The sequence below is a fragment of the Lissotriton helveticus genome, chromosome 9 (genome assembly GCF_964261635.1).
Source record: "Lissotriton helveticus chromosome 9, aLisHel1.1, whole genome shotgun sequence".
NCBI lineage: Eukaryota > Metazoa > Chordata > Amphibia > Caudata > Salamandridae > Lissotriton > Lissotriton helveticus.
Window position 1 is genome coordinate 812,281,870 of NC_136070.1, and position 72,089 is coordinate 812,353,958.

A 72,089-nucleotide genomic window follows, 5' to 3' on the forward strand; every position below is an offset into this window, starting at 1 on the left:
ATCAAACACAAGTTAGGAAAAAATTGAATTATGATGAACGTTTGGAATAAATAGGTGCTGTAAAAGTTAGGGAAGTATAATTATTAATATTAACAGGAAAACTTACTGGGGCCAGCAGAAGAGCCCTCGGCGGTCCTATCCAGGCCTTCCTGCTCCGCCGGCGCCACCACCTCTGTCCTCTTGCCCACTAAACCAACTACAAAAAGGTTCTACTAGGACTGGCAGCACTCAGCTCTAGTCTCTAGCATTACGCAGTTCTGTAAAGTACACTCATACATAATCACTCAGGCCAAATGAGCACAAAATTGAAAACAAATAAGCATAGTAGCACCGCCACTGAGCAGGCGAGCACCTGCAATCACAGAAGCTTTTGAAACATAATTTACCTGCAATGTAATCGGCAGCATTCTTGCTCTTTGGAAAAAACATATATTTGCAATATAACACAGAGCAGAAGAAAACAAAGTAGTTATTAAATAGCTACTAGTACTCACCAAGCCCAGGGATCTCCACGCCAAGCAGGCCGAGCAGGTCTTGTTTCCGGTCCAGTATGTCGGACCACCGGTGCTTCACCTGGTTGTAGGTACGTCGGACCCCTGACTCCCGATACATGGCCTGACACACCTTACCCCATAGCTGGCGATGCTCCCGGAGGCCGTACCCAGTACCTGGCCTGCCGCCTGCTGCGATGGTCTTGGGGAGGTGGCGCTGCACAAAGAAGACCAGTGCGGCCCCCTCCACTGCGCTGAAGATCTCCCTGGGACCTACAGACACCCCCTTAAACGCCCGCAAGGGAGCCGGCTGTGGGGTGCGGGACTCTTCCCTTGGACTTGCGGCTACCTTTGACATGGTCCTGGGTTAAAGAAAGAAAAATAGGAAAGAATAGGGAAAAAAAGTAAAGAAAAGAAAAGAGAGAGTTAAAAAAAAGTAGTTATTAAAGTAACGAAAAGTAGAAAAACAAAATATAGATGTACAAAAATAGAGAGATAGATAATGAGTAAAAAAGATTAAAAAAAAGTTCAAACAAAGGATTACAAAGATTGAAGAGGATAGATAAGGCATGCCCAGAACCATAGCAATGAATGAAAAACAAGATGGCTGCGCCCATTGCAACCACGTGAGTAAGTTTGCGCGATATTTTCCTCGCGAGCACGCAAAAATGGACACGAAGATGCAACTGCGACCCGGAAAAGGAAATGCGCAATGCGAGAATGCAACTAGCGACCGGAAACCGAAATACGCAACGCGAACAGTGAAAACAAGATGGCCGCGCCAATATACGACCGCAGGGGTAACTTCGCGGTAGCCGCGGTGGAAAAAAATCCTGCGAACTCGCAAAAATAAAAAAATCCGCAATCTCACGAAAGTTTGCGTATTTTGCGAACCGCGAGTACGCTTTCGCGTGAATTTGTGTACCGCGAATTCACTAAATTCGCCCAAACTTAGTTTGCTGTGGTGTTTATTTGACTTTACATGTACGTAGACATTGACTGTTTAGTGACACCCTGTGCATGACACAGGTATGTTGGTATTTCCCACATCTGTGCTTCGACAATGACATACGTACTCTTCCTCTTACAATGTGTTGCAAGATTTGTGCATGAGTGCGTGGCTTTGTGCACGTCCTTTGCAGTCACACTGTTTGCCTACCTACACACTCACAGTCTGGTATGTATGTGAGCATTTTTTGATAGTATTTTGAGGGATGCTCTCCTAGTTCTCATCTCATTGTGCACATGGGAATAGCTGTGAGTAGCTGATTCCGTTACTGCTTTGTTTTGTGCCTGATTACATCATGTATATTGTCCTTGTCCTGCATGGACAGATGAGTTCACCAAGTCTGCCTTATTGCTTTTTGTGGCTCAGATCTTTTTAGGTACAGAGGTGTGTGCATGTGTTCAGCTGCTGGAATTTGCATCCCTCCTCCCACCCTGCCCATCTTACTGCTCATAGACAAAGACTTACTGACAGTGAGGGGAGTGTAGTGGCAAGGAGGTTGACACTGCTGCAAGATGTAGGACTTGAATGCAACTCCCAACAATGGCTTGTGCACATGACGCCATGCAACAGTGTCAGCCATCTTGCTGGGCCACATCCATTCACTGTCAGGTAGCCATTGGCCCAGATGAACAGGTTGCTTTGGGTGTGGGTAGGGATGTGTGCGATGCCTCCAACTCCCATCATGCCCTCTCCTCCATACACCTTCCCAGCGAGACCACGCAGCACACATGGGACTATACATTCCATGAGAGTGAATGGAATGGAATACCAGCAAGATGGGTGATATTGGGGACTGGTATGAGGAGCACAAGTCCATGATGTCAGTGTGGGTCACAATAAACACAAGTGGCAGCCATCTTGTCAGTACTTTTCCAATCACTGTGAGGTGATCACAGTTCCTGGTGGTCTTGTTGGGCTATCTGGGAGGGGGAGTGTTAGCTGTGACCTCAACTCCCATCATGCCCTGTCCTCCACACACCTTCCCAGCCAGCACACAGAGCACACCTGGGATTATGCATTCCCTGAGAAGTGAGTGGAAATGTACTGGCAAGATGGCTAACACTGGGCCCTGGTGTTAGTAGCACATGCCTATGATGGAATTGTGCTTCAGGATCAATACCTTGTAGTAGTACTAGTCATCTTGTGAGCACACCTCTCCACGCTGAGCTGTAGCCATAGGCCCAGATGAACAGTTTGGAATGTGTGTGAGGAAGAGTGTTAGGTGTGACTACGACTCCCATCAGGCTTGTACCACACCCACCTTCTCAGCCATCCCAAACACTCTTCCTGTTACTCAGCTTTCTTGGGAGGGAATATGTGCAGACAAGATGGCTGATGCAGGTGACAGGTGTTTGGATCCCATAGTCTTGCTGGGAGTTAGTGATAAGTATGTACATGTTTGGAAATGGTGAGATTTCCAGTTACATTGCAGGTATGTTAGTCAAATTTGCAAGAACATTATGTGCTCTTTTGCTCTAGTTTTCTCCTAGCTTTGTTAACTGTGTTTAGTATCCCTGTCTCCTTGATAGTGATGTCTGTGTATTTGTTAACATTATTGCCTATTTGAGTATGTACCCACCAGATTCTGGTGCTCCTGGTATTCCATGGATTCCTTCCGGTGGAAGGATGGCCCACACCTTCTCCTCCCTGGAAGTTAAGTGCACGGGTGGTGCAAGAGGGCCACCGCCGGTCAGCTGACTCAGGCATATTCTCTGCCAAGCAGCTTCTTGACTCTCCTTCGCACATCTTAGTTCCTGCTCCTGATATCATCCATTGTGCGCAGGTAAGATGCTTGAGCGATCACCTTGTTGACTATCATGTCCCACATCTCAATTTTATGGGCCAGGGGGGTTCTGTTGGACTTACTTCTCAAATAACTGTAGCTCTACTCTAGGAATGTCATCTACCATCACTTCCAACTTCTTCTCTGTGAACTTGGGATTCTTCTTTGGGGCATGGTGAGAGGTGGTGGTGGAGATGGAGGGATGGGTGAGTGTGACGGTGAAGGTGAGGGTGAGTGTGTATGAGTACATTGGTGTGTGTGAGAGTGTAGGTGATCAAAGGTGCTAGATGTGTGCAGGTTGTGTGGTGGGTGAAGGGTGAGTGTATGTGGCAGAGAGCAGTGAATCAGTGGGTATGTCCTGTCAGTTGTGGAAATTTAGCAAAGGATCATGGTCATTCTTTTGGCCCCTATTATGGGTGGAGTTGTGGGTGTAGCTGATGATTTGAAATTTATTTTTTTGCATTGTCAATGCTTGTTTGGCCATTTTTGGTCTGTTTTTGTTGTTGAATGTTTTCAGGTGGGTCCTTATACTTGTGGTATCACAAGACAATTTCTTAGATGTTCCCCTGTAAAGAGTTTTTTTATTGCACAATAAGCACTTCACGTGCATAGAAACCAATTATATCTCCCCAGAGGGGATAGTAAAGAAATATCAGATGTTGGATTGCCGCTTTGCTCAGGGTTCCTCATCAGACAAATTCTCATTTTCAGGGTGTGGCTGTTGCTGATCTCTTCTATCAGAACCATTTTATTTGTTGAATGCAAAAACAACATCAAAATGCAGTTCCAGAATTGGAAAACACAGCAGAGTTGCAAAGAAATGTATATCTCTCCAGTGGAAGTGTGAAGAAGAAAAAAACTGGGTGGGGACTTCGTTTGTAGATTAATTAAAAGTGTATTATCCAATGAAATCCCTTTGTTAGTTATGCACTAGATATTCACGAATCCCAGTATTGTCACATAGTCCAGCATTGTCACAAAGTCCGGCGGCCTTATGAATTTGTGAAATAGAATAAAAAAGTGATGAAGAAAATTACTTACAAAAATTTTACTTTATACATCTTATATATAACTACTGACCTAACATTTTTATTACAATACGTGTATATATGTGTTCTTCACTTTTCAAAAATCCCTCTGAATTTGTTACTAATCGTGAAACCAGAATCTATGTAACACAAGCTTTTGTAACAAATTTGCGAATAATAAAAAATGTAATTTAAAAAAAGAATAAGTAAAACACTAAATAAACTCTTCTAGTACACACCTGAAAGGTACCTAATATCAGTTGCTCAAGTTAGGGATCACTCATAGGGGTAATAGTGGTTGCAGTTACTGACAATGCAGTGAACAACTTGGATATATAACTTGTAGCATTTATGAATATCTTTAACATTTTTTGAATGTTATATGACACCCTGTTTTATAATGTAAATAATGCAAGTGTAATATAACAAATGAGATAGTATAGCACTTTCTCTCACACAATGAAAGATATCAGTACTAAACATACACAGGGAAGTATGCTGAAATGCTGCAATTGTTATTTAATACCATGGCTGTATGATGACCGAGACATCTGCAGTGCAGTATTTAATAAACAGACCCACTGATACACTCTTATAACCACTCACACACCCTTTGAGACACTCATGCACTCACTCACACACCCACTGAGAGACTCATGCACTCACTCACATACTCAATCTCAAACGTTATAGGTTACAATTAGGAAATTAAATAAAAAACTTTTTAAATACATTTAAAAAAGAAAGGTGTCACAGTTGTATATCCTCAGGATCGGCTTGCAGCTGAGATTGGTCCACCTCTTGACAGCCCCGAGCCAGAAAAACTGTAATGGCACTGGTCAGCAAGGTGATCAAGTGAGGGAAGGAAAGGAAGGGAACTGCGGGGAGAGAGATCTGAGGAGACAAGACAACAGAATCGATACACTTCAGCTTTCCCAACTACGCTAAAAGTGCCTTCCAACAATCTAGCTCTCAAAGCGTATATACACATCTATATTCGCAAACATATATAAGGTAGCTGTAAAGAAAGAAATAACACAAGGCAATGCGAGGTTCATAAGGAAGAAATTTAACCATGTTTTTTCTCATGAGTAGAGGGAGTGCTGAAACAAGACATATAAAACCATCTACATCATTAAACATACGCAACCATAATTACACCCACAATGCATTTTATGAATATAAATTTTTATACCATCCTACACATACCCTTCTAATGACTCCCACTTGCTTCACAGGGAAACGAGGGTAGCCCGTAACTCACAAGTGAACCCCTGTTAATGAGAGTCAAAGAAAACAGCATACCAAAACATCAGAACGACATCATGTGGAGCTGAACATCAATAAAGTAATAGTGCGGAAACATTAGAATCATGCTCCAGCGTTTCTCCAATAGATATTCATATAATGAGTGTAATGCAAGTCTCTGCCGAGACGCCAAGATCCAAAGTAACAAGCAAGTAAAAAGTCCCAACTAGGACTATGACAATACTCTCTAACAGTGAGGTAAACCAGGACTCTGGATTTTCTGGACAATTAACTGAAATGTGAACAAACGATGATATGGAGAGAGTCCCTGCCACTAGAGGAAGAAGTGGAACAAGAAATGTCAACAAGATACAGGAGCTCTAGAACTGGCAAAACCAAGACGGGAGTCTGGGGACGGAAATGGAGAGAAAGCAGGGCAGGAGAACCCCGTGGGCGGTGCACAGCACCCCTACCTAACCGTAGCAGAAACACGGCATCCTCCTTTCGTGGCTTCCATAATAAATGAATTTCGGACGCGGTACCTTGGTCCGTCCTCTTTTTCTAGGCGACCCGGAAGCACGTCACCAGGATGACTGGAGGATCATGGGGGTTGTAGTTCTAGATACTGTCCTTACTCACTATGCTGAAAAGCGTCCTGTTTACGCTATGGAACCGAGGGCTATGACGCATCAGAGTGGATTTCAACAGTACATCCCTCTACACTGAGAGCGCGGCATAGGACAAGGTTTCGTAGGATTCTTTTTATGAAAAGAAGAGACCAGTCTTGGAGCAAGGACACCAGAAGCCGTTTCCCAGGAATTCTCTTCCGGACCATATCCTTTCCATGCTATGAGATACCATAGTTTGTTCCTTCGTAGTTTGGCATCCATGATCTGTTTCACTTCATACTCAACCTCGTCATCAATCACCATTGGCGTAGGATGCTTTTTCACAGGAGAGACAGAGGGCTTCAAAAGGGACACGTGAAAGACCGGGTGTATACGCATGGGGGAAGGCAAAGCCAATTTCAAGGTGACAGGGTTGATACGTTTGATGACTTTGTAAGGTCTGACATATCGAGGTTTGAACACGCTGTGTTTCTTGAATTGGATATTCCTGGTGGATAGCAATACTGTGTCCCCTACTTGATATAAAGGCCCTGGCCTCCGACGTTTGTCTGCAGACACCTTGTACTTTATCTTGGACTTGACCAGATGCTTCCGAACCCTTCTGAGGGTCTCCTGAATATGGGTTACTCTCTTACCCACCTCTGGGAGTTTGAGATCAGCAGTGGGATGAACAAAGGGTAGAAATCTGGGATGGTACCCAAAAGAGCTGTAAAAGGGAGACACCTGTGTGGCACTATGTGTGGCACTGTTGTATGCGATTTCCGCAAACCACAAGCGATTCACCCATGCATCAGTACCATTATCAACGTAACAGCAAAGATATTGCTTGAGGGTTTGATTAAGACGTTCGGTTTGTCCATCGGTCTGCGGATGAAAACTTGTGGAGAAAGCAGTTTTGATATGCAAGGACACACACCATGCTTTCCAGAACTGGGCGGTGAACTGGGAATCACGATGTGACACTATAATCTGTGGCAAGCTGTGCAATCGTACCACATGAACTAGAAAAAAATTGGCCAACACCCCCGCTGAGGGAACCTGTTTGCACGCTATAAAATGCCCCATCTTCGTGAGCTAGCCAATCACCACAAGAATAGCTGTACAACCTTTGTCATTTGGGAGACCAGCAATAAAATCCAGTGATATGTTTTCCCAAGGTGCGTTAGGGGTAGGCATGGGGTGCAACAGGTCTGCCGGTATTTGATAATCCGATTTCGCCTTAGCGCAGACTTCACATAACAGTATCCAAGCCTTAATGTTCACCAATAGGAATGGCCACCAGAATTGTCTCTTAATACGATCCACCGTCTTGGCGAACCCATTGTGACCAGCACAGGGTAACTTATGACACCAATGGTAGACTGTTTTGCGTAAAGACTCTGTAGGCACCAGAATTCGGTTGGACTGCATGGGGATTCCTTGTTTCACTTTCCATTCAGTTTGTCTCTTTAACCAAGCCCTCCATGTGAATGTATTTACTCCTTTTCTTACATCTCTAAGGAAAGTGTCTGGTTGTATCATGCACAGTACTTTCTCAGGTTTGATAATGGATTGGTTCTGTTTGATATTTGACTCGGTTGGTGTTGTTTGCCGGTTCAAAGCATCCGCTTTCCTTTTATCACTACCTGGTCTGTAGGTGATAATAAAATGGTATTCTGAAAAGAACAACATCCAACAGTGTTGTCGAGGGGTCAAGTGTGTAGCCGCGGTCATGAACTCTAAGTTCCTGTGATCCGTGTAAACTGTTACAACATGAGCTGCTCCCAATAACAAATGCCTCCATTCCCCGAAGGCATCTTTGATGGCCAAGAGTTCTTTCTCTGAAATTTTATAATTTCTTTCTGCATCATTTAGTTTATGGGACATGTAGGCCACAGGATGAAGCTGCCCCGTTTCAGAATGCCTTTGAGATAAAACCGCTCCAATGGCTACATCAGAAGCATCGGCTTCCACCACATAGGGCCTCGTCCGATCAGGGTGTGTCAAAATAGGGGCTGTAACAAAGGCTATCTTTAAAGCACAGAAAGCCTCCTGTGCCTCTGGAGTCCACTCAAAGACCTGACCCTTCCTCAACAGTTTGGTCATGGGTGCCATCATCTTTGAAAATTGGTTGATGAAGCATGGGTAAAAGTTTGCGAATCCTAAAAAACATTGAACCTCTCGGACGTTGTGAGGAGTAGGCCATTCTTTTACCGCAATAATCTTTCTCTCAGCCATCTCTTGACTTGACGGGGTGAGCATTACTCCAAGGAACTCGACGGTACGGACATGGAACTCGCATTTGCTCAATTTTCAAAATAGGTTGTTATTTCACAAGATGTCCAGTACTGTACGTACGTGTGTTTCATGGGTTTTGTCATCTTCTGAGTATACTAGAATGTCGTCAATGTACACTACGACATAATGATCGAGGATTTCACGAAACATGTAATTCCGGAAGTATTGAAATGCAGCAGGTGCGTTGCATAGCCCGTACGGCATGACTAGATATTCAAATAAACCATAGCGGGTCTTGAATGCCGTCTTCCATTCATCTCCATTCCTGATTCGCACTAGATGATATGCCCCTTTGAGATCGAGCTTAGTGTATATGAGGGATTGAAATCGATTTCTTTATATCTATCGTAGTCTTTTGTGTTAGAATGATGTATCTATATTTATATATATACAATTAATTGGCTGCATAAATACAGGGACTCTTTCTGCGCCCTTACATTAGATTCTTTGCACACGAATTAGGGAACCAAACAGACTCCATTTTGTGGTACATGTATTAGACTTGAACGATGGTCACATGTTACTCTCTAGCAGTCAAGCAGGCCCCGTTAGTTGAGTTATACAAGACAGCTGAATTAATCTTCTTCCTCTATGTTACTGAGACCCAAGGTCGCATCTGGCTTTAGAGGTGATAAGCGCATTCCTGGAGGCGCCGTACCCGTGTTCCCAGGCACCGAGACGAAAGGGAGTCACCCCTCCTGACTCTCCCCAAATAATAGCGAAAGCAGACTTCTAAACGAGCTTTGTGTGCCATATAAGGTCTTTCCTTTAAGCTACTGTGCCTATCAGTAATGTTCCATGTACGGTGATCTCATGTAATGTCATGAAGATATATATGCCATGTATTGACTGTGAATCGGCAGTCTTCTCCGCGCACTGGCTGGGTGACGTATGGAGAGTTTCCTCTATAGAGTATTGATTGTTAATAATCAATTGACTTTTCTTCACTGCCAACTAACTGATTTATTTGTTTAGATGATACTTTATGCTACTTGGTAGGTGTAGCTCCAAAGACTATTTTTCGAATACGACAGTATATAGCAGCCTTCTTTACCTGTTCCAATAGTACGGGAATTAACAGGAGCGGATTGTGGGTTTTCACAGTGATGTTATTCAAAGCTCTAAAGTCAATACAAGCTCTGAGCTCACTCTTCGTCTTTGGAATAAAAAATATTGGAGAGGCAGCAGGGGACTTCGACGATCTACAGAATCCTGTTTCCAAGTGTTTGTTGAGATATGAGTGAAGGTGTTGGTTTTCAGGTTAGTTAAAGCATAGATCCTCCCACACGGTACCACCGCTCCAGGAATCAAATCAATCTGACAATTGTATTGTCTGTGTGGAGGAAGGACTTCTGCTTGTACAACATCAAACACCTTAGCATATTCCTGGTATTGAAGGGGTAACTGTGTATCTTTTTTGCTGCAGTGGCAATACATAGCCCTGCAGCTAGAGCTGTTGCAGGTCCTTCCGAACCCCTGATACAATTTGCCTGACAATATGTCAAGAAAACTTCCATGGTAACCCAATTGATTTCAGGGTTATGCATTGCAACCACTGTAGTCCAAGTATTATACCATATTGAGGTGCCTGTATGATATTGAAAACAATTCTCTCCCAGTGAGAGGGTCCGAGCATGATTTCTAGCATCTCTGACAGGTATCCTATGGGTCCGGTGTTGAGCCTTCTTCCATCTACTGCGTACACCTCCTCTGGGGTATCTTTGGGGATTAGTTTTATGCCTCAACGTTGTGCTTCTCCCAGATCCATAAAAAGACCCTTGGCTCCGGAATTTATCATAGCAGGAACCTGACCCCACTCCAGTTGGAATAGCACTTTTAAATCCACAAACAAGTGACCTTGTTTCCGAGTATTTCTGTTGTTCAGTGTAGGGATAAAGTCTGGCTCCAAGAATCCCCTTCTTCGGCCCTTGAGCGAGTTAGTTTTCCGATTGTTTGTTAGTGTAAATCTTCCCAAACCAATTGGTTTTAGGTTTTACTGGGAATTCTTTTACAAAATGGCCTTTTGTCCCACAATAGAGAAAGAGGCCTTGTTTCCTACGGGTCTCCTTTTCAGCAAGAGTGAGCGTGGCTCGTACTATACCAATTTCCATGGCTTCCGGGGCGGTCATCACAGGGTGTTCTGAGGATTTGGGTTTTTCGACTCAATACCAATTCCTTTTTCTTCTTTTGTATTCACCTTTTCTTTCACTCAACCTGTGATCAAGTCTGAGCGCCAGGTTGATGAGACCTTCGCAAGAGGTAGGCTGTGGGTTGATTTGCGCGATCACATCCTTTAGTTTTTCTCGAAGTCCCTGATTAAAGAGTGCAGCTTGTTTGGCTTCCGGCCATTTGGTCTTGGCCACTAGCCGCTGTAAGGTGTTGAGATACACCAGTAAATCCTTGTTCCCCTGTCTCAATTCCAGAAGTTCTTGGTCTGCGGTGAAAGATTCTGCCCGTCTATCAAACACTCTGATGAATTCCTCCTTAAATGCATCCTAGTCATGTAGCAGGGGGTTGTCTCTATTTACTATGGGTACAGCCCATTGGGCAGCGTCCCCAGCTAGGTATGATAAAAGCAAAGCCACCCTAGCCTGGTTGGTAGGAAAAGATTTTTGTTTACAGGAAAAATGCAACAGTATTTGCGTTAGGAATACTTTAACTTTTTCAGATTCCCCATGGTATCTCCCTGGCGTAGCCAATGGAATATTAACTGGCATTTCTACTACCACTGTGCTAGAAGGAACAACAGGCATGCTACTTATGTCAAATGGGTTTCTCTGGAGGCGTTCTACATGCGCCCTTAAATCTGCGGTTTCCTGGCGAGATGCCGCCAGCTCCGTCTGCACTCCTGCCAGGACCGTTATCATGTCCTCGAGAGTGGCCATTCTCTTACAATTCAACTGGGAGAATAGGTATTCGTGGGTTGGAAATTCTGTCACTGTTGTATATCCTCAGGATCGGCTTGCAGCGGAGAATGGTCCACCTCTTGACAGTCCCGAGCCAGAAAAACCGTAATGGCACCGGTCAGCGATGTGATCAAGTGAGGGAAGGAAAGGAAGGTAACCGCGGGGAGGGAGATCTGCAGAGACAAGACCACAGAATTAATACACTTCAGCTTTCCCAACTACGCTAAAAGTGCCTTCCAACAATCTAGTGCTCAAAGCATATATACACATCAATATTTGCAAACATATATAAGGTACCTGTAAAGAGAGAAATAACACAAGGTAATGCAAGGTTCATAAGGAGGCCATGCAACCATGTTTTTTCTCATGAGTAGAGGGAGTGCTGAAACAAGACACATAAAATCATCTACATCATTAAACATACGCAACCATAATTACACCCACATTGCACTTTATGAATATACATTTTTATACCGTCCTACACATACCCTTCTAATGACTCCCAACTGATTCACTGTGAAACTAGGGTAGCCCGTACCTCACACGTTAACCCCTGTTAAAGAGAGTCAAAGAAAACAGCATACCAAAACATCAAAACGACATCATGTGGAACCGAACATCAATAAAGTAGTAGTGCGGAAACATTAGAATCATGCTCCAGCGTTTCTCCAATAGATATTCATATAATGAGCGGAATGCAAGTCTCTGCCGAGACGCCAAGATACAAAGTAACAAGCAAGTAAAAAGACCCAACAAGGAGTATGACAATACTCTCCAGCAGCGAGGTAAACCAGGACTCTGGATTTTCTGGACAGAGAACTGAAATGTGACCAAACGATGATATGGAGAGAGTCCCTACCACTAGAGGAAGAAGTGGAACAGGAAATGTCAACAAGGTACGGGAGCTCTAGAATGGGCAAAACCAAGATGGGAGTCTGGGAAAGAAAATGGAGAGAAAGCAGGGCAGGAGAACCCTGTGGGCGTTGCACAGCACCCCTACCTAACCAGAGCAGAAACGCTGTGTCCTCCTTTCGTGGTATCCATAAACAATGAAGTTCCGACGCGGTACCTTGGTCCGTCCTCTTTTTCTAGGCGACCCGGAAGCACGTCACCAGGAGGACAGGAGGATCATGGGGGTTGTAGTTCTAGATACTGCCGTTCCCCACTATGCCGAAAAGCGTCCTGTTTACGCTATAGATCTGAGGGCTATGATGCGCTCAGAGTGGATTTCAACAAAAGGTTACAAGGATTTTATAGTTAGGATATAACATTTAAAAAACATAGCAATTCACTGAAAAAACTAAACGTTTCAGGTACGGTATAGTTAGGAAATAGAATTTTAAAAAACGTAGAAATTCACTGAAAAAACTAAAGGTTACACGGACATTATATTTAGGCTCAGATTTCCCTCGCACAAAACTACTGAAAATCACCAGTAATAGTTATCTGACCTAACTATGATTTCATCCAGTGAGTGTAAGTGTTTCGTAAATGTTTCTGAGACTTAAACATATATACAAAGCTAGTGCATAAGTTAAATTGCTATTCTTTTTGTACTACTAACGAGTAATACTATTTCTAACATGTCATTTGATTGGCTGTTTGACTGTGTATTAGGACTGATTAATCCTGGCTCTTATAATTTAATGGCGCTGGTAACTCTCTTTATGAGTATGTCAACTACTCGAATCCAACATTTGCAAATTCCTATCATCTCTGAATAGATAAAATGAGTATCACTGAAATGGATACTTATTACATGGGTCATAAGTTCAGATTCACTGAGAGATGACTTATCCTTTCACTAGTCCATATTGGATAAAATGAGTACCATTGGAAAATAAGAACACGTAATTAATATGCAGTTTCAGGGTTGGTTAATAGAATGTCCTTAACAAATATGAACAAAAATAGTATCGTCCAGATAGGAAACAGTAAGTACATCATTTTAGAAAGAAAAAAAACGATTCTTTTATCAGTCTGCAATTCGTAGCAACTATCTCCAGATAATGCACAGATTTGTGCAGTATGTGTTTACACCACCGAACAACTTTTCAAGCTGCACTTCCCGAAATTCCTGCGTGCATTCCTTCTTCACACGTCTGTGACATAGAAACAATGAGACATACTTATTAATATCTCATGTACTATAGTATCGCAACGCGCAACCTAATTTCGGCTGTATGTTACATTAGAGGGAGCGAGCAGTTAACTACTAAAATGTGGTAGTACTGCTGTAAACCCATGATGTTTTCTTGGACCACTTTAGGCTGTATTGTTCCCCCATCCCGCACACACCGTTTGCACAAAAGTGCAATGCGGTCTGTGTGAGTCTAGCAGAAACAAAATAATATGCTTAGACTTCATTTTAGACTTTTTTCCCATCTCATTGTAAATTGTGTTGCACAGTACACTTTTGCAAATTTAGGAGGTTTGGAGAAAAACTTTTTTTCCCTTTTAGTACCTGACTAGAGGAGTTGTACTTTTTGGACACAAAACCCTGTCTGCAAATGTTAGTAGATAAGGCTTTCCATCAAAATACCATGGGCAGTTAAATAGGAATGTCCAGGCGCTGCCCATAGGATGCTTCACTAGCCCAAAGTGGGGCACAGAGTTACAACGCTTTTGGTGGCTTGCATCTTCACAAAGGGTTGAAAATCTGGGCCACTGTTTCAACTTCCGACACAAAGAATTAGCTTCCACATTTTTGTGGATTATTAGGTTTTCACGGAAAATTTGATTTCAGCGCAATTAGGTGTGGGACTTTTAATAAGGAATATTTTAGCTTCACATGCTGTTTCTTTAGCACTATGTATTCATACCTTGCATAATGGTATTTGCTAAATTATTTTGTGTGTGTTATTTTACATTACTGCCAAAGGTCATAGCCTTTAATTTTCCTTCAAACTAGGCAATGTTGCTCTTGTCACAGACAATATTACATCAACCTTAAACCACCATTTGCGGGGACAAAGTGGTATAAAATGTATTTGAACTGGTCATTCACCGCACGTTTCGTCTTCACTTTGGTTGTCAGTGCAACAACCCTCACTGCAAAATTGCCCAGTTTCAGTGTAGAATTGTTCTGTATCACGTTTCACTCTTAAGTTGTTACTTATTACATATTTTATATTATCTAGCTCTATTTCTTGAAACTAGCCGTATGATGCCAAGGGATCCAAGAAACACATGGGAAAAGGTGCATATTTTGTGATGTTTACTTGTCTGTTTTTATGTATAATTAGGAGCACCATTTTACAGACAAGTTTGCCCCACAGCTCTATGACACATTTCTGTATAAACAATGCTAAACAACCGGTTTTTCGTCTACTTTCATGTTTTCCGGCGCAGATGTGCATGAACTTCACCTATTTTTAGGTCTGAATAGACAGCTTTGGTGTGTCGGAACTTGTAACCGTCACTCACGGCATACAGAGTTGTTGGGATGCGGATGTCCCCTTCTAGGTAAGCTATGGCCCATCCCCTGAGAGCCCGATGGCATGAAAAAACTGGCATGCCTGCTTTTTTGACACAAACGATCATGGTAATCTAGAGTGTGTAGAGACCGAGGCCTCACCCTGGCAATGGGACGTCCAGCACCTGTTTTTTGACGTCGAAGGGTGCACTAAGTGGCAGATTTACAAGCCCCTTGCGCCAATTTTTTGCGTCACTTTTAACATGGTAAAAGTGAAGCAAAAGTGGCGCAAGAGGCTTGTAAATCTGCCCCTAAGTGCGCCCTTGTAACAGGTGCAGGAATACTATACGTTTCTGGTGTAAATCACATAATGTGGAAGTGACAGTGCCCTGTGATTTGTGCATCTCTAGTGTGACCAGACCTTTTTCAGTGTGTCCGGGAGAAGGCTGTCTACAGACCCCTCTCATGTACAGTTCTGCTGTCATGTGAACCACTCTGACAGGGAGGCCGATGGACGCGACGCGCTGGGCGCACAGACTGAGAGTTTGCTATTAAGAATCAATCAATCAATCAGGCAAATTTGTAAAGCGCGCTACTCACCCGCTAAGGAATCATTATCCTTTTGAAATTTGCCCAGACGTCTATGCGCAGCCCTCCCCACGCTGAGCTGTAGCCATAGGCCCAGATGAACAGTTTGGAATGTGTGTGAGGAAGAGTGTTAGGTGTGACTACGACTCCCATCAGGCTTGTACCACACCCACCTTCCCAGCCATCCCAAACACTCTTCCTGTTACTCAGCTTTCTTGGGAGGGAATATGTGCAGACAAGATGGCTGATGCAGGTGACTGGTGTTTGGATCCCATAGTCTTGCTGGGAGTTAGTGATAAGTATGTACATGTTTGGAAATGGTGAGATTTCCAGTTACATTGCAGGTATGTTAGTCAAATTTGCAAGAACATTATGTGCTCTTTTGCTCTAGTTTTCTCCTAGCTTTGTTAACTGTGTTTAGTATCCCTGTCTCCTTGATAGTGATGTCTGTGTATTTGTTAACATTATTGCCTATTTGAGTATGTACCCACCAGATTCTGGTGCTCCTGGTATTCCATGGATTCCTTCCGGTGGAAGGATGGCCCACACCTTCTCCTCCCTGGAAGTGAAGTGCACGGGTGGTGCAAGAGGGCCACCGCCGGTCAGCTGACTCAGGCATATTCTCTGCCAAGCAGCTTCTTGACTCTCCTTCGCACATCTTAGTTCCTGCTCCTGATATCATCCATTGTGCGCCGGTAAGATGCTTGAGCGATCACCTTGTTGACTATCATGTCCCACATCTCAATTTTATGGGCCAGGGGGGTTCTGTTGGACTTACTTCCCAAATAACTGTAGCTCTACTCTAGGAATGTCATCTACCATCACTTCCAACTTCTTCTCTGTGAACTTGGGATTCTTCTTTGGGGCATGGTGAGAGGTGGTGGTGGAGATGGAGGGATGGGTGAGTGTGACGGTTAAGGTGAGGGTGAGTGTGTATGAGTACATTGGTGTGTGTGAGAGTGTAGGTGATCAAAGGTGCTAGATGTGTGCAGGTTGTGTGGTGGGTGAAGGGTGAGTGTATGTGGCAGAGAGCAGTGAATCAGTGGCTATGTCCTGTCAGTTGTGGAAATTTAGCAAAGGATCATGGTCATTCTTTTGGCCCCTATTATGGGTGGAGTTGTGGGTGTAGCTGATGATTTGAAATTTATTTTTTTGCATTGTCAATGCTTGTTTGGCCATTTTCGGTCTGTTTTTGTTGTTGAATGTTTTCAGGTGGGTCCTTATACTTGTGGTATCACAAGACAATTTCTTAGATGTTCCCCTGTAAAGAGTTTTTTTATTGCACAATAAGCACTTCACGTGCATAGAAACCAATTATATCTCCCCAGAGGGGATAGTAAAGAAATATCAGATGTTGGATTGCCGCTTTGCTCAGGGTTCCTCATCAGACAAATTCTCATTTTCAGGGTGTGGCTGTTGCTGATCTCTTCTATCAGAACCATTTTATTTGCTGAATGCAAAAACAACATCAAAATGCAGTTCCAGTATTGGAAAACACAGCAGAGTTGCAAAGAAATGTATATCTCTCCAGTGGAAGTGTGAAGAAGAAAAAAACTGGATGGGGACTTCGTTTGCAGATTAATTAAAAGTATATTATCCAATGAAATCCCTTTGTTAGTTATGCACTAGATATTCACGAATCCCAGTATTGTCACATAGTCCAGCATTGTCACAAAATCCGGCGGCCTTATGAATTTGTGAAATAGAATAAAAAAGTGATGAAGAAAATTACTTACAAAAATGTTACTTTATACATCTTATATATAACTACTGACCTCACATTTTTATTAAAATACGTGTATATATGTGTTCTTCACTTTTCAAAAATCCCTCTGAATTTGTTACTAATCGTGAAACCAGAATCTATGTAACACAAGCTTTTGTAACAAATTTGCGAATAATAAAAAATGTAATTTAAAAAAAGAATAAGTAAAACACTAAATAAACTCTTCTAGTACACACCTGAAAGGTACCTAATATCAGTTGCTCAAGTTAGGGATCACTCATAGGGGTAATAGTGGTTGCAGTTACTGACAATGCAGTGAACAACTTGGATATATAACTTGTAGCATTTATGAATATCTTTAACATTTTTTGAATGTTATATGACACCCTGTTTTATAATGTAAATAATGCAAGTGTAATATAACAAATGAGATAGTATAGCACTTTCTCTCACACACTGAAATATATCAGTACTAAACATACACAGGGAAGTATGCTGAAATGCTGCAATTGTTATTTAATACCATGGCTGTATGATGACCGAGACATCTGCAGTGCAGTATTTAATAAACAGACCCACTGATACACTCTTATAACCACTCACACACCCTTTGAGACACTCATGCACTCACTCACACACCCACTGAGAGACTCATGCACTCACTCACATACTCAATCTCAAACGTTATAGGTTACAATTAGGAAATTAAATAAAAAACTTTTTAAATACATTTAAAAAAGAAAGGTGTCACAGTTGTATATCCTCAGGATCGGCTTGCAGCTGAGATTGGTCCACCTCTTGACAGCCCGAGCCAGAAAAACTGTAATGGCACTGGTCAGCAAGGTGATCAAGTGAGGGAAGGAAAGGAAGGGAACTGCGGGGAGAGAGATCTGAGGAGACAAGACAACAGAATCGATACACTTCAGCTTTCCCAACTACGCTAAAAGTGCCTTCCAACAATCTAGCTCTCAAAGCGTATATACACATCTATATTCGCAAACATATATAAGGTACCTGTAAAGAAAGAAATAACACAAGGCAATGCGAGGTTCATAAGGAAGAAATTTAACCATGTTTTTTCTCATGAGTAGAGGGAGTGCTGAAACAAGACATATAAAACCATCTACATCATTAAACATACGCAACCATAATTACACCCACAATGCATTTTATGAATGTACATTTTTATACCATCCTACACATACCCTTCTAATGACTCCCACTTGCTTCACAGGGAAACGAGGGTAGCCCGTAACTCACAAGTGAACCCCTGTTAATGAGAGTCAAAGAAAACAGCATACCAAAACATCAGAACGACATCATGTGGAGCTGAACATCAATAAAGTAATAGTGGGGAAACATTAGAATCATGCTCCAGCGTTTCTCCAATAGATATTCATATAATGAGTGTAATGCAAGTCTCTGCCGAGACGCCAAGATCCAAAGTAACAAGCAAGTAAAAAGTCCCAACAAGGACTATGACAATACTCTCTAACAGTGAGGTAAACCAGGACTCTGGATTTTCTGGACAATTAACTGAAATGTGAACAAACGATGATATGGAGAGAGTCCCTGCCACTAGAGGAAGAAGTGGAACAAGAAATGTCAACAAGATACAGGAGCTCTAGAACTGGCAAAACCAAGACGGGAGTCTGGGGACGGAAATGGAGAGAAAGCAGGGCAGGAGAACCCCGTGGGCGGTGCACAGCACCCCTACCTAACCGTAGCAGAAACACGGCGTCCTCCTTTCGTGGCTTCCATAATAAATGAATTTCCAACGCGGTACCTTGGTCCGTCCTCTTTTTCTAGGCGACCCGGAAGCACATCACCAGGATGACTGGAGGATCATGGGGGTTGTAGTTCTAGATACTGCCGTTACTCACTATGCTGAAAAGCGTCCTGTTTACGCTATGGAACCGAGGGCTATGACGCATCAGAGTGGATTTCAACAGTACATCCCTCTACACTGAGAGCGCGGCATAGGACAAGGTTTCGTAGGATTCTTTTTATGAAAAGAAGAGACCAGTCTTGGAGCAAGGACACCAGAAGCCGTTTCCCAGGAATTCTCTTCCGGACCATATCCTTTCCATGCTATGAGATACCATAGTTTGTTCCTTCGTAGTTTGGCATCCATGATCTGTTTCACTTCATACTCAACCTCGTCATCAATCACCATTGGCGTAGGATGCTTTTTCACAGGAGAGACAGAGGGCTTCAAAAGGGACACGTGAAAGACCGGGTGTATACGCATGGGGGAAGGCAAAGCCAATTTCAAGGTGACAGGGTTGATACGTTTGATGACTTTGTAAGGTCTGACATATCGAGGTTTGAACACGCTGTGTTTCTTGAATCGGATATTCCTGGTGGATAGCAATACTGTGTCCCCTACTTGATATAAAGGCCCTGGCCTCCGACGTTTGTCTGCAGACACCTTGTACTTTATCTTGGACTTGACCAGATGCTTCCGAACCCTTCTGAGGGTCTCCTGAATATGGGTTACTCTCTTACCCACCTCTGGGAGTTTGAGATCAGCAGTGGGATGAACAAAGGGTAGAAATCTGGGATGGTACCCAAAAGAGCTGTAAAAGGGAGACACCTGTGTGGCACTATGTGTGGCACTGTTGTATGCGATTTCCGCAAACCACAAGCGATTCACCCATGCATCAGTACCATTATCAACGTAACAGCAAAGATATTGCTTGAGGGTTTGATTAAGACGTTCGGTTTGTCCATCGGTCTGCGGATGAAAACTTGTGGAGAAAGCAGTTTTGATATGCAAGGACACACACCATGCTTTCCAGAACTGGGCGGTGAACTGGGAATCACGATGTGACACTATAATCTGTGGCAAGCTGTGCAATCGTACCACATGAACTAGAAGGAGATTGGCCAACACCCCCGCTGAGGGAACCTGTTTGCACGCTATAAAATGCCCCATCTTCGTGAGCTAGCCAATCACCACAAGAATAGCTGTACAACCTTTGTCATTTGGGAGACCAGCAATAAAATCCAGTGATATGTTTTCCCAAGGTGCGTTAGGGGTAGGCATGGGGTGCAACAGGTCTGCCGGTATTTGATAATCCGATTTCGCCTTAGCGCAGACTTCACATAACAGTATCCAAGCCTTAATGTTCACCAATAGGAATGGCCACCAGAATTGTCTCTTAATACGATCCACCGTCTTGGCGAACCCATTGTGACCAGCACAGGGTAACTTATGACACCAATGGTAGACTGTTTTGCGTAAAGACTCTGTAGGCACCAGAATGCGGTTGGACTGCATGGGGATTCCTTGTTTCACTTTCCATTCAGTTTGTCTCTTTAACCAAGCCCTCCATGTGAATGTATTTACTCCTTTTCTTACATCTCTAAGGAAAGTGTCTGGTTGTATCATGCACAGTACTTTCTCAGGTTTGATAATGGATTGGTTCTGTTTGATATTTGACTCGGTTGGTGTTGTTTGCCGGTTCAAAGCATCCGCTTTCCTTTTATCACTACCTGGTCTGTAGGTGATTATAAAATGGTATTCTGAAAAGAACAACATCCAACAGTGTTGTCGAGGGGTCAAGTGTGTAGCCGCGGTCATGAACTCTAAGTTCCTGTGATCCGTGTAAACTGTTACAACATGAGCTGCTCCCAATAACAAATGCCTCCATTCCCCGAAGGCATCTTTGATGGCCAAGAGTTCTTTCTCTGAAATTTTATAATTTCTTTCTGCATCATTTAGTTTATGGGACATGTAGGCCACAGGATGAAGCTGCCCCGTTTCAGAATGCCTTTGAGATAAAACCGCTCCAATGGCTACATCAGAAGCATCGGCTTCCACCACATAGGGCCTCGTCCGATCAGGGTGTGTCAAAATAGGGGCTGTGACAAAGGCTATCTTTAAAGCACAGAAAGCCTCCTGTGCCTCTGGAGTCCACTCAAAGACCTGATCCTTCCTCAACAGTTTGGTCATGGGTGCCATCATCTTTGAAAATTGGTTGATGAAGCATGGGTAAAAGTTTGCGAATCCTAAAAAACATTGAACCTCTCGGACGTTGTGAGGAGTAGGCCATTCTTTTACCGCAATAATCTTTCTCTCAGCCATCTCTTGACTTGACGGGGTGAGCATTACTCCAAGGAACTCGACGGTACGGACATGGAACTCGCATTTGCTCAATTTTCAAAATAGGTTGATATTTCACAAGATGTCCAGTACTGTACATACGTGTGTTTCATGGGTTTTGTCATCTTCTGAGTATACTAGAATGTCGTCAATGTACACTACCACATAATGATCGAGGATTTCACGAAACATGTAATTCCGGAAGTATTGAAATGCAGCAGGTGCGTTGCATAGCCCGTACGGCATGACTAGATATTCAAATAAACCATAGCGGGTCTTGAATGGCGTCTTCCATTCATCTCCATTCCTGATTCGCACTAGATGATATGCCCCTTTGAGATCGAGCTTAGTGTATATGAGGGATTGAAATCGATTTCTTTATATCTATCGTAGTCTTTTGTGTTAGAAGGATGTATCTATATTTATATATATACAATTAATTGGCTGCATAAATACAGGGACTCTTTCTGCGCCCTTACATTAGATTCTTTGCACACTAATTAGGGAACCAAACAGACTCCATTTTGTGGTACATGTATTAGACTCGAACGATGGTCACATGTTACTCTCTAGCAGTCAAGCAGGCCCCGTTAGTTGAGTTATACAAGACAGCTGAATTAATCTTCTTCCTCAGTGTTACTGAGACCCAAGGTCGCATCTGGCTTTAGAGGTGATAAGCGCATTCCTGGAGGCGCCGTACCCGTGTTCCCAGGCACCGAGACGAAAGGGAGTCACCCCTCCTGACTCTCCCCAAATAATAGCGAAAGCAGACTTCTAAACGAGCTTTGTGTGCCATATAAGGTCTTTCCTTTAAGCTACTGTGCCTATCAGTAATGTTCCATGTACGTTGATCTCATGTAATGTCATGAAGATATATATGCCATGTATTGACTGTGAATCGGCAGTCTTCTCCGCGCACTGGCTGGGTGACGTATGGAGAGGCTCCTCTATAGAGTATTGATTGTTAATAATCAATTGACTTTTCTTCACTGCCAACTAACTGATTTATTGTTTAGATGATACTTTATGCTACTTGGTAGGTGTAGCTCCAAAGACTATTTTTCGAATACGACAGTATATAGCAGCCTTCTTTACCTGTTCCAATAGTACGGGAATTAACAGGAGCGGATTGTGGTTTTTCACAGTGATGTTATTCAAAGCTCTAAAGTCAATACAAGCTCTGAGCTCACTCTTCGTCTTTGGAATAAAAAATATTGGAGAGGCAGCAGGGGACTTCGACGATCTACAGAATCCTGTTTCCAAGTGTTTGTTGAGATATGAGTGAAGGTGTTGGTTTTCAGGTTCGTTAAAGCATAGATCCTCCCACACGGTACCACCGCTCCAGGAATCAAATCAATCTGACAATTGTATTGTCTGTGTGGAGTAAGGACTTCTGCTTGTACATCATCAAACACCTTAGCATATTCCTGGTATTGAAGGGGTAACTGTGTATCTTTTTTGCTGCAGTGGCAATACATAGCCCTGCGGCTAGAGCTGTTGCAGGTCCTTCCAAACCCCTGATACAATTTGCCTGACAATATGTCAAGAAAACTTCCATGGTAACCCAATTGATTTCAGGGTTATGCATTGCAACCACTGTAGTCCAAGTATTATACCATATTGAGGTGCCTGTATGATATTGAAAACAATTCTCTCCCAGTGAGAGGGTCCGAGCATGATTTCTAGCATCTCTGACAGGTATCCTATGGGTCCGGTGTTGAGCCTTCTTCCATCTACTGCGTACACCTCCTCTGGGGTATCTTTGGGGATTAGTTTTATGCCTCAACGTTGTGCTTCTCCCAGATCCATAAAAAGACCCTTGGCTCCGGAATTTATCATAGCAGGATCCTGAACCCACTCCAGTTGGAATAGCACTTTTAAATCCACAAACAAGTGACCTTGTTTCCGAGTATTTCTGTTGTTCAGTGTAGGGATAAAGTCTGGCTCCAAGAATCCCCTTCTTCGGTCCTTGAGCGAGTTAGTTTTCCGATTGTTTGTTAGTCTAAATCTTCCCAAACCAATTGGTTTTAGGTTTTACTGGGAATTCTTTCACAAAATGGCCTTTTGTCCCACAATAGAGAAAGAGGCCTTGTTTCCTACGGGTCTCCTTTTCAGCAAGAGTGAGCATGGCTCGTACTATACCAATTTCCATGGCTTCCGGGGCGGTCATCACAGGGTGTTCTGAGGATTTGGGTTTTTCGACTCGATACCAATTCCTTTTTCTTCTTTTGTATTCACCTTTTCTTTCACTCAACCTGTGATCAAGTCTGAGCGCCAGGTTGATGAGACCTTCGCAAGAGGTAGGCTGTGGGTCGATTTGCGCGATCACATCCTTTAGTTTTTCTCGAAGTCCCTGATTAAAGAGTGCAGCTTGTTTGGTCTCGGCCACTAGCCGCTGTAAGGTGTTGAGATACACCAGTAAATCCTTGTTCCCCTGTCTCAATTCCAGAAGTTCTTGGTCTGCGGTGAAAGATTCTGCCCGTCTATCAAACACTCTGATGAATTCCTCCTTAAATGCATCCTAGTCATGTAGCAGGGGGTTGTCTCTATTTACTATGGGTACAGCCCATTGGGCAGCGTCCCCAGCTAGGTATGATAAAAGCAAAGCCACCCTAGCCTGGTTGGTAGGAAAAGATTTTTGTTTACAGGAAAAATGCAACAGTATTTGCGTTAGGAATACTTTAACTTTTTCAGATTCCCCATGGTATCTCCTTGGCGTAGCCAATGGAATATTAACTGGCATTTCTACTACAACTGTGCTAGAAGGAACAACAGGCATGCTACTTATGTCAAATGGGTTTCTCTGGAGGCGTTCTACATGCGCCCTTAAATCTGCGGTTTCCTGGCGAGATGCCGCCAGCTCCGTCTGCACTCCTGCCAGGACCGTTATCATGTCCTCGAGAGTGGCCATTCTCTTACAATTCAACGGGGAGAATAGGTATTCGTGGGTTGGAAATTCTGTCACTGTTGTATATCCTCAGGATCGGCTTGCAGCGGAGAATGGTCCACCTCTTGACAGTCCCGAGCCAGAAAAACCGTAATGGCACCGGTCAGCGAGGTGATCAAGTGAGGGAAGGAAAGGAAGGTAACCGCGGGGAGGGAGATCTGCAGAGACAAGACCACAGAGTTAATACACTTCAGCTTTCCCAACTACGCTAAAAGTGCCTTCCAACAATCTAGTGCTCAAAGCATATATACACATCAATATTTGCAAACATATATAAGGTACCTGTAAAGAGAGAAATAACACAAGGCAATGCAAGGTTCATAAGGAGGCCATGCAACCATGTTTTTTCTCATGAGTAGAGGGAGTGCTGAAACAAGACACATAAAATCATCTACATCATTAAACATACGCAACCATAATTACACCCACATTGCATTTTATGAATATACATTTTTATACCGTCCTACACATACCCTTCTAATGACTCCCAACTGATTCACTGTGAAACTAGGGTAGCCCGTACCTCACACGTTAACCCCTGTTAAAGAGAGTCAAAGAAAACAGCATACCAAAACATCAAAAAGACATCATGTGGAACCGAACATCAATAAAGTAGTAGTGCGGAAACATTAGAATCATGCTCCAGCGTTTCTCCAATAGATATTCATATAATGAGCGGAATGCAAGTCTCTGCCGAGACGCCAAGATACAAAGTAACAAGCAAGTAAAAAGACCCAACAAGGAGTATGACAATACTCTCCAGCAGCGAGGTAAACCAGGACTCTGGATTTTCTGGACAGAGAACTGAAATGTGACCAAACGATGATATGGAGAGAGTCCCTACCACTAGAGGAAGAAGTGGAACAGGAAATGTCAACAAGGTACGGGAGCTCTAGAATGGGCAAAACCAAGATGGGAGTCTGGGAAAGAAAATGGAGAGAAAGCAGGGCAGGAGAACCCCGTGGGCGATGCACAGCACCCCTACCTAACCAGAGCAGAAACGCTGTGTCCTCCTTTCGTGGTATCCATAAACAATGAAGTTCCGACGCGGTACCTTGGTCCGTCCTCTTTTTCTAGGCGACCCGGAAGCACGTCACCAGGAGGACAGGAGGATCATGGGGGTTGTAGTTCTAGATACTGCCGTTCCCCACTATGCCGAAAAGCGTCCTGTTTACGCTATAGATCCGAGGGCTATGATGCGCTCAGAGTGGATTTCAACAAAAGGTTACAAGGATTTTATAGTTAGGATATAACATTTAAAAAACATAGCAATTCACTGAAAAAACTAAACGTTTCAGGTACGGTATAGTTAGGAAATAGAATTTTTTAAAACGTAGAAATTCACTGAAAAATTTAAAGGTTACACGGACATTATATTTAGGCTCAGATTTCCCTCGCACAAAACTACTGAAAATCACCAGTAATAGTTATCTGACCTAACTATGATTTCATCCAGTGAGTGTAAGTGTTTCGTAAATGTTTCTGAGACTTAAATATATATACAAAGCTAGTGCATAAGTTAAATTGCTATTCTTTTTGTACTACTAACGAGTAATACTATTTCTAACATGTCATTTGATTGGCTGTTTGACTGTGTATTAGGACTGAGTAATCCTGGCTCTTATAATTTAATGGCGCTGGTAACTCTCTTTATGAGTATGTCAACTACTCGAATCCAACATTTGCAAATTCCTATCAACTCTGAATAGATAAAATGAGTATCACTGAAATGGATACTTATTATATGGGTCATAAGTTCAGATTCACTGAGAGATGACTTATCCTTTCACTAGTCCATATTGGATAAAATGAGTACCATTGGAAAATAAGAACACGTAATTAATATGCAGTTTCAGGGTTGGTTAATGGAATGTCCTTAACAAATATGAACAAAAATAGTATCGTCCAGATAGGAAACAGTAAGTACATCATTTTAGAAAGAAAAAAAACGATTCTTTTATCAGTCTGCAATTCGTAGCAACTATCTCCAGATAATGCACAGATTTGTGCAGTATGTGTTTACACCACCGAACAACTTTTCAAGCTGCACTTCCCGAAATTCCTCCGTGCATTCCTTCTTCACACGTCTGTGACATAGAAACAATGAGACATACTTATTAATATCTCATGTACTATAGTATCGCAACGCGCAACCTAATTTCGGCTGTATGTTACATTAGAGGGAGCGAGCAGTTAACTACTAAAATGTGGTAGTACTGCTGTAAACCCATGATGTTTTCTTGGACCACTTTAGGCTGTATTGTTCCCCCATCCCGCACACACCGTTTGCACAAAAGTGCAATGCGGTCTGTGTGAGTCTAGCAGAAACAAAATAATATGCTTAGACTTCATTTTATACTTTTTTCCCATCTCATTGTAAATTGTGTTGCACAGTACACTTTTGCAAAGTTAGGAGGTTTGGAGAAAAACTTTTTTTCCCTTTTAGTACCTGACTAGAGGAGTTGTACTTTTTGGACACAAAACCCTGTCTGCAAATGTTAGTAGATAAGGCTTTCCATCAAAATACCATGGGCAGTTAAATAGGAATGTCCAGGCGCTGCCCATAGGATGCTTCACTAGCCCAAAGTGGGGCACAGAGTTACAACGCTTTTGGTGGCTTGCATCTTCACAAAGGGTTGAAAATCTGGGCCACTGTTTCAACTTCCGACACAAAGAATTAGCTTCCACATTTTTGTGGATTATTAGGTTTTCACGGAAAATTTGATTTCAGCGCAATTAGGTGTGGGACTTTTAATAAGGAATATTTTAGCTTCACATGCTGTTTCTTTAGCACTATGTATTCATACCTTGCATAATGGTATTTGCTAAATTATTTTGTGTGTGTTATTTTACATTACTGCCAAAGGTCATAGCCTTTAATTTTCCTTCAAACTAGGCAATGTTGCTCTTGTCACAGACAATATTACATCAACCTTAAACCACCATTTGCGGGGACAAAGTGGTATAAAATGTATTTGAACTGGTCATTCACCGCACGTTTCGTCTTCACTTTGGTTGTCAGTGCAACAACCCTCACTGCAAAATTGCCCAGTTTCAGTGTAGAATTGTTCTGTATCACGTTTCACTCTTAAGTTGTTACTTATTACATATTTTATATTATCTAGCTCTATTTCTTGAAACTAGCCGTATGATGCCAAGGGATCCAAGAAACACATGGGAAAAGGTGCATATTTTGTGATGTTTACTTGTCTGTTTTTATGTATAATTAGGAGCACCATTTTACAGACAAGTTTGCCCCACAGCTCTATGACCCATTTCTGTATAAACAATGCTAAACAACCGGTTTTTCGTCTACTTTCATGTTTTCCGGCGCAGATGTGCATGAACTTCACCTATTTTTAGGTCTGAATAGACAGCTTTGGTGTGTCGGAACTTGTAACCGTCACTCACGGCATACAGAGTTGTTGGGATGCGGATGTCCCCTTCTAGGTAAGCTATGGCCAATCCCCTGAGAGCCCGATGGCATGAAAAAACTGGCATGCCTGCTTTTTTGACACAAACGATCATGGTAATCTAGAGTGTGCAGAGACCGAGGCCTCACCCTGGCAATGGGACGTCCAGCACCTGTTTTTTGACGTCGAAGGGTGCATAAGTGGCAGATTTACAAGCCCCTTGCGCCAATTTTTTGCGTCACTTTTAACATGGTAAAAGTGAAGCAAAAGTGGCGCAAGAGGCTTGTAAATCTGCCCCTAAGTGCGCCCTTGTAACAGGTGCAGGAATACTATACGTTTCTGGTGTAAATCACATAATGTGGAAGTGACAGTGTCCTGTGATTTGTGCATCTCTAGTGTGACCAGACCTTTTTCAGTGTGTCCGGGAGAAGGCTGTCTACAGACCCCTCTCATGTACAGTTCTGCTGTCATGTGAACCACTCTGACAGGGAGGCCGATGGACGCGACGCGCTGGGCGCACAGACTGAGAGTTTGCTATTAAGAATCAATCAATCAATCAGGCAAATTTGTAAAGCGCGCTACTCACCCGCTAAGGAATCATTATCCTTTTGAAATTTGCCCAGACGTCTATGCACAGCCCTCTCATGAGGTGGTGTCGAGTACAACGATGACTTGATATGATTAATACAACAATGACGTTTTCTACTGAATTTCTATCGAATTAACGTTTTGATACCCCCATTCCCCGTCCTGATGAAGACCCGTAGCAGAGGATCTCACTAACCCCCTTTTGCGCCAGGGTCAAAACGTCGACGAATCACCCCTAAATCGGCCTACACCCCACCGTGATCCCCCATACTGAAATCACAGATGTGGCTACACTGTGACAACAGATGAGTATTACTGCTGTATAAAAAATACTGTATTAAATATATAGGGGTAGGCCGGAATCTCAGAAAGGGAGACCATTTTCTGTTAAAGATATAACCAGGTCCCTTCTATTTGAATTAATTGAATTATTTCCCTGTGAAATACTTTCCCTCTCCTTCCATTCTCTTGACTAGAGCACAATTTTCTCAGACATTTTTCTTTCTCCTGATGACAACCGTCAAGTACATGTATAATTGCATATCGTGCGCTTGAATCTTTTTGATTTGAACAAGTTTTCATTATTATGACGAAACTAAATGGAATATAATTGATCATTTTAAAGTGGCCCATTGCCTTACCTTTCCATGTCTGCTTTTTTCTGAATGTCATCTATAGGCATTTGGCTATACTAAGTGATATGTTTGAATAAGAATTGTCTAGGACCACTGTTTTCTTTACCGTCATGTGAACCTCCGGCATCTTGCACTGAATTACATGTACACTTCGAGAGTGCATGTGTATGTGCAGTAAGTTTGTAGCTCGTGAATGGCAATAGGACCCTGTGTGTGGCATGAACCAGCGTACGTGAGCCAGTGGGATCCATTTTAGAAGTATGTTGTGGATGTAGTAGCCATTACTCCGAAGTTGTTACTCTGCATGACCTTTACAAGACAGTCTTTACAACGCAGGTAAGCACCACGCTGGTAAGTATATGTAATTGATTTTTACCTTTACCACTCATCCTTTACCATTGGTATTTACTGCATAGGCATGTATGAGCTTATATTTTCTCGGGATAACTTTATTTTAATATATGGTTCCATGTTTAAATATCGATTACAAAACATATAGATGAAAAAAAAATTGATATAAAAATATCGATTACAAAAATATCGAATCCCTATACTTAAACAGGTAAGTACAGGAATATCGACTCAAAAATATTGATGTAATAAATATAGATGTAAAAAATATCGATTTAAAAAAATAACATAACTTAAAATAAATTAATTAAATAATATTAATATTATTAACAAAATAAATGAAATGTAATATATATTTTAACTAATTATAACAAATAAACCTAATTTAATAAATGTAAACACAAAAAATGTGTACATATACATATATTTACTTAAATACATTTTAACTATTATCTTTATTTAATTTATAAACTTTTTAATTATATAAAAATAAAATAAACACATATATAAATAAACTATTTAAAAAAAAAATGATACATACATTTATTAACAAAATAAAAACATTAGTAGTTAAAACGTTGGATAGCGAAGGGGTAAAAATAACTATTCCCACGCCAATGAGTGTAACAGTAGGGAAAGCACTGGATAATGTAGTGGTAAAAATTACTATTCCCACTCCAGTGAGTGAACAGTTGGGAAGCGCTGGATAGCGGAGGGATAAAAATTACTATTCCCACTCCAGTGAGTGCAACAGTAGGGAAAGCGTTGGATAGCGGAGGGGTACAAATTACTATTCCCTTTCCAGTGAGGAGTGCAACAGTAGAGAAAGCGTTGGATAGCATAGGGGAAAAAATACTATTCCCGCTCAAGCGAGTGCAACAGTAGGGAAAGCGTTGGATAGCGAAGTGGTAAAAATTACTATTTCCACTCTAGTGAGTGCAACAGTAGGGAAAGCGCTGGATCCCAAAACAATAAAAAACAAAACCATCAACATTTTTATTACATTTTATTTCCAATAATAACATAATTAATATATACATTTAAATATATTATTATTAACAAAGATAATAAAAAACAAATATTTACACATTATTTAACACTATAAAATCCACAACACACACCTACAATTAATTACTCAATTACATTTAATAATTACTAATTAAATAATGAAAATGAATGTATTATTATTTATTAATTAATCAATACAAATTGATTACATACCACCTTTCACACCATTTACACATATAAACACCAAAACACACCTAAAATTAATTACACAATTACAATAAATAATTACTAATTAATTAATGGTAATTAATTTAAAAGTATTTAATAAATAATCAATAAAACTAAATAATTACTTATCACCCTTCACACAATTTACACATAATAACACCACAACACACACCTAACATTAATTAAACAATTAACCAAATTATGTATTAATTGCCTAATTGAAATTAATTAACAACTAATTAATAACTATTATTAATCAATCAATTAACACATTAATTATTCAATACATTTTATAAAATTAAATTACTTCCCACCCTATTCCCCTATAAACCCACAACCCGCTTCGGAACTAAAAGCGCAGAATTAAACTTAAAATAAATTAATAACTAGTAAAACTCTAAGACACATAATATAATGACTATTCTCATTAAAAACATTAAAATACATAAAAATTATAATAGATCAGTATTTTGTAAACTATATTTTTGTAAACGACATTTATTACAAAGATATTTATGTAATCGATATTACTTACCTGTCAGACGATATTCTTGTCAACTATATTTTTGTTGTCGATATTTCTTCCCCACAATGTTTTTGCGGCGATATTTCTGTCCCACGATCTTTTTTCTGCGATATTCCTACTCTGCACCATATATATATATATATATATTCACTGAAAAAAACATAGGTTTCAGGGGCGTTATAGTTAGTTGGACATTTCACTCGTACAAAACCATAGAAATTCCCCCATTATTATTATCCACAAAGACCCCCAATGCCACCCAAAATTATTATTATTTTTTTTTTTTAATCGCGAGGTACGCGTCCGTACACGTTCCGTACACGTACCGTATGCGCACCTCGTGATTTTTTAAATAAAAATAAAAAAAAGTTGGGGCCTTGGGGGTCCTTGTGGGACCCGCTGAGCAGGCCTAGGGGGTCAGGGTGCTTCTACCCTGCCCCCTTTTTGAGTTCTACACGTTTGTTTTTCTGCTTTCTTGTGCCTCAGTCTACCGAGGCACAAGATGGCTGCCAACAATTTCTGTTTTGGAGTGTTGACAGACAGTGGCAGCCAATCAGCATGCAGCTCGTGCATGTGAAGAGACGCATACCGGACGCGTACCAGACGCGAACGGTACACGTACGGTGCGCGCTTATAGATATAGATATTTTTTCTTCTTTGATTTTCTCAGGAACTACTGGAGGGATTTACACCATTTAAGCAAAAGCGTGATCTGCGAATCAGACTCTACCATTTTGCCAAATTGCTTGTAATTCCGTTCAGCCGTTCGGGCTGTAGCCGTGTCTAAAGGTCCTATGGAAAATAACATGGGGAAAACACGTTTTGGGACCCCCCTTTTTTCTCAGCCCCCAGTTGACTAATCCCCCCAAAACGTTCAGGGAAGGAGCGGAGCGGAGCGGGCCATCTTCTTTGAGAAATTTGTGAAGATTCATCAACCGGCGCCAAAGTTATTCCCAATAGAATGTTGCGGATTTCCTATGGAAACTAGGTTCTAACTATATCCTCCTACTGGCGACCGCCAGTAGGTAACATGTATATACAACTATATATTTATATCTGTTTTAATCATTATTAACTCATTTTATAAAGTATATTCAACATATATATATATTTTTATACATGTCTTAAAATTGGTTTTATCGTTGTTTTATTTAAACACACGGTTGACAATTCCAATATGTGCTCATAGTTGGCAAGTATTATATTCATATTTGCAAAGTTAGTCAAACATGTTCAATGAACATATGTATGAAAAATGTTAATTGGGATATTCTTATGTCCTTCTACCTGGTGACTCCCTTTATGCAGACCAGTCATTTTGCTTTTATCTTGTGCATAATGGTTTTAGATATCAGGAACAGTGTTTGACATTATGTATTTATACAGTTATTGTGAATGTCATTACAATTGGGTATCTAACTTTGATATTTCGTCTGTTGGTTTCAAATGCTCAATTTGGGTCGGAACTACAAATGCATTTAGGCACAGAGTATGTCTTTTATGTCTATCACGCACTCGTGCACTTTAACAATGGTGACCTGGCCTTTTGACTGCGTCATGTGATCGAGGCTCTTCGGGAGCCGAAACGCGTCGTGGCAAACTGGTGTTGGGCATAATAAATCTTTAGAAACACCACGAATTGGGTCTCGTCTCGTCCTTGTCAGAATTTGGCTGTTGGCGCTACGTACCGCAAGTATATCCAGGCTTGCTTCCCTGGAGCCGACGAGACCCCTCCACGTTTGGGCTAGAGCGGCTTGAAGCTACGACTCCATTTGTTTGGAGCAATCTTGTAACTCCGTGAAGGAGACGCCGCCGGAGCCCCAGGAGAGGCGGAGACTGTTCGGTGACGACGACGGGAAGAACGGAAGCTGATCCAGGTCGGAGGTCGGCGTCGGTCGACTGAGAGCTGGAGCTGCACCGGGAGTACTATCGCCATCGCCGGAGTCCCGCAGTAAGTCCTGTGTGGAGTGGAGCAAAGGGTCGGCTGCCCAGCATTGACGGGTAGGACACATAGACTTGCGACCATTTTTGCAAAAAATTAACTCTGCCCCGAATTTGACACACCATGTCTGCCGACGCAGTACGAGGCCGTGTGGAGGCTTCAAAGGGAATGTTTACGGACTCCTCGGCTGGGGGGCCCGCTACAGTGGTTAATGCAGTTTCGATGTCGGAATCGGGTCAAACAGTTAAGGATGTGTTCAAGGCATTAGAAAAATGCTATAAAAATGAACAGGCGAAATGGTGGGAGCACAGCTCCCTTTCTGGTTACCTGGAGGTAGGACGAGTACCTCGGGGGTTGCGATTGATGTTAGCACCCTCATATGAAGATCCTGATCCCCAAATGCTCACAGACTGGGCACTTTGCAATCTAGACTCTTCCAAACGTCTGATGCAGATCTTGGTGCAATACGCTGAAAGTGACAGGGAAAAACTGATGATTAAAATTGATAAGTTGGAAGCGGAATTAGCCAAAATCCCATGCACACCAATTATCACCAAATATCGGGACGAGATGCAAGCACGTTTAAAACATGAGGAAGAAATCATTAAACGGCGCAAAGCATATAAATTTCAATGAGACAGGCTCGACTATGAGCATGGGCAGATTTTCACCTTTGCTCGCAAATTTGACAATTTGAAATTACAACAGCAATCCAATGGCATTGAAAATACTCCAACAGCAACATCTAGTCAGCCCAATACTAGCAGCCTTTTGGAGGTTTCATCTATATCTGGCAATAGCTCACAAGTTGATAGCGAATCAGATAATGAAGCCACACGAATGAGAAGAGTGGGGTTTCGCAAATTTACCCCTGCCCAGGAAATGGCAACTGTACAACAAGATCGCAAGCAAACGCTTCGCTCAGGTACTCGAGCGATAGGCGCAAACAAATCAATGCCAAATGCGCAGAGAGTAGGAAATGCTCAAAAAGGAAGAGGCAATGGAGGGCGACAGAGGAGGCAGAGGTCCAAGTGGCAACAAAATCAATCCACCAATTAAGTGATTCTAAAACAGTGGTCAATTTGAGCGACACAAAATTAACAGACTGTGAAACTGCTATATTATCATTGGGTTTATCCTTCAGCCCGAAAAATGACTTTGATTATGCCAGCACTCGTATTGATTTGTTCAAATACGTACGTAAGCTCAAGCTTAAGAAATACCATAACTCACGCAGATCAAATGCTATGACCACCGCATCCACCCTACAGACTCCATCTGCCATTCCACCGCAATTTGGGGTTTCTCTAACTCAGGAGTTTCTTGATATTCAACAAGAGGAAGAAGTCATCTCACAGCAATGTCTGGGCGGTGAACCCGAACCAGTGCTCCCCTCCTCTCTGACCACCTTCAAACCTAAATCCAAATTTTGCCCTATATTACTGAAAGACAATCTTGACATTTTTCATGACAGAGTCTCAAGTGAATTGAAAGAACTACGGATAAAAAATGCAAAAGTGACAAAAAAGAAAAAATACAATAACCGTGATATTCAATATCACAGACTCATTAAGAAACTGAGAGGACAAAAACAACTGATTATTAGACAGTCCGACAAGGGCGGAAATGTTGTTCTCTGGCCCAGAACAATGTATATGGAAGAGGCTCTTAAACAACTGAATGACAGGGAGTGTTACAGGAGAACAAATGCCCAGGAAGTACAGACAGCAAGAAATGACTATTATTCTAAACTGATGGCCTGGAGGAGCAAGGGTCTACTATCCTGCGATGAATTCAAATTCCTCAAAAATGAACATCCTGTCACACCTGTGATTTACTTCATCCCTAAGATTCACAAAAAACAACATCAACCTCCAGGGAGACCGATTATTTTGGCTAAGAATAGCCTTCTGGAAAATACTAGTAAATACATTGACTTTTTTCTACAAGACTTTGTCAGGTCCCTTCCATCTTTCATTCTTGATACAGGGGACCTCCTAAGCAAACTTTCCAACTTTGTATGGCAACCTAACTTTCTCTTGGTATCACTGGACGTTACATCCCTCTACACCAGTATCCATCATAGGGATGGGATTAGAGCAGTTAAACATTACCTTGCTAAAAGAATGAGCAACTGTACAGAACACTCTAACATGTTGGTAGAAATGATTTCAGCTTGTTTAGAGAATAATGTGTTCCTGTTTTCCAATCAATACTTTCTACAAACCAGAGGCGTGGCAATGGGGGCCTGCTTCTCCCCTAGCTATGCCTGCTTACATATGGGCTATTGGGAGGAGCAGGTTCTCATGGTGGATTTTGCAGCCACTATGAACCTCAAGGTCAAAGGTTGGTGGAGGTACATTGATGACCTTTTTATGATCTGGAATGGATCTGAGGCGGACGCCGTGACATTTATTGATCTGTTGAATGTTAACAACTTGAACTTGCATTTTACCAGTACTATAAGTTCAACATTTATTGTGTTTCTTGATGTGGAGGTTTATGTAGATCAGGGTAAGCTTCATACTAGACTACACAGAAAACCGACAGCAGGCAACACAATATTACATGCTCACAGTCACCATCCTCTCCATCTGATAAAGAGCATCCCCTATGGGGAGATGCTCCGCATCAGACGGATCTGTAGTAATGATTCTGACTGCCTCAATGCACAAGAAGAATGCAGATCTAGATTTCTGGCTAGAGGTTATGATCTGCATACCATTGACTCTGCACAAAAGAGGGCCAACTCTTTTGAGAGACAGCATCTGTTGCTCCCCACTGAGGCTAAGGGCAAGATGAGTCGCACTGAGGCTAATAATGAAACAAGACTAATATTGACTTTCAGTAACCAACACAAAACCATTCGTAACATAGTGAAGAACAATTGGTTCCTCATTAGAAGTGACCCGGTTATTGGCAATTTGGTAACAGTTAGGCCCAACATTACCTACAGAAAAGCGAGGTCCATGGAGACGAGTTTGGTCTCCAGCAGCCCCGAGGTAGCCACAGGCACGTGGCTAGCAGGGAGCAGAGGGTTTTTAAAATGCGCAACCTGCAAGGCTTGCAAAAATGGTAGCAGCAGATCTGAATATACAATACCCTTCTCTCCAGTTCCAATTAAAATTGGGGAGAAACTTAATTGCAGAACAGAATTTGCTGTCTACGTTTTGCAATGCCCATGCGGGCTTAGATATGTGGGTAGCACTAGGCCCCAGGTCCACAAAAGAATTTTGCAGCACCTCAGGGCCATTACCAACGCAGACGCCACATATCCCGTGGCCAGGCATTTTAAAACAGTCCACGACAAGAACCCACAAGGCCTTACCTACTTTGTTATAGATTGGGTCCCACCCCAACGTAGGGGAGGTGACAGGGAAGGTCTTCTCCGCAAACTTGAGACTCGCTACATCATCTTGCTGGATAGCAAGATGCCAAACGGGCTTAACAAGAGTGAAGATTGCCATACTTATCTTTAACAGTGTCACAATATGGGGTTCTATCACCTAAGACCTTTACCGAATGAATACAACAACATCGTATCTAGTAACCATTTGTTTAATCTAATTCCCGTACCCTCCACACTTACCATCAAGTAGATCATTATGATATTTTATCACTTTTTATCTTTGGGCACTATCTCTTTCTTATTCACACTGTTAGCACTTTATTGCGTGTAGATATACATTGAACCAACTTGCACTGAACCATTAGCAACTTTGCACAAGTGATTGCATTGCCCACATGGGTATTATCAACTATATATTTATATCTGTTTTAATCATTATTAACTCATTTTATAAAGTATATTCAACATATATATATATTTTTATACATGTCTTAAAATTGGTTTTATCGTTGTTTTATTTAAACACACGGTTGACAATTCCAATATGTGCTCATAGTTGGCAAGTATTATATTCATATTTGCAAAGTGAGTCAAACATGTTCAATGAACATATGTATGAAAAATGTTAATTGGGATATTCTTATGTCCTTCTATCTGGTGACTCCCTTTATGCAGACCAGTCATTTTGCTTTTATCTTGTGCATAATGGTTTTAGATATCAGGAACAGTGTTTGACATTATGTATTTATACAGTTATTGTGAATGTCATTACAATTGGGTATCTAACTTTGATATTTCGTATGTTGGTTTCAAATGCTCAATTTGGGTCGGAACTACAAATGCATTTAGGCACAGAGTATGTCTTTTATGTCTATCACGCACTCGTGCACTTTAAAAATGGTGACCTGGCCTTTTGACTGCGTCATGTGATCGAGGCTCTTCGGGAGCCGAAACGCGTCGTGGCAAACTGGTGTTGGGCATAATAAATCTTTAGAAACACCACGAATTGGGTCTCGTCTCGTCCTTGTCAGAATTTGGCTGTTGGCGCTACGTACCGCATATATATATATATATATATATATATATATATATATATATATATATAAACACCAGATGCTCACTTACATTAAAATGAGCTCGACACGCCAGGAAAATTCAAAACAGGATTTATTTCAGAGAGTCTTTGCAGCGCTTGTTTGCAGATATTTAGAAACGCTGTGGCAAACGCGTTTCAGCATTGGCTTTCTTCAGTGCCTCGTTTCTATTGCAGTTCTCACACCAAGGGCTTACATTTTTTAAAAGAATAGTTCCTTAGCCACTCCCACGGCGAGATCGTTATCAGGTGCGCTGCATGGGTTCTCGCGCTGACCTGGGTCCCGTTGCATTATGGTGAACGTAGTGCAATGTGGTAACCCATACAGTGAGGGGTGTTACCAGACATCAAGTGGCATTTATCACAGCTTCCTTCACCTTCGGCTTCGGATACCAGGAGAACAGTTTTTGCTTGAAGCCAGTTTATTTTCCCCAGTAGCAAATCTACATCACTCTCTCCCCGTGTAAACACCGATGCACAGTGGCTTTGTTTCCGCTTGGGGGGGTGACACGCTAATACCTTCCATGTACGAGTCCAAAAAGTTGCTGGTTTGCTGTGTCACTCCAGACCGAGAGGGGGTGTCGGCGACCAAGACTCCAGCTTGCTTGGTCTAAATATAAACACCAGACGCTCACTTACATTAAAATGAGCTTGACACGCCAGGAAAATTCAAAACTGGATTTATTTCAGAGAGTCTTTGCAGCGCTTGTTTGAAGATATTTAGAAACGCTGTGGCAGACGCGTTTCAGCATTGGCTTTCTTCAGTGCCTCGTTTCTATTGCAGTTCTCACACCAAGGGCTTACATTTTTTAAAAGAATAGTTCCTTAGCCACTCCCACGGCGAGATCGTTATCAGGTGCGCTGCATGGGTTCTCGCGCTGACCTGGGTCCCGTTGCATTATGGTGAACGTAGTGCAATGTGGTAACCCATACAGTGAGGGGTATTACCAGACACCAAGTGACATTTATCACAGCTTCCTTCACCTTCGGCTTCGGATACCAGGAGAACAGTTTTTGCTTGAAGCCAGTTTATTTTCCCCAGTAGCAAATCTACATCACTCTCTCCCCGTGTAAACACCGATGCACAGTGGCTTTGTTTCCGCTTGGGGGGGTGACACGCTAGTACCTTCCAAGTACGAGTCCAAAAAGTTGCTGGTTTGCTGTGTCACTCCAGACCGAGAGGGGGTGTCGGCGACCAAGACTCCAGCTTGCTTGGTCTAAATATAAACACCAGACGCTCACTTACATTAAAATGAGCTCGACACGCCAGGAAAATTCAAAACTGGATTTATTTCAGAGAGTTTTTGCAGCGCTTGTTTGCAGATATTTAGAAACGCTGTGGCAGACGCGTTTCAGCATTGGCTTTCTTCAGTGCCTCGTTTCTATTGCAGTTCTCACACCAAGGGCTTACAAGAATAGTTCCTTAGCCACTCCCACGGCGAGATCGTTATCAGGTGCGCTGCATGGGTTCTCGCGCTGACCTGGGTCCCGTTGCATTATGGTGAACGTAGTGCAATGTGGTAACCCATACAGTGAGGGGTATTACCAGACACCAAGTGGCATTTATCACAGCTTCCTTCACCTTCGGCTTCGGATACCAGGAGAACAGTTTTTGCTTGAAGCCAGTTTATTTTCCCCAGTAGCAAATCTACATCACTCTCTCCCCGTGTAAACACCGATGCACAGTGGCTTTGTTTCCGCTTGGGGGGGGTGACACGCTAGTACCTTCCAAGTACGAGTACAAAAAGTTGCTGGTTTGCTGTGTCACTCCAGACCGAGAGGGGGTGTCGGCGACCAAGACTCCAGCTTGCTTGGTCTAAATATAAACACCAGACGCTCACTTACATTAAAATGAGCTCGACACGCCAGGAAAATTCGAAACTGGATTTATTTCAGAGAGTCTTTGCAGCGCTTGTTTGCAGATATTTAGAAACGCTGTGGCAGACGCGTTTCAGCATTGGCTTTCTTCAGTGCCTCGTTTCTATTGCAGTTCTCACACCAAGGGCTTACATTTTTTAAAAGAATAGTTCCTTAGCCACTCCCACGGCGAGATCGTTATCAGGTGCGCTCCATGGGTTCTCGCGCTGACCTGGGTCCCGCTGCATTATGGTGAATGTAGTGCAATGTGGTAACCCATACAGTGAGGGGTATTACCAGACACCAAGTGGCATTTATCACAGCTTCTTTCATCTTCGGCTTCGGATACCAGGAGAACAGTTTTTGCTTGAAGCCAGTTTATTTTCCCCAGTAGCAAATCTACATCACTCTCTCCCCGTGTAAACACCGATGCACAGTGGCTTTGTTTCCGCTTGGGAGGGTGACACGCTAGTACCTTCCAAGTACGAGTCCAAAAAGTTGCTGGTTTGCTGTGTCACTCCAGACCGAGAGGGGGTGTCGGCGACCAAGACTCCAGCTTGCTTGGTCTAAATATAAACACCAGACGCTCACTTACATTAAAATGAGCTCGACACGCCAGGAAAATTCAAAACTGGATTTATTTCAGAGAGTCTTTGCAGCGCTTGTTTGCAGATATTTAGAAACGCTGTGGCAGACGCGTTTCAGCATTGGCTTTATTCAGTGCCTCGTTTCTATTGCAGTTCTCACACCAAGGGCTTACATTTTTTAAAAGAATAGTTCCTTAGCCACTCTCACGGCGAGATCGTTATCAGGTGCGCTGCATGGGTTCTCGCGCTGACCTGGGTCCCGTTGCATTATGGTGAACGTAGTGCAATGTGGTAACCCATACAGTGAGGGGTATTACCAGACACCAAGTGGCATTTATCACAGCTTCCTTCACCTTCGGCTTCGGATACCAGGAGAACAGTTTTGCTTGAAGCCAGTTTATTTTCCCCAGTAGCAAATCTACATCACTCTCTCCCCGTGTAAACACCGCTGCACAGTGGCTATGTTACAACTTGGGGGGGTGACACGCTAGTACCTTCCAAGTAAAAGTCCAAAAAGTTGCTGGTTTGCTGTGTCACTCCAGACCGAGAGGGGGTGTCGGCGACCAAGACTCCAGCTTGCTTGGTCTAAATATAAACACCAGACGCTCACTTACATTAAAATGAGCTCGACACGCCAGGAAAATTCAAAACTGGATTTATTTCAGAGAGTCTTTGCAGCGCTTGTTTGCAGATATTTAGAAACGCTGTGGCAGACGCGTTTCAGCATTGGCTTTCTTCAGTGCCTCGTTTCTATTGCAGTTCTCACACCAAGGGCTTAAATTTTTTAAAAGAATAGTTCCTTAGCCACTCCCACGGGGAAATCGTTATCAGGTGCGCTGCATGGGTTCTCGCACTGACCTGGGTCCCGTTGCATTATGGTGAACGTAGTGCAATGTGGTAACCCATACAGTGAGGGGTATTACCAGACACCAAGTGGCATTTATCACAGCTTCCTTCACCTTCGGCTTCGGATACCAGGAGAACAGTTTTTGCTTGAAGCCAGTTTATTTTCCCCAGTAGCAAATCTACATCACTCTCTCCCCGTGTAAACACCGATGCACAGTGGCTTTGTTTCCGCTTGGGGGGGTGACACGCTAGTACCTTCCAAGTACGAGTCCAAAAAGTTGCTGGTTTGCTGTGTCACTCCAGACCGAGAGGGGGTGTCGGCGACCAAGACTCCAGCTTGCTTGGTCTAAATATAAACACCAGACGCTCACTTACATTAAAATGAGCTCGACATGCCAGGAAAATTCAAAACTGGATTTATTTCAGAGAGTCTTTGCAGCGCTTGTTTGCAGATATTTAGAAACGCTGTGGCAGACGCGTTTCAGCATTGGCTTTCTTCAGTGCCTCGTTTCTATTGCAGTTCTCACACCAAGGGCTTAAATTTTTTAAAAGAATAGTTCCTTAGCCACTCCCATGGCGAGATCGTTATCAGGTGCGCTGCATGGGTTCTCGCGCTGACCTGGGTCCCGTTGCATTATGGTGAACGTAGTGCAATGTGGTAACCCATACAGTGAGGGGTATTACCAGACACCAAGTGACATTTATCACAGCTTCCTTCACCTTCGGCTTCGGATACCAGGAGAACAGTTTTTGCTTGAAGCCAGTTTATTTTCCCCAGTAGCAAATCTACATCACTCTCTCCCCGTGTAAACACCGATGCACAGTGGCTTTGTTTCCGCTTGGGGGGGTGACACGCTAGTACCTTCCAAGTACGAGTCCAAAAAGTTGCTGGTTTGCTGTGTCACTCCAGACCGAGAGGGGGTGTCGGCGACCAAGACTCCAGCTTGCTTGGTCTAAATATAAACACCAGACGCTCACTTACATTAAAATGAGCTCGACACGCCAGGAAAATTCAAAACTGGATTTATTTCAGAGAGTTTTTGCAGCGCTTGTTTGCAGATATTTAGAAACGCTGTGGCAGACGCGTTTCAGCATTGGCTTTCTTCAGTGCCTCGTTTCTATTGCAGTTCTCACACCAAGGGCTTACAAGAATAGTTCCTTAGCCACTCCCACGGCGAGATCGTTATCAGGTGCGCTGCATGGGTTCTCGCGCTGACCTGGGTCCCGTTGCATTATGGTGAACGTAGTGCAATGTGGTAACCCATACAGTGAGGGGTATTACCAGACACCAAGTGGCATTTATCACAGCTTCCTTCACCTTCGGCTTCGGATACCAGGAGAACAGTTTTTGCTTGAAGCCAGTTTATTTTCCCCAGTAGCAAATCTACATCACTCTCTCCCCGTGTAAACACCGATGCACAGTGGCTTTGTTTCCGCTTGGGGGGGGTGACACGCTAGTACCTTCCAAGTACGAGTACAAAAAGTTGCTGGTTTGCTGTGTCACTCCAGACCGAGAGGGGGTGTCGGCGACCAAGACTCCAGCTTGCTTGGTCTAAATATAAACACCAGACGCTCACTTACATTAAAATGAGCTCGACACGCCAGGAAAATTCGAAACTGGATTTATTTCAGAGAGTCTTTGCAGCGCTTGTTTGCAGATATTTAGAAACGCTGTGGCAGACGCGTTTCAGCATTGGCTTTCTTCAGTGCCTCGTTTCTATTGCAGTTCTCACACCAAGGGCTTACATTTTTTAAAAGAATAGTTCCTTAGCCACTCCCACGGCGAGATCGTTATCAGGTGCGCTCCATGGGTTCTCGCGCTGACCTGGGTCCCGCTGCATTATGGTGAATGTAGTGCAATGTGGTAACCCATACAGTGAGGGGTATTACCAGACACCAAGTGGCATTTATCACAGCTTCTTTCATCTTCGGCTTCGGATACCAGGAGAACAGTTTTTGCTTGAAGCCAGTTTATTTTCCCCAGTAGCAAATCTACATCACTCTCTCCCCGTGTAAACACCGATGCACAGTGGCTTTGTTTCCGCTTGGGAGGGTGACACGCTAGTACCTTCCAAGTACGAGTCCAAAAAGTTGCTGGTTTGCTGTGTCACTCCAGACCGAGAGGGGGTGTCGGCGACCAAGACTCCAGCTTGCTTGGTCTAAATATAAACACCAGACGCTCACTTACATTAAAATGAGCTCGACACGCCAGGAAAATTCAAAACTGGATTTATTTCAGAGAGTCTTTGCAGCGCTTGTTTGCAGATATTTAGAAACGCTGTGGCAGACGCGTTTCAGCATTGGCTTTCTTCAGTGCCTCGTTTCTATTGCAGTTCTCACACCAAGGGCTTACATTTTTTAAAAGAATAGTTCCTTAGCCACTCCCACGGCGAGATCGTTATCAGGTGCGCTGCATGGGTTCTCGCGCTGACCTGGGTCCCGCTGCATTATGGTGAATGTAGTGCAATGTGGTAACCCATACAGTGAGGGGTATTACCAGACACCAAGTGGCATTTATCACAGCTTCTTTCATCTTCGGCTTCGGATACCAGGAGAACAGTTTTTGCTTGAAGCCAGTTTATTTTCCCCAGTAGCAAATCTACATCACTCTCTCCCCGTGTAAACACCGATGCACAGTGGCTTTGTTTCCGCTTGGGAGGGTGACACGCTAGTACCTTCCAAGTACGAGTCCAAAAAGTTGCTGGTTTGCTGTGTCACTCCAGACCGAGAGGGGGTGTCGGCGACCAAGACTCCAGCTTGCTTGGTCTAAATATAAACACCAGACGCTCACTTACATTAAAATGAGCTCGACACGCCAGGAAAATTCAAAACTGGATTTATTTCAGAGAGTCTTTGCAGCGCTTGTTTGCAGATATTTAGAAACGCTGTGGCAGACGCGTTTCAGCATTGGCTTTATTCAGTGCCTCGTTTCTATTGCAGTTCTCACACCAAGGGCTTACATTTTTTAAAAGAATAGTTCCTTAGCCACTCTCACGGCGAGATCGTTATCAGGTGCGCTGCATGGGTTCTCGCGCTGACCTGGGTCCCGTTGCATTATGGTGAACGTAGTGCAATGTGGTAACCCATACAGTGAGGGGTATTACCAGACACCAAGTGGCATTTATCACAGCTTCCTTCACCTTCGGCTTCGGATACCAGGAGAACAGTTTTGCTTGAAGCCAGTTTATTTTCCCCAGTAGCAAATCTACATCACTCTCTCCCCGTGTAAACACCGCTGCACAGTGGCTATGTTACAACTTGGGGGGGTGACACGCTAGTACCTTCCAAGTAAAAGTCCAAAAAGTTGCTGGTTTGCTGTGTCACTCCAGACCGAGAGGGGGTGTCGGCGACCAAGACTCCAGCTTGCTTGGTCTAAATATAAACACCAGACGCTCACTTACATTAAAATGAGCTCGACACGCCAGGAAAATTCAAAACTGGATTTATTTCAGAGAGTCTTTGCAGCGCTTGTTTGCAGATATTTAGAAACGCTGTGGCAGACGCGTTTCAGCATTGGCTTTCTTCAGTGCCTCGTTTCTATTGCAGTTCTCACACCAAGGGCTTAAATTTTTTAAAAGAATAGTTCCTTAGCCACTCCCACGGGGAAATCGTTATCAGGTGCGCTGCATGGGTTCTCGCACTGACCTGGGTCCCGTTGCATTATGGTGAACGTAGTGCAATGTGGTAACCCATACAGTGAGGGGTATTACCAGACACCAAGTGGCATTTATCACAGCTTCCTTCACCTTCGGCTTCGGATACCAGGAGAACAGTTTTTGCTTGAAGCCAGTTTATTTTCCCCAGTAGCAAATCTACATCACTCTCTCCCCGTGTAAACACCGATGCACAGTGGCTTTGTTTCCGCTTGGGGGGGTGACACGCTAGTACCTTCCAAGTACGAGTCCAAAAAGTTGCTGGTTTGCTGTGTCACTCCAGACCGAGAGGGGGTGTCGGCGACCAAGACTCCAGCTTGCTTGGTCTAAATATAAACACCAGACGCTCACTTACATTAAAATGAGCTCGACATGCCAGGAAAATTCAAAACTGGATTTATTTCAGAGAGTCTTTGCAGCGCTTGTTTGCAGATATTTAGAAACGCTGTGGCAGACGCGTTTCAGCATTGGCTTTCTTCAGTGCCTCGTTTCTATTGCAGTTCTCACACCAAGGGCTTAAATTTTTTAAAAGAATAGTTCCTTAGCCACTCCCATGGCGAGATCGTTATCAGGTGCGCTGCATGGGTTCTCGCGCTGACCTGGGTCCCGTTGCATTATGGTGAACGTAGTGCAATGTGGTAACCCATACAGTGAGGGGTATTACCAGACACCAAGTGACATTTATCACAGCTTCCTTCACCTTCGGCTTCGGATACCAGGAGAACAGTTTTTGCTTGAAGCCAGTTTATTTTCCCCAGTAGCAAATCTACATCACTCTCTCCCCGTGTAAACACCGATGCACAGTGGCTTTGTTTCCGCTTGGGGGGGTGACACGCTAGTACCTTCCAAGTACGAGTCCAAAAAGTTGCTGGTTTGCTGTGTCACTCCAGACCGAGAGGGGGTGTCGGCGACCAAGACTCCAGCTTGCTTGGTCTAAATATAAACACCAGACGCTCACTTACATTAAAATGAGCTCGACACGCCAGGAAAATTCAAAACTGGATTTATTTCAGAGAGTTTTTGCAGCGCTTGTTTGCAGATATTTAGAAACGCTGTGGCAGACGCGTTTCAGCATTGGCTTTCTTCAGTGCCTCGTTTCTATTGCAGTTCTCACACCAAGGGCTTACAAGAATAGTTCCTTAGCCACTCCCACGGCGAGATCGTTATCAGGTGCGCTGCATGGGTTCTCGCGCTGACCTGGGTCCCGTTGCATTATGGTGAACGTAGTGCAATGTGGTAACCCATACAGTGAGGGGTATTACCAGACACCAAGTGGCATTTATCACAGCTTCCTTCACCTTCGGCTTCGGATACCAGGAGAACAGTTTTTGCTTGAAGCCAGTTTATTTTCCCCAGTAGCAAATCTACATCACTCTCTCCCCGTGTAAACACCGATGCACAGTGGCTTTGTTTCCGCTTGGGGGGGGTGACACGCTAGTACCTTCCAAGTACGAGTACAAAAAGTTGCTGGTTTGCTGTGTCACTCCAGACCGAGAGGGGGTGTCGGCGACCAAGACTCCAGCTTGCTTGGTCTAAATATAAACACCAGACGCTCACTTACATTAAAATGAGCTCGACACGCCAGGAAAATTCGAAACTGGATTTATTTCAGAGAGTCTTTGCAGCGCTTGTTTGCAGATATTTAGAAACGCTGTGGCAGACGCGTTTCAGCATTGGCTTTCTTCAGTGCCTCGTTTCTATTGCAGTTCTCACACCAAGGGCTTACATTTTTTAAAAGAATAGTTCCTTAGCCACTCCCACGGCGAGATCGTTATCAGGTGCGCTCCATGGGTTCTCGCGCTGACCTGGGTCCCGCTGCATTATGGTGAATGTAGTGCAATGTGGTAACCCATACAGTGAGGGGTATTACCAGACACCAAGTGGCATTTATCACAGCTTCTTTCATCTTCGGCTTCGGATACCAGGAGAACAGTTTTTGCTTGAAGCCAGTTTATTTTCCCCAGTAGCAAATCTACATCACTCTCTCCCCGTGTAAACACCGATGCACAGTGGCTTTGTTTCCGCTTGGGAGGGTGACACGCTAGTACCTTCCAAGTACGAGTCCAAAAAGTTGCTGGTTTGCTGTGTCACTCCAGACCGAGAGGGGGTGTCGGCGACCAAGACTCCAGCTTGCTTGGTCTAAATATAAACACCAGACGCTCACTTACATTAAAATGAGCTCGACACGCCAGGAAAATTCAAAACTGGATTTATTTCAGAGAGTCTTTGCAGCGCTTGTTTGCAGATATTTAGAAACGCTGTGGCAGACGCGTTTCAGCATTGGCTTTATTCAGTGCCTCGTTTCTATTGCAGTTCTCACACCAAGGGCTTACATTTTTTAAAAGAATAGTTCCTTAGCCACTCTCACGGCGAGATCGTTATCAGGTGCGCTGCATGGGTTCTCGCGCTGACCTGGGTCCCGTTGCATTATGGTGAACGTAGTGCAATGTGGTAACCCATACAGTGAGGGGTATTACCAGACACCAAGTGGCATTTATCACAGCTTCCTTCACCTTCGGCTTCGGATACCAGGAGAACAGTTTTGCTTGAAGCCAGTTTATTTTCCCCAGTAGCAAATCTACATCACTCTCTCCCCGTGTAAACACCGCTGCACAGTGGCTATGTTACAACTTGGGGGGGTGACACGCTAGTACCTTCCAAGTAAAAGTCCAAAAAGTTGCTGGTTTGCTGTGTCACTCCAGACCGAGAGGGGGTGTCGGCGACCAAGACTCCAGCTTGCTTGGTCTAAATATAAACACCAGACGCTCACTTACATTAAAATGAGCTCGACACGCCAGGAAAATTCAAAACTGGATTTATTTCAGAGAGTCTTTGCAGCGCTTGTTTGCAGATATTTAGAAACGCTGTGGCAGACGCGTTTCAGCATTGGCTTTCTTCAGTGCCTCGTTTCTATTGCAGTTCTCACACCAAGGGCTTAAATTTTTTAAAAGAATAGTTCCTTAGCCACTCCCACGGGGAAATCGTTATCAGGTGCGCTGCATGGGTTCTCGCACTGACCTGGGTCCCGTTGCATTATGGTGAACGTAGTGCAATGTGGTAACCCATACAGTGAGGGGTATTACCAGACACCAAGTGGCATTTATCACAGCTTCCTTCACCTTCGGCTTCGGATACCAGGAGAACAGTTTTTGCTTGAAGCCAGTTTATTTTCCCCAGTAGCAAATCTACATCACTCTCTCCCCGTGTAAACACCGATGCACAGTGGCTTTGTTTCCGCTTGGGGGGGTGACACGCTAGTACCTTCCAAGTACGAGTCCAAAAAGTTGCTGGTTTGCTGTGTCACTCCAGACCGAGAGGGGGTGTCGGCGACCAAGACTCCAGCTTGCTTGGTCTAAATATAAACACCAGACGCTCACTTACATTAAAATGAGCTCGACATGCCAGGAAAATTCAAAACTGGATTTATTTCAGAGAGTCTTTGCAGCGCTTGTTTGCAGATATTTAGAAACGCTGTGGCAGACGCGTTTCAGCATTGGCTTTCTTCAGTGCCTCGTTTCTATTGCAGTTCTCACACCAAGGGCTTAAATTTTTTAAAAGAATAGTTCCTTAGCCACTCCCATGGCGAGATCGTTATCAGGTGCGCTGCATGGGTTCTCGCGCTGACCTGGGTCCCGTTGCATTATGGTGAACGTAGTGCAATGTGGTAACCCATACAGTGAGGGGTATTACCAGACACCAAGTGGCATTTATCACAGCTTCCTTCACCTTCGGCTTCGGATACCAGGAGAACAGTTTTTGCTTGAAGCCAGTTTATTTTCCCCAGTAGCAAATCTACATCACTCTCTCCCCGTGTAAACACCGATGCACAGTGGCTTTGTTTCCGCTTGGGGGGGGGTGACACGCTAGTACCTTCCAAGTACGAGTCCAAAAAGTTGCTAGTTTGCTGTGTCACTCCAGACCGAGAGGGGGTGTCGGCGACCAAGACTCCAGCTTGCTTGGTCTAAATATAAACACCAGATCCTCACTTACATTAAAATGAGCTCGACACGCCGGGAAAATTCAAAACTGGATTTATTTCAGAGAGTCTTTGCAGCGCTTGTTTGCAGATATTTAGAAACGCTGTGGCAGACGCGTTTCAGCATTGGCTTTCTTCAGTGCCTCGTTTCTATTGCAGTTCTCACACCAAGGGCTTAAATTTTTTAAAAGAATAGTTCCTTAGCCACTCCCACGGCGAGATCGTTATCAGGTGCGCTGCATGGGTTCTCGCGCTGACCTGGGTCCAGTTGCATTATGGTGAACGTAGTGCAATGTGGTAACCCAGACAGTGAGGGGTATTACCAGACACCAAGTGGCATTTATCACAGCTTCCTTCGGATGTATGACGTTACAATGCATACTTTTACCACGCATACCTTTACAACGCGGTTTTTACCACGCATACTTTTACAACGCATAGCGCTTAGAGGTGCTGGATAGTGGTAAGTATAATTTTCTATTCCAACTCCAGTCCCCGTGAACACTAGGGAAGGTGTTGGATAGAAAATTAAACTTATTCCCTATCCTAGAGCGCCCCCCAGCGCAATGCGTTGTAATGGTTTGCTTTGTAATGCCAGCGTTGTAATGGTATTGCGTGGTAAAAAATGCGTGGTAAAGGTTGTATACCGCTTCCTTCACCTTCGGCTTCGGATACCAGGAGAACAGTTTTTGCTTGAAGCCAGTTTATTTTCTCCAGTAGCAAATCTACATCACTCTCTCCCCGTGTAAACACCGATGCACAGTGGCTTTGTATCCGCTTGGGGGGGTGACACGCTAGTACCTTCCAAGTACGAGTCCAAAAAGTTGCTGGTTTGCTGTGTCACTCCAGACCGTGAGGGGGTATCGGTGACCAAGACTCCAGCTTGCTTGGTCTAAATATAAACACCAGACGCTCACTTACATTAAAATGAGCTCGACACGCCAGGAAAATTCAAAACTGGATTTATTTCAGAGAGTCTTTGCAGCGCTTGTTTGCAGATATTTAGAAACGCTGTGGCAGACGCGTTTCAGCATTGGCTTTCTTCAGTGCCTCGTTTCTATTGCAGTTCTCACACCAAGGGCTTAAATTTTTTAAAAGAATAGTTCCTTAGCCACTCCCATGGCGAGATCGTTATCAGGTGCGCTGCATGGGTTCTCGCGCTGACCTGGGTCCCGTTGCATTATGGTGAACGTAGTGCAATGTGGTAACCCATACAGTGAGGGGTATTACCAGACACCAAGTGGCATTTATCACAGCTTCCTTCACCTTCGGCTTCGGATACCAGGAGAACAGTTTTTGCTTGAAGCCAGTTTATTTTCCCCAGTAGCAAATCTACATCACTCTCTCCCCGTGTAAACACCGATGCACAGTGGCTTTGTTTCCGCTTGGGGGGGGGGTGACACGCTAGTACCTTCCAAGTACGAGTCCAAAAAGTTGCTAGTTTGCTGTGTCACTCCAGACCGAGAGGGGGTGTCGGCGACCAAGACTCCAGCTTGCTTGGTCTAAATATAAACACCAGATCCTCACTTACATTAAAATGAGCTCGACACGCCGGGAAAATTCAAGACTGGATTTATTTCAGAGAGTCTTTGCAGCGCTTGTTTGCAGATATTTAGAAACGCTGTGGCAGACGCGTTTCAGCATTGGCTTTCTTCAGTGCCTCGTTTCTATTGCAGTTCTCACACCAAGGGCTTAAATTTTTTAAAAGAATAGTTCCTTAGCCACTCCCACGGCGAGATCGTTATCAGGTGCGCTGCATGGGTTCTCGCGCTGACCTGGGTCCAGTTGCATTATGGTGAACGTAGTGCAATGTGGTAACCCAGACAGTGAGGGGTATTACCAGACACCAAGTGGCATTTATCACAGCTTCCTTCGGATGTATGACGTTACAATGCATACTTTTACCACGCATACCTTTACAACGCGGTTTTTACCACGCATACTTTTACAACGCATAGCGCTTAGAGGTGCTGGATAGTGGTAAGTATAATTTTCTATTCCAACTCCAGTCCCCGTGGACACTAGGGAAGGTGTTGGATAGAAAATTAAACTTATTCCCTATCCTAGAGCGCCCCCCAGCGCAATGCGTTGTAATGGTTTGCTTTGTAATGCCAGCGTTGTAATGGTATTGCGTGGTAAAAAATGCGTGGTAAAGGTTGTATACCGCTTCCTTCACCTTCGGCTTCGGATACCAGGAGAACAGTTTTTGCTTGAAGCCAGTTTATTTTCTCCAGTAGCAAATCTACATCACTCTCTCCCCGTGTAAACACCGATGCACAGTGGCTTTGTATCCGCTTGGGGGGGTGACACGCTAGTACCTTCCAAGTACGAGTCCAAAAAGTTGCTGGTTTGCTGTGTCACTCCAGACCGTGAGGGGGTATCGGTGACCAAGACTCCAGCTTGCTTGGTCTAAATATAAACACCAGACGCTCACTTACATTAAAATGAGCTCGACACGCCAGGAAAATTCAAAACTGGATTTATTTCAGAGAGTCTTTGCAGCGCTTGTTTGCAGATATTTAGAAACGCTGTGGCAGACGCGTTTCAGCATTGGCTTTCTTCAGTGCCTCGTTTCTATTGCAGTTCTCACACCAAGGGCTTACATTTTTTAAAAGAATAGTTCCTTATCCACTCCCACGGCGAGATCGTTATCAGGTGCGCTGCATGGGTTCTCGCGCTGACCTGGGTCCCGTTGCATTATGGTGAACGTAGTGCAATGTGGTAACCCATACAGTGAGGGGTATTACCAGACACCAAGTGGCATTTATCACAGCTTCCTTCACCTTCGGCTTCGGATACCAGGAGAACAGTTTTTGCTTGAAGCCAGTTTATTTTCCCCAGTAGCAAATCTACATCACTCTCTCCCCGTGTAAACACCGATGCACAGTGGCTTTGTTTCCGCTTGGGGGGGTGACACGCTAGTACCTTTCAAGTACGAGTCCAAAAAGTTGCTGGTTTGCTGTGTCACTCCAGACCGAGAGGGGGTGTCGGCGACCAAGACTCCAGCTTGCTTGGTCTAAATATAAACACCAGATCCTCACTTACATTAAAATGAGCTCGACACGCCAGGAAAATACAAAACTGGATTTATTTCAGAGAGTCTTTGCAGCGCTTGTTTGCAGATATTTAGAAACGCTGTGGCAGACGCGTTTCAGCATTGGCTTTCTTCAGTGCCTCGTTTCTATTGCAGTTCTCACACCAAGGGCTTAAATTTTTTAAAAGAATAGTTCCTTAGCCACTCCCACGGCGAAGTCGTTATCAGGTGCGCTGCATGGGTTCTCGCGCTGACCTGGGTCCCGTTGCATGATGGTGAACGTAGTGCAATGTGGTAACCCATACAGTGAGGGGTATTACCAGACACCAAGTGGCATTTATCACAGCTTCCTTCACCTTCGGCTTCGGATACCAGGAGAACAGTTTTTGCTTGAAGCCAGTTTATTTTCTCCAGTAGCAAATCTACATCACTCTCTCCCCGTGTAAACACCGATGCACAGTGGCTTTGTTTCCGCTTGGGGGGGTGACACGCTAGTACCTTCCAAGTACGAGTCCAAAAAGTTGCTGGTTTGCTGTGTCACTCCAGACCGAGAGGGGGTGTCGGCGACCAAGACTCCAGCTTGCTTGGTCTAAATATAAACACCAGACGCTCACTTACATTAAAATGAGCTCGACACGCCAGGAAAATGCAAAACTGGATTTATTTCAGAGAGTCTTTGCAGCGCTTGTTTGCAGATATTTAGAAACGCTGTGGCAGACGCGTTTCAGCATTGGCTTTCTTCAGTGCCTCATTTCTATTGCAGTTCTCACACCAATGGCTTACATTTTTTAAAAGAATAGTTCCTTAGCCACTCCCACGGCGAGATCGTTATCAGGTGCGCTGCATGGGTTCTCGCGCTGACCTGGGTCCCGTTGCATTATGGTGAACGTAGTGCAATGTGGTAACCCATACAGTGAGGGGTATTACCAGACACCAAGTGGCATTTATCACAGCTTCCTTCACCTTCGGCTTCGGATACCAGGAGAACAGTTTTTGCTTGAAGCCAGTTTATTTTCCCCAGTAGCAAATCTACATCACTCTCTCCCCGTGTAAACACCGATGCACAGTGGCCTTGTTTCCGCTTGGGGGGGTGACACGCTAGTACCTTCCAAGTACGAGTCCAAAAAGTTGCTGGTTTGCTGTGTCACTCCAGACCGAGAGGGGGTGTCGGCGACCAAGACTCCAGCTTGGTTGGTCTAAATATAAACACCAGATCCTCACTTACATTAAAATGAGCTCGACACGCCGGGAAAATTCAAAACTGGATTTATTTCAGAGAGTCTTTGCAGCGCTTGTTTGCAGATATTTAGAAACGCTGTGGCAGACGCGTTTCAGCATTGGCTTTCTTCAGTGCCTCGTTTCTATTGCAGTTCTCACACCAAGGGCTTACATTTTTTAAAAGAATAGTTCCTTAGCCACTCCCACGGCGAGATCGTTATCAGGTGCGCTGCATGGGTTCTCGCGCTGACCTGGGTCCAGTTGCATTATGGTGAACGTAGTGCAATGTGGTAACCCAGACAGTGAGGGGTATTACCAGACACCAAGTGGCATTTATCACAGCTTCCTTCGGATGTATGACGTTACAATGCATACTTTTACCACGCATACCTTTACAACGCGGTTTTTACCACGCATACTTTTACAACGCATAGCGCTTAGAGGTGCTGGATAGTGGTAAGTATAATTTTCTATTCCAACTCCAGTCCCCGTGGACACTAGGGAAGGTGTTGGATAGAAAATTAAACTTATTCCCTATCCTAGAGCGCCCCCAGCGCAATGCGTTGTAATGGTTTGCTTTGTAATGCCAGCGTTGTAATGGTATTGCGTGGTAAAAAATGCGTGGTAAAGGTTGTATACCGCTTCCTTCACCTTCGGCTTCGGATACCAGGAGAACAGTTTTTGCTTGAAGCCAGTTTATTTTCTCCAGTAGCAAATCTACATCACTCTCTCCCCGTGTAAACACCGATGCACAGTAGCTTTGTATCCGCTTGGGGGGGTGACACGCTAGTACCTTCCAAGTACGAGTCCAAAAAGTTGCTGGTTTGCTGTGTCACTCCAGACCGTGAGGGGGTATCGGTGACCAAGACTCCAGCTTGCTTGGTCTAAATATAAACACCAGAGGCTCACTTACATTAAAATGAGCTCGACACGCCAGGAAAATTCAAAACTGGATTTATTTCAGAGAGTCTTTGCAGCGCTTGTTTGCAGATATTTAGAAACGCTGTGGCAGACGCGTTTCAGCATTGGCTTTCTTCAGTGCCTCGTTTCTATTGCAGTTCTCACACCAAGGGCTTACATTTTTTAAAAGAATAGTTCCTTATCCACTCCCACGGCGAGATCGTTATCAGGTGCGCTGCATGGGTTCTCGCGCTGACCTGGGTCCCGTTGCATTATGGTGAACGTAGTGCAATGTGGTAACCCATACAGTGAGGGGTATTACCAGACACCAAGTGGCATTTATCACAGCTTCCTTCACCTTCGGCTTCGGATACCAGGAGAACAGTTTTTGCTTGAAGCCAGTTTATTTTCCCCAGTAGCAAATCTACATCACTCTCTCCCCGTGTAAACACCGATGCACAGTGGCTTTGTTTCCGCTTGGGGGGGTGACACGCTAGTACCTTTCAAGTACGAGTCCAAAAAGTTGCTGGTTTGCTGTGTCACTCCAGACCGAGAGGGGGTGTCGGCGACCAAGACTCCAGCTTGCTTGGTCTAAATATAAACACCAGATCCTCACTTACATTAAAATGAGCTCGACACGCCAGGAAAATACAAAACTGGATTTATTTCAGAGAGTCTTTGCAGCGCTTGTTTGCAGATATTTAGAAACGCTGTGGCAGATGCGTTTCAGCATTGGCTTTCTTCAGTGCCTCGTTTCTATTGCAGTTCTCACACCAAGGGCTTAAATTTTTTAAAAGAATAGTTCCTTAGCCACTCCCACGGCGAAGTCGTTATCAGGTGCGCTGCATGGGTTCTCGCGCTGACCTGGGTCCCGTTGCATTATGGTGAACGTAGTGCAATGTGGTAACCCATACAGTGAGGGGTATTACCAGACAGCAAGTGGCATTTATCACAGCTTCCTTCACCTTCGGCTTCGGATACCAGGAGAACAGTTTTTGCTTGAAGCCAGTTTATTTTCTCCAGTAGCAAATCTACATCACTCTCTCCCCGTGTAAACACCGATGCACAGTGGCTTTGTTTCCGCTTGGGGGGGTGACACGCTAGTACCTTCCAAGTACGAGTCCAAAAAGTTGCTGGTTTGCTGTGTCACTCCAGACCGAGAGGGGGTGTCGGCGACCAAGACTCCAGCTTGCTTGGTCTAAATATAAACACCAGACGCTCACTTACATTAAAATGAGCTCGACACGCCAGGAAAATGCAAAACTGGATTTATTTCAGAGAGTCTTTGCAGCGCTTGTTTGCAGATATTTAGAAACGCTGTGGCAGACGCGTTTCAGCATTGGCTTTCTTCAGTGCCTCATTTCTATTGCAGTTCTCACACCAATGGCTTACATTTTTTAAAAGAATAGTTCCTTAGCCACTCCCACGGCGAGATCGTTATCAGGTGCGCTGCATGGGTTCTCGCGCTGACCTGGGTCCCGTTGCATTATGGTGAACGTAGTGCAATGTGGTAACCCATACAGTGAGGGGTATTACCAGACACCAAGTGGCATTTATCACAGCTTCCTTCACCTTCGGCTTCGGATACCAGGAGAACAGTTTTTGCTTGAAGCCAGTTTATTTTCCCCAGTAGCAAATCTACATCACTCTCTCCCCGTGTAAACACCGATGCACAGTGGCCTTGTTTCCGCTTGGGGGGGTGACACGCTAGTACCTTCCAAGTACGAGTCCAAAAAGTTGCTGGTTTGCTGTGTCACTCCAGACCGAGAGGGGGTGTCGGCGACCAAGACTCCAGCTTGGTTGGTCTAAATATAAACACCAGATGCTCACTTACATTAAAATGAGCTCGACACGCCAGGAAAATTCAAAACTGGATTTATTTCAGAGAGTCTTTGCAGCGCTTGTTTGCAGATATTTAGAAACGCTGTGGCAGACGCGTTTCAGCATTGGCTTTCTTCAGTGCCTCGTTTCTATTGCAGTTCTCACACTAAGGGCTTACATTTTTTAAAAGAATAGTTCCTTAGCCACTCCCACGGCGAGATCGTTATCAGGTGCGCTGCATGGGTTCTCGCGCTGACCTGGGTCCCGTTGCATTATGGTGTACGTAGTGCAATGTGGTAACCCATACAGTGAGGGGTATTACCAGACACCAAGTGGCATTTATCACAGCTTCCTTCACCTTCGGCTTCGGATACCAGGAGAACAGTTTTTGCTTGAAGCCAGTTTATTTTCCCCATTTGCAAATCTACATCACTCTCTCCCCGTGTAAACACCGATGCACAGTGGCTTTGTTTCCGCTTGGGGGGGTGACACGCTAGTACCTTCCAAGTACGAGTCCAAAAAGTTGCTGGTTTGCTGTGTCACTCCAGACCGAGAGGGGGTGTCGGCGACCAAGACTCCAGCTTGCTTGGTCTAAATATAAACACCAGATGCTCACTTACATTAAAATGAGCTCGACACGCCAGGAAAATTCAAAACTGGATTTATTTCAGAGAGTCTTTGCAGCGCTTGTTTGCAGATATTTAGAAACGCTGTGGCAGACGTGTTTCAGCATTGGCTTTCTTCAGTGCCTCGTTTCTATTGCAGTTCTCACACCAAGGGCTTACATTTTTTAAAAGAATAGTTCCTTAGCCACTCCCACGGCGAGACCGTTATCAGGTGCGCTGCATGGGTTCTCGCGCTGACCTGGGTACCGTTGCATTATGGTGAACGTAGTGCAATGTGGTAACCCATACAGTGAGGGGTATTACCAGACACCAAGTGGCATTTATCACAGCTTCCTTCACCTTCGGCTTCGGATACCAGGAGAACAGTTTTTGCTTGAAGCCAGTTTATTTTCCCCAGTAGCAAATCTACATCACTCTCTCCCCGTGTAAACACCGATGCACAGTGGCTTTGTTTCCGCTTGGGGGGGTGACACGCTAGTACCTTCCAAGTACGAGTCCAAAAAGTTGCTGGTTTGCTGTGTCACTCCAGACCGAGAGGGGGTGTCGGCGACCAAGACTCCAGCTTGCTTGGTCTAAATATAAACACCAGACGCTCACTTACATTAAAATGAGCTCGACACGCCAGGAAAATTCAAAACTGGATTTATTTCAGAGAGTCTTTGCAGCGCTTGTTTGCAGATATTTAGAAACGCTGTGGCAGACGCGTTTCAGCATTGGCTTTCTTCAGTGCCTCGTTTCTATTGCAGTTCTCACACCAAGGGCTTACATTTTTTAAAAGAATAGTTCCTTAGCCACTCCCACGGCGAGATCGTTATCAGGTGCGCTGCATGGGTTCTCGCGCTGACCTGGGTCCCGTTGCATTATGGTGAACGTAGTGCAATGTGGTAACCCATACAGTGAGGGGTATTACCAGACACCAAGTGGCATTTATCACAGCTTCCTTCACCTTCCGCTTCGGATACCAGGAGAACAGTTTTTGCTTGAAGCCAGTTTATTTTCCCCAGTAGCAAATCTACATCACTCTCTCCCCGTGTAAACACCGATGCACAGTGGCTTTGTTTCCGCTTGGGGGGGGTGACACGCTAGTACCACTATATATATATCACCAAAACACCTCAGTTTAGGGAGCCCCCGACCCAGCAGGGCGGCCTCTTCAAACCCGGCTCGGAAATTCACGGGGAATTCCACAACGTGAAGCATCAAACAAAAGTCCCATTTCAGTTGTCAGAGAGCATTTAATTGAGCATAAGGCATATCAATCCTGTAGTCCCAACTACTTTCGGCACAATTAGCCTTGATCACGGGCAGGAGATAACAGCCATAGAGCCTGGGCCTACAGTTTTATAACGTTTTTTGCTTTTTAAGTTTTTAAGCATAGGATTAGCACAGTGCTATCCACGCCGAGATATAAATGGACAAACTCTTTTGCCATTTGTACAGTAAAGTCTTTAAGCATAGAATTAGCACAGTGCTATCCACGCCGAGCTGTAAAAATGTCTGGACAAAGCTAAACCTCTCTGAAGAGCTGTAATGACAGCGAAACACATGTCAGGGGTTGCTTTTATTCATTTCAGGTTGGCTTGGATGGTATTTTACCAATCTAAAGCTGTAATATTGTGCCTGGAGTGGTGTTTTTTGTCATTTTTTACGGCTCTGCGTGGATAGCACTGTGCTAATTCTTTGCTTAAAGACTTTGCTGTACAAATGGCATAAGACTTTGTCCATTTCTATCTCGGCGCGGATAGCACCTCCCACGCACAGCGGTTTGGCGAGGAAAGAGACACGGACCTCGCAGTTTTTTTCTGGGCAATAAATCTTCTTTTATTCAAAGACCCGAACACACAACGCGTTTCAAGCCCAAAAGCCCTTGTTCACGTGCAAAATAGTGCAAACGCCATCTACCATTTAAAGTTAAAAGTAACCATTGCTTGATATCATAGGTCACATGATAATATGCATAGACAAAAGACTAGATGTTTGGTGTTTGTTACTCTGTAAGTAACAAAACGCAATCTATGGGCAAAGTTAGCTAATTATTGCACATTTTCATATTATATACATGTAAATATAAATATAAAACATGTTATGTACATAAACGCTATTTTCTAAATTTTAAATTTTTAAACCATTTCATGTTGGATAAATCCAACCTCTGCCTATAATCTGTAGTCTTATGTATACAAATAAATATATATATATATATATATATATATATATATATATATATATATATATATGTATATATATATATATATATATATATATATATATACATATATATATATATATATATATATATATATATATATATATATGTATATATATATATATATATATATATATATATCAAGGTCGATGGAAAAATAAATGGGTATATAAGTGTCTAAATGGTTAATTGTTTTTGTAAAATTGATGGTATAACTGACTGATTAAGTATATCTTAGTGAATACATGGGTTAGTGAGTAATGTTTAAATATGTAAATATCTGTATCAGTCTCTCACTTTGTGTATGAGTGGCTGCATGGGTTGGTGAGTAGCTACATGAGTGTCTATAAGGGTTATTAGTTGGTTTTTTGAGTGTCAGTATGAGTGTCTGAGTGTCTGTATTGTTCGGTGAGGGGTATTACTTAGTGCATAGATGCATGAATGAGTGACTCACTGTTTGTATGTGTTGAAGACAGCATGTGTGCAGGACTGTATGGGTGGATGAGTGTGTGAATAGGCGTGTTAGTGAGTGAATGACTGTCTCAATAATGTCTTTATGAGTAACTACATATGTTTTAAAGTAGTATATGTGAGTATTGTGTATGTGAGAGTGAGAGATTGGAAGAGTTTGTGTATAAATAAGTATGTGTTTCTATTAGTGAATGTTTAAGAGAGTAAGTATGTGTAAGTTTCTGTAATAGTAAGTGATGTGGTGTGTGTGTATAACTGTATATGCAAGTAAATGGATGTTTGATACTTTGTTTCCATGAGAGACTATGTGTGTGAGTAACTATATGGATGAGTGTCGGTGTGTAACAGGATGTATAAGTGAAAGAGTACATATGATGAGTGAGTACATGTATGAGTGACTGTATAGAACTGTTGGTGAATGAGTGGATGTGTGTGTAGATCTTGGAATTACTGAATAGGTGTGTTGTAAGTGGTATTGGTATGTCCATTGTTTTGAAAATGTTAGTTTCTCTTTTTGAGTGTGTGTATCAAAGGTTATATTAGAGTGAGAGGAGGTCTGCCACTCTATCACATGGATTATCTCATCAGTGATGTCATCAATGATGTCATTTGAGATGTCATCAGTGATGTCATGAGTGATGTCACTGACCATGTCATGAGTGATGTAATAAGTGATGTCATCAGCAGTGCATTGCGGGAGCGCGAGTTCTAGTTAGGTGAACTAACTATAACTCTGGAATTTCTATGGTTTTGTACAAGTGAAATGTCCAACTAACTATAACGCCACTGAAACCTATGTTTTTTTCAGTGAATTTCTAAGGTTTTTTAAATGCTAATTTCTAACTATAAAGTGCCTGAAACCTATGGTTTTTTCAGTGAATTTCTAAGGTTTTTTAAATGGTAATTTCTAACAATAACATGCCTGAAACCCATGGTTTTTTAAGTGAATTTTAAAGGTTTTTTAAATGCTAGTTTCTAAATATGCCTACAGAGGTACAACATGTGAAGAAAGCAGATAAAACGTACAGAAAGAAAAAAAGAAAAGCAGAAAGAAGAAACAGAAGTCCACAAAGTGCAGGAAGAAGAAGAGATGTACAGAAAGAACCAACAGAGGAGCAGAAAGTCCTCCTGAAACCACAACTTTTTCTGACGGGTACAGATGGTAACTGAATCTGACTGACCAGGCTTAGAGCCAGTGCTATGCTAAAAGACACTTAGAATACAGTGAAAACACCTACATACACTAGGGAACACTATACGTTGGGGTACCCCTGTGATTAGCATGACCTCCTCTGTAAGATCCTAGTACATAATAGGGCAGGGGGATTAAAACTACCTCTTAAAACGCGCCACGGGGCACGTTTGCACACTGGTGAAGGGAGGGACACTCCCTGTGGCCATTTTAATTTGGGGGATAAAGTCCCCTTGAATACTGAGTGTCCCTTGGGTCCAACTAGCCCACCAGGTATCTCCAGTAAGCACCACAGAGCTGCGTTGCAGAGAGGTGTAAAATGAGGAACAGCCTGGACCACCTCACTGCAAAGCAGTGCAGTGGTGCTTACAGGAAGCACCTGGTGGGCTAGTTAGCCCCCAGGGACCCTCAGGATTGAAGGGGAAATATTTCCCAAACTTAAAACGCGCCACAGGACATGTTTGCACAGGTCACCTCAGGCCCCGTTCCCTCCCTTCCCCACTATGTAAACACACCCTGTGGCTGTTTTAAGTTGGGAGATTAAGTCCCCTTGAATCCCGAGGGTCCTTAGGGTCAAACTAACCCACTAGGTACCAGCAGTAAGCACCACAGAGCTGCATTGCAGAGAGGTGTAAAAAGGGGCACGGCCTGGAGCACCTCTCTGCAACGCAGCGCAGTGGTGCCTACTGGAAGCACCTGCTGGGCTAGTTGGCCCACATGGGCCCTCAGGATTGAAGAGGAATTATTTCCCCAACTTAAAACATGCCACAGGGCGTGTTTGCACACGTCACCTCACCACTGTGTAAACACACCCTGTGGCCGTTTTAAGTTGGGAGATTAAGTTCCCTTGAATCCTGAGGGTTCCTAGGGTCCAACGAGCCCACTAGGTACCTCCAGTAAGAGCCACAGAGCTGCGTTGCAGAGAGGTGTAAAAAGAGGCGTGGCCTCTGACCACCTCTATGCAACACAGTTCCCTGGCACATACTGGAGGTACCTGGTGGGCTAGTTAGCCCCCAGGGACCCTCAGTATTGAAGGAGAATTAATTCTCCATCTTACAACTCGCCAGGGGACGTGTTTGCACAATGGTGAAGGTAGGGGGCTGGGACTGAGGTGATGTCTGCAAACACGCCCTGTGGCAAGTTTTAAGTTGGGGAATTAATTCCTCTTCAATCCTGAGGGTCCCTGGGGGCCAACTAGCCCAGCAGGTACCTCCAGTATGTGCCAGGGAGCTGCATTGCAGAGAGGTGTTCAGAGGCCATGCCCCTTTTTACAACACTCTGCAACGCAGCTCTGTGGCTCTTACTGGAGGTACCTGGTGGGCTAGTTGGCCCCCAGGGGACCTCAGGATTGACAAGGAATTAATTCCCCAACTTAAAACGCTCCACAGGGCGCGTTTGCACACATGTCATCTCAGGCCCTGCCCCCTCCCTTCTCCACTGTGCAAACGTGCCCCGTGGCACGTTTTAACTCGGGGGATTAACTCCCCTTGAATCCTGAGCGTTCCCGGGGTGCAACTAGCCCACCAAGTACCTCCATTAAGCGCGACAGAGCTGCATTGCAGAGAGGTGTAAAAAGGGGCGTGGCCTCTGAACACCTCTCTGCAACGCTGCTCCCTGGCGCATACTGGAGGTTACTGGTGAGATAGTTGGCCCCCAGGGATCCCCAGTATTCAAGGGGAATTAGTTCAGCATCTGCGCATATGCCAGGGGGCGCCTTTACAGATTGCTGCAGGGAGGGGGCCGGGCCTCCGGCGCAATGCAAAAAAAATGTAAGAAGGAGGGCTGTGTGGCCCCCTTCTTTTCCTATTTTATTGGGCCCTGGGGACCCCATCCCTCAGGGCTTGACCCCTATTTATTTTTTTATTTTAAAATTGGAAAGGGGCCGCGTGGCCCCCCTTCCGAGGCCATAATCAGCCCCAGGGACCCCATCCCCCGGGGCATGGCCACTTATTTATTTATTTATTTATTTGGAGGGGGGCTGCGTTGCCCCCGCCTCAGGCCATTTATGGCCCCGGGGACCCCATCCCCCGGGGGCGGCCTTTGTTTTATTATTTCTTTCTTTCTTTATTTTAAGGAGGGGGCCGCGTGGCCCCCCTCCTGGGCCACTTCTAGCCCCAGGGACCCCATCCCCCAGGGCTGGCACTCTCCGTTGTGGACCGTGGAGGGGTCCCCAATCCCCCCACCGTCCCAGCTGGCTCCCTGCGTCCTGCGGGAGACGGCATTGCTTTTCCACATGGTGAGCTGCTAAGATGCAGCTCCACATGTGGAAAAGCAATTGTCTTTGGTTTTTCGAAGAGAGAGCAGGTTTCCTGCTCTCTCTTCCAAAAACCAAAGCAGAGTTTGCTATGACAGAGCAGGAGCCGCGAGGCTCCAGCCCTGCCAAAGCAAACAGCAGTGTAATGCAGTAGCCTGCCCTGGGGGGTGGCGGTCCCCAGGGCCTTGGAAGGCACCAGGAGGGGGGCTGCGCGGCCCCCCTCCCATCAGTGACAATACCCCGGGTTGGTAGTCCCTGGGGCTCGGGGTTCCATAACGGACCCCCAAATTAGATTATTAGTGCCCCGGGAAGGTGGCAGTCCCCGGGGCGTGTTGGGGGCTCAAGCTACCCCACCAGAATATTTATTTTAAAAAAAGCCCAGGGGTGTGGCGGTCCCCAGGGCAGCGGGGGCCATGTGCCCCCTGCTACGTAATTAATAAATGAAAGCCCTGGGAGGTGGCAGTCCCCGGTGCTTGGGGGGGCTTGGCTGGCCCCATGTTAAAAATCAAAGCCCGTGGGTGGCTGTCCCCCGGGCTGCAGGGGCTCCGTCTGTCCCTGCAAATCTTTGAGCAAAACCCCGGGGGTGGCGGTCCCCGGGCAGTGTGGGGGGATTGGGGCCCCCCACACTTTTATTCTGTCCCCGGGACCTGGCCTACCCAGGGGCTTTATTTAATTGAAGCGCAGAAGTCTTTGTTTCATTTATTTTTATTTTCGCGGCCGGATCCTCGGATCCAGCGCGCATCCCTCTAATTATTTTTAAAAAAATGCTTTTATTGGCCCTGGGGGTCCTTATGGGACCCCCTGAGTAGGCCGAGGGGGTCTGGGTGTTTCTACCCTGCCCCCTTTTTGTGTTTTGCACGTTTGTTTTTCTCTTCTGGCAACACTTGTTTGGAGTGTTGACAGATCATTAGCATGAAGCTCGTGATCGGGATGGTGCGCGGATCCTGAGCGCCTCTAGATATCTATATATTTTGATTTTCTCAGCAACTATTGAATGCATTTACACCATTTAACAAAAAGGGCTCTTTCTGAACCAACGGCTACCTTTTTGCCAAATTTGGTGTAATTCTGTTCAGCATTTCGGGCTATAGCCGTGTCTAAAGTTTCCTTTGGAAAATTGCATGGAGGAAACACGTTTTGGGACCCCCTTTTTTCTTGGCCCAGCTTGTCAAAATCACCCCAAAACGATCAAGATAGGAGCGGATGGGAGCGGGTTATAAGTTTTGAAAATTTCGCGAAGATTCGTCAATCGGCGCCAAAGTTATTGGGAATAGAATGTTGCAATTTTTCTATGGATAATAGGTCCTAACTATAACTACCTACTGCCAACCCCAGTAGGTAATATATATATACACTCTGTTTTAAACTGTATAGGAGCAGTTTGAGGTAAAGTGAGGTTAGAGGTGATTTTACGGTTTAGGGTGTAGGTAGAGGCAAAGGTTTAAGGGTGATTCTAGTGTTAAGGGGTGGGTAGAGATAAAGGAATATAAGGATGCTTTGAATGTTTATGGGTGAATAGAAGTAAAGGAAAGTAGGGGGGATTATAGGATGTAGGGGTGGGTAGAGATAAAAGGGGTAAGGGTGACTTTGGGGCTTAGGGCTCAGTATAGATAAATGGAGGTAAGGGACATTTTCGTGTTTTGGGGTGGGTAGAGCTAAAGAGAGGTAAGGTTGATTTCAGGGTTTGGGGGTGGATAGAGGTAAGAAGAGATAAGGGTGATTTTACTGTCAAAGACTGATTAGAAGTTAAGGGTATTAAGGGTAATTTTAACAGTTTTGGGATGGGTAGAAGTAAAGGGAGGTAGGGTGATTTTAGCGTTTAGGGGTGGGTAGAGGTAAAGGGAGGTAAGAGTGATTTCAGGACATAGGGTTTGGTTATATTTATAAGTAGATAGAGGTAAAGGGAGGTATGGATGGCTTAAAGTAAAACAGGGGATTTTGCAGGGTTAACCCATAAAAACGAACAAAATGGGGTCACCCCAGTTTAAAAAATATAGATAAAGGGGGCCCCAGAACACAATTTTACTATACAATTCCCATAGGGATTTTGTCATTACTGTTGTGGTGACTTGCATCTTCACAAAGTGTTGATAAACTGTTTCCACTTCAGACACAAGAAATTAGCTTTCACATTTTTGTGGATTATTAGGTTTTCAAGGAAAATTTGATTTCAGCGCAATTAGGTGTGGTACTTTTATTAGGGAATATTTTAGCTTCACATGTTGTTTCTTTAGCACTATGTATTTATGTCTTGCATAATTGTATTTGCTAAATTATTTTGTGTGTGTTATTTTAACTTATTGCCTAAGGTCATAGCCTTTAATTTTCCTTCAAATTAAGCAATGGTGCACTTGTCACAGACAATATTACACCAACCTTAAATCACCATTTGCGGGGACAAACTGGTATAAAATGTATTTGAACTGGTCATTCACTGCACGTTTCGTTTTCACTTTGGTTGTCAGTGCAATAAACCTCACTGCAAAATTGCCCAGCATTCTAATGTAAAGCACTTATGGGGGGTCGATTTCGAGAGGCCAGAATACTTGCTAGGGGCATCTACGACGACTCTCCGGTATGGGTAGAGCTTATGGACCAGAATGGAGGTAGGATGGGCAGATGGTACCTGAACCCATAGTATCTTCAGAAAAGACAAATTAAATAGACTCCGAAGAAACCACAGAGGAATTCCTTGCAGTCAATGTAGGGACTGTGGACTAGGGGAGTACGGTCTCGGGGGCATACAAGACAGTGGTGAGGGGACAAGTAATATTACTGTTAGTGGGGGAAAAAACGGAGAGGTATAAGTTGGAAAAGCTAGAAGCAGACATACTTGACCTGGAATCGGCACCAGACTGCTCCTTAGGGCCCAATGATCAGCATCAGTTAAAACTCAAACAGCAGGAATACTGTGAGGTAGCTAAGAATAACACAAGAACAGCCTAGATCGCCATACAACACAGTGTTTATGAGGTTAGGAACAATTCAGGGAAACTGTTGGCTTGGCTGGGGCACAGAGATCATGAGAGGAGCTGGGTAATTGAGGTGGTGTGGAAGGCAGGAGAGTCACAAAAAGTATTGAGATGGGGAGGCTTTTTCTTGCTATTATAAAGACCACTATACCTCCACAAAGGTCAGAACTTGGGGTGATTTTAGAGAATTCCTGGGAGACTAACACCTCCTGGTGCCCTTGCAGCAGCACAGGGCAATACTGGGTGTTGAGTTAACCTCACGAGAAATAGAAAAGGTGATTAGGGATCTTGAAGAGAGTGAAGCTATGGGCCTAAAAGGCCTGCTGGTGGAGCTGTACAAAGGGATGGCAAGTAATCTGGTCACCTACTTACTGCAAATGTTCAGGGAGGCAAAACAGGAGGGACAACTCAGATGAACCAATGCCTGGCAACACTAGTTAAGATTCTTAAAGAAGGTAAACCTTCAAATCTCTGCAACTCCTGCTGTCCGCTATCACTAAGCCAAGGTACTTGCAAAATTAATGGTGAATAGGATGCAGTGGGTGGTGTGGGAACTTGTCCGCCCTGACCAATCAGGCTTCATACCCAGCAGGGGGACCAGGCTTAAACTGCGCAGGCTATGGGGTGCATGATCTATAATGAACGAGTAGCTGAGACAGATATTGTGCTGTCCCTGGATACCAAAATGGAATTTGATTCCCTGTAAAATACCTCTGTTCATTCAGCGTCTTGTTTCTTGAAACATATTTAATAAAGTCAATGAATAAAATATCTCTTCATGCTTCCTTTCTTCTGTGTCTATGATACTTCTATATCTTTCTGTAATTTACTGGAAATATTCAGTCATATTCCAATGACATTCTTTACAAACAATTAGAGTCCCACTCTGTTGCTTGTGACTCCTTCCTATGGCAGCCTGAGAGAGTAGAGCTTGTAGGAGGATAATACATCGTCCACCCTATTAAGAGTAAAACCTGGCTGTAAGGGACAGGTAAAAAATATTGACCCTGGAAGAAAACTCCCAACATGTGGTTCATTAGTTTTATGTTTTGCACAAACAAACTCCCGCTTTTTGCGTTCGATTTTGAGGGGAAAAAAAAATTCAAATTTGCCAGACGGTGTTGTCCATCAAACATTTCCTGATTAGACAGGAACCTCCATAACAAGCAGCTTTTGTCAATGTTGAGAGTTGTCCACATGGCCGGCAGACAACTCTAAATTTGGCAGATGTAGGTCTCGTTCCCTCAGGATGGTGGAGGTATTGTCCTTCACCATCCTGACAGGGTTAACTATGTCCCCAAATCTCCAAATCAGGTCCATAGTTTTGCTTTATGCCACAAAGTTGTAATGAAACTTCTCAAATATACTGTGTTGGTGACTTCATAAAGGCCCCTATTCAATTGTTTCTATTTTAATTTGATCACCCTAAATATCAGATGGTACTATGTCACTTTGATACAATATTTCCAGTTCTGGTGTTTTAATCCAATTTATTTAATTGAACTAAAACCAAATGCAGAAAAATATTTGTTCTGATAACATGAAGCCTTTTGGTAATACTTTATTTGGACCTTGTACATTTCCTTTTCTTTGTGAATAAAAGTGAGTACATAGCTGTAGAAAAGTAAGCAGCTTCATCTAGTCTTGCAAAGGGTCTAATCATATTTTTCCTTTGCCGACCTCTGCAGGTAAACTTAAAGGAGTAGGAACATGTGTGGCGTACGAGACAGCTCCAAAAATGTCCTCCCAAGTCACTGTGTCTTGGCTCATGATGCAATGGTGTGGCATTCTGTGAAACGTATGTCAAAATGCCATGGAGACATTCAAACATCTAGGGCCAGATGTAGGTAATCCCAGATTACCGATTCGGTATTTAAGAACTGGCAATCGGGATGTAGGTAATTTTACCGATTTAATTACCGAATCAGTATGATTCGGTAATTACCGAATCGGTATTTACCGATTCGGTAATTGCCATTCTTTCCTATGGGCCTGGAGGCCCATAGGAATGAATGTCAATTACCGAATCGGTAAATACCGATTCGGTAATTGGGGGAAACATTGAAGGGTGGCAGGGTGTCACTTTGACACCCTGTTGCACCCCTCAATTGTGCATTTAAACAGTGCATGTATGTCTGCAACATGGCACTGTTTAAAAAGCAAAAGAAATGCTTTTTAAAGGGTTTTCATTATTTACCACCAACTTCTAGTTGGTGGTAAATAACGAATTCTTAAATCCCTGTAGCACTGATTACAGTGCTACCTACATGTCAAAATACAGATTCTGTAATTTTACCGATTCGGTATTTTACCAATTCGGTAAAGTTACCGAATCTGTATTTTAACATGCCCCTACATCCCAAACTCCAAATACCGGTCGGTAACGGCCGAAATCGGCCGTTACCAACCGGTATTTGCCTTCCTACATCTGGCCCCTAGTTCCTTTAGATCTATAAGGGTGGGAGTAACTTGTGTAATTTGCTGTAGCATAATTACACAGAATAACAACAAAAGTACGTGGAATTATGTAAGAAGCAGAAACCCGCTTTAAGAGCTATTGTCATTGCCAGCAACCACTAACCGGTGCTAAGTTCGCTGTTCTGGTGCTCCTGCCGTAGGGTTTGTGCTCCAAAGTACCATTAATTATGCAAGCAGGCATAATCGCGTAATTTATGTAATTTTGCATTGCAAAAGAAATGAAGAATTACTGAAATTACTCAGAATATTACTCTGGTATAATTAAAATTTCACCCAGGCCTACCTATAAATTAGTGCTTGCATCTAAGCCAGTTCTAGCACTAAGGTCCTTATGTCGCAAAATCACACAGTTTATGACCACTTTTACTAGTTTAAAATTCTTTTGACTAATAAAAGAAATGTTATGATTATTTCTAAATTGCAAATACGAAGGATCAGTAAAAGGGTTTCCCATCCCTCCCCTTTCCAATTCGGAAAGAATGTATTTATATTTTACAATTGCTGAAACAAATCACTGATGAGCTAGTGACCCCTGAGTTAAGTTGATAAGTAATTTGCAACGGAGAAGGATTTACCTTAAGAGCTTTTCCCTTTGAGAATCATGTTGGCAACCTCTGATGGGAGATGTTGCCCTAAATTAAAACCTTTTTTTACATAAGCACCACTGGTTCAATTAATGCACATGGACTGTTTTAAAAAGATGAGTTTTCCATTGTGGAATGCAGTCATATGGATGGTGTGCTGTCCCTTGCAGGCCACAATCCCTGTGATTACATCCAATCACAGAGAGCTGCAAATTGGCACCTGGCTAATGAATATCAATTAGGCACGTCATTCTGGAATCCCCTGCAATAAATACAGTCGGTTTGTTAAACACCATACAATTTACAAAAAGTATGTGTGCAGTTTGCGATCACCTATTGAGAATGACATATTAATCCACCAGGACCTTAATTTTCATAAGGAGGTGAATGGCAATTATATTCACTCTTAGTTTGCAGGTCTACCTGGTGGTAAGTACCGGTTGAAATCTGCATAAGGCATAATAACACAAATGTTAAGGTGCTTAGCCAAGCTGTCACTTTGGAAGGTCCCATTCTTTAAGCGGGAGGACAGACCTCCCAATCTTGGGGGCTCCCCTGTCACACACACCTTGCTAAGGGTTTGGGATGGGGTCGCTCTTAAAAAAGGGTTGTCCTCATTCCCTTCGCCAATGACTCCTATCTTCTGTAACAAGGACTTTCCCCCGGGAGCTGACGAAAGGGCATTTCCGAGGTGGGGGGGAGACAGACTGCAAGGCAACAGGGCACTTCTTCAATTTGGAGGGGATTCTTTCTTTTGAAGACATGCACACAGAATATGGTCTTCCAGAGACCGAACGGTTCCACCATCTGCAACTACGGCATTGGTTACTTCAGGCAGAGGTGCTACCTAAGGTCTCTAGGAAATTTACGAAATTCGAGAATGGCTTTACAGGAAGACCACGGATAAGAAAATGATCTCTGAGCTATATGAGGCGTTATGCCCTCACGTCCCACGTACCCACGGCTGGACAGAGGAGATGGGCGAGGGAGTTGGGGAGGGACCTCACGGCAAAATAATGGACGGATATTTATTACCATCCTACCCATACTGCACATAATACCGCTAGTGGAGAGATAGCAGTTAAGGTGGCTATGTACTGATACTTGACGCCAGTCCGTCTACATAGGGGGAACCCTGAACGTAGCCCAACTTGCTGGTGCGGGTCCGGGACGGAAGGCATGCTAGTTCACTTATTGTGGGAATGTGCAGAATTGGGGAACTATTGGTTGGCGATCCTGGATGATGTGGACCGCCAATTCGACACGCAAATCCTGAGATTTCCGGCTTACGTGGTCTTGGGCCTGCCTAACCCACTGACATATCCACTACGGTCCCGCAAAGGGAAACAAATGGGTCTGGCATTGGGTGCGGCTCTCCAAAATACCTTATTGCACTAGGGAACGAGGGTGAAACCAACATACTTAGGGTGGCTACACAGACTATGGTACATTCTAGGGATGGAGCACATACAGGCCTCACTCACCAATGCTATGGTGAGCTTTAATGAAATCTGGGAGCCGCTACTCTCTCTCTTGTCCACTGAGATGAACAAAATCACATGCCCCAGGTATCTGCGTCTTCTGCCCCTCACAGGCTAGGCACCCCCAGTCTAACATAGCCGCAATTCAGCTCTGCTTGCATCATGGTTAGTAGAGAGTTCAGTCGTCCCAAGCACATCTGTTTGAGGGAGGGAAGGGGGAGGGGGGTTTGTTTCTTCTTTATTCTGTTTAATGGCAGTGCTACTTACGAGTTGGAGCATGTTTCCAGATAGCATAGAGACATTTCGGACATGTTAGTAAGCCAAGTCGGCACACTGCTGGGGGTTCCTAGTTATGGCATGTTAAGAAAGGTCATGGATTGTAACAGGTTCCGAAGGGCGAATAGCAGGGTGCAATTTTCTGGAATTGTATGTAACTTTATGGTTGATTGCCAATAAAAACAAAGTTAAACCTAAAGCATAAGTCTGAAAGTTAAGGAGAACCTTCCGGGGCTTAGCCCTATTCCGTTTTTCTAAATGGACCTCTATGTAACCCTCGGATATCTTTTCCTATATCCTCCTCACTATCCTCAATCTGGACCCCTGCTTTTATAAGAGAAACAACAAATGTATTTAGGTCATCACCTTTCCTTCCCCTTCGGAACATTAAAAATCCTAAAGGTAATTTTTCTTGAGTTACTTTCCAACTGCTCCAATTGCTACTGTATCTCTCACTTGTCATGTCTTAGTGCATGCATTTCCACCTTACTATTGCTCAAGTCTTCTTTGAGCTCCCCAACATATTCTCCAGGGTCTGCATTCCTATGTACAGAAAATCTTTTTTTTTTCTCAAGGGCCTCACAGAATCTCCGTATTTCACTCTGGTTTGCTTCTGAAACCACAAAGCCTTTCCTGGTATCCACAGTAAGTGAAGAAACATGCCTTCTAAAGAGCTATCTGAAACATCTGGAATTATGCCATTTTATCCTGTTACCTATGGGGCCATATCTGATGGAGCTCTGTCCTGGATATAATCACAAACTGGGGATCTAACTCTTTCTCCTGTAGGGGATGTGTCTTGCCTAGCACTATTTAAGGAAACATATTTATTAATCCACACGCCAAGCTTGGACGTGTTCCCCTCTGCTGACATCAGTGGAAAGCCTGCCTGTCCCCCCCCGTCTGCTCTACTACACCTGTAGTTTGTTTTAAGGTCACAAAGGGGGTAGGCCTTAAAAAAGGACCTTAACGTGGGTTTAATTATTGTTCTAAGACCTCAGGCTTCTTCTTAACTCTCCCAATCCTCTGCAAATCCCTTGAAATCTGGTCACTAGATCTGCACAACTTGGGCTGGGGGAACTTGTTGCCCACAGTAATTCTAGGTGCAAGTGGGAAGGGAATGCCCAAAGAGAATTTATGGGAGTACTTTTTCATGCTTCCTGTTGGTTTAATGTGCCTTGCTTTACAGACGGCTTGCCAAAATCCTGTTGCTCCCTGCCCATACTAAACCCCTGCCTGCTACTTGTTTGGCTTCTCCTGAGGTGTCTACATTGCTAGTACTGCTGCCTCTGATTTCCTGTTGCCAGTTAGTTGCTTCTTCCCTTTCGTCCTCGGTGAGCACCGTGGTTCCTGGGTGGACTGACTGCACTGCGCTAACTGCTGGGGCCGTGCAAGGCCTGACGCTGCTCCCATTCACCCGGAGGAGATCTTGTGCTGCTGCCCTGCGGCTCTTCGTTAGCTCCAGGGTGGCTTTGGACCCGCGTGTGCTGGTGCTGATTTGACAAATCCACAGCTCCTCCGTGTCCTCAACCAGAGCGGTAAGGCACATTCCACTTTTCTTCATTCAGCACAAGGTGGTTTAAAACTTAACTGGTGGCGGGTGCCTGACAGAACTCCAGCGGCCTACCGATATCTTGGCCACCATGTTCTCCCAAAGTACACGCCGGAACTCTATTATTATTGTGTCCAAAAAAAATTGCACTTTTCTGGCTTCATCCCACTGCATTCCTACCCTGTATCACTATGTAAATGGACAATGTTGCACCTTGCCAATCAACACTCTTGTCTGCTCCCCGGCTCAACGCCATCAGCACCACTGATAGATGCACTGTCTGGGTCTTTGAACACAAGCTTCCTTCTCTGTTCGGGGCTGAGATCTCTAAGTTGCAAAACCCAGACTGCCCCTGACAATGAAGCACATTATATATCTCCAATTGAAATGCCTCCACCTGACAACCCTTGGAGACCAGTAACCATCTGGACCCTTAATCCAACTGCAATCCATAACCGCCGGAATATATTGCATTCCTTTGGACTGGTTCCAACATTACAGACTCAAAGCTTCCTGTTGGACATCACACGACTCCATTCCCTAAGCTACTGCCACATTTGTTGTACTGGAGAGGATCTTCATCCCCTAAGGAACACATCGCCCGCCAATACACGACCATGTAGATTGAGGCCAGCGAGCCCAGTCATAGTGGCAGCCGGACCTTACTTTCCCTCACTGAGAAACAGTAGACATACTTTTGCTCTTAGACTGAAGCACTATCGCCCAATTATAGATTGTGTCGTATCCACATTAAATTACATCCTAAGGCACTTCAATAATGCTCTTTAAGATTGGCCAGACTTATGACAGCAGGACC